This window comes from Ambystoma mexicanum, chromosome 8 (assembly GCF_040938575.1).
Source record: "Ambystoma mexicanum isolate Mex_15411 chromosome 8, UKY_AmexF1_1, whole genome shotgun sequence".
Taxonomy (NCBI): domain Eukaryota; kingdom Metazoa; phylum Chordata; class Amphibia; order Caudata; family Ambystomatidae; genus Ambystoma; species Ambystoma mexicanum.
The window spans coordinates 546,230,991-546,303,079 of record NC_090929.1 but is presented as its reverse complement, the minus strand read 5'-3'; positions in this window follow the sequence as shown (position 1 = coordinate 546,303,079).

The following is a 72,089-nucleotide window of genomic DNA, read 5'->3' as shown; positions in this document are numbered from 1 at the left end:
CATCCATTTCTGCTTTTGGGATGTGTTTGCATATCAATGCCACTGGATGCATGCCAGATTCTCATTTGTGTGTGACATGTCTGCTTCATGTGTTGGCTGTCGGTGTGATGTCTATGTGTGTGTGTGTTATGTGCTTCTGACATGTGTACTCATGTTTGTTTTTTCCACTTTTCAGATGATGACGCAATGGAGGAAGAGGATGGTGATGTCATTCCAGACACAGGGTTGCTATCACACCAGCAACCTGGCACAGGTGGGGGTCATGGGGTGGTAGGCCACGAGAACCCACTTGTGCTCCAGACCATTGTGTCTAGGGCTGGCAATGAGTCTAGCCCGGATGATCACTCTTACGACAATGTTGAGTTGAATGTGTGTCATGTCCATTCATCAACGGTGAGTGATTCTGATGTGGACGATCCTCTGTCCGTGACACCTGCACTGAGGGGCCAGACAGTGGTGGGACCTCCGCTTGTGGTGGATCAGACGCACGGTCACACTCCACACCAGTTGCTGATGTGCCTGGGGCATCACGTCAACGGAGGAATGTAGTCCTGCAGCTGCGGTGGTGCCAACCCAACAAGGACCGCGGCTCCTTGGGCCCCGCGGGTGTCAAACCCAGCAACGTGGTGGCTGTGCGCCATCGGGGTATACTGAGTGGGAGCAAGCCATGGTTGCCAATTCAGAACAACAGGGGGCAGTAATTGATAATATCACTCAGAGCATGGAATGTGTGGCCCAATCCGTGCTCCCCCCTGCTAGGCAGGTGGATCTCCAGCAGCGGGCAGCACAGTCCACAGCCCGCTCACTCAGGCTGGGCATGGCAGCCTCAGACAGGGCCCGCCGGGCTGAAATGGTGTCTCTGTGTCAAGCACTTGCTGCTCATGCAGAGGCACACAGGGAGGCCCTGAGAGAAGACCATGCTTCCCTCCGATTTACTCTGGGTGTGCTCTTGATGTCTCAGAGGCAGCAGACAGATGAGAGGTTGGAGCAGCTTGAGAATACCATCTTGGCTGAGCTACATGCTTGCCGGCAGGTGCTCCAGATGTCATGCCAGGCCATGCAGGAAGAACTCTGTGTTACACGTGTTACCTTGCAAGAGGAAGCACGTGTATCACGTGAGGTTCTGCATGCTGACCTACGTGTCATTGCCGCACAGAACCAGGCTCACCCGTCCCACAGACTTGCTGCTGACGAGGCGCAAGCTGCGCATAGGCATGGTCAGGTTACTGTGCCACGTCCACCTTTTGAGTCAGAGGGTGAGGAGGATGACGACTTATCTCCCACATAGGTCGGCCCGTGCAGGTGTTGAGCCCATGGAGGTTTTTTTTTATCTCAACATCATCACATGTGGGTGTTGAGGTGCACCCTGTACCTTACCCCTCCTGGGTGCCTCCCCCCCCGGGTTGTATGTGGCCATTTTTGATTTTTAAAGTTAGTTTAATTAGTTAATATAGTTTAAAATTGCTTGTCTATTGTGCATTCATGTGACGGTGTGGTGCTTTGTGGCTTTTGAAAGCATCCACTGTCTGTTACAGCTGGGCCCTTCAAGCTTGTCTCATGTATGTTTTTGCAGCTTGGGGTCCTGACTCACATATGCCACTCCTGCTTCCCCTATCCGAGGGCTCGCAAGGATGGTTCGGTGTTACAACCATTTACACAAGGGCATTAGACTTTTGTCAGATCTGTGGCCTGTCTGCTGCTGTACTACTTGTGTTAACACCCCTAGTGGGGATTATGGATGTTTTCTCCATGGCATCTCTGCAATCATTTTTTGTGAGTACATCATTGAAATGTCCATTTATTGATGTTGATTGTGATGTACGTTATTTTCTTGCCAGTAGATGTGCTTGATGCACTTCATGCTGTAGACAGTAGCCTGCACCCTTTGCCTGTCAGAGTCACACTGGTGGTGGGAGGGGGCCGGATGTTGCCAATGTCAAGTTGGTGCATGTTGAGTTCAGCCCCTGGGGATTGTGGCAAAGGAGGATGCATTAGGAATGTGACCCAAGAGGCACAAGTCACGGTCCAGTCCTCACCTGAGATGTCCGCCTATACTACTACTACACTCTGTTCCCTCTGGATGGCAATTTGTGTCTGTCTTCCCTCTTGGACTTTGATGCTGTCTGAGGGCACAGTTTTCCTACTGGACTACTGCTCTTTAACTTGTTTTTCACACTCTGGTACCTTTAGTTCCTGTTCTTCATCCTGCTAGTGTCTTTGATGCAGATCTGTCCGCCTGTCTGTCGGGCTGTTATTTCGACATACTCTTACACTGCCTAGGTTTGCCTCTGTAGAATTCTGTTCAACAGCATCTTTCTGTCACTCCTCCTGTATTTCACCTATTACATCTATGCATTTATGTTGGCTGTTGGCTTCTACCAATGCTATTCGACTGTTGTGGCTCTTGAATTGCTGTCAGCTGTTTCCGGCTATCTCACATTCTCTGTGCCTTTCAAGACTTCTGCTGCCTCTGCCTTTCTTTGTTCACACTATCTATGAATGATTGGGTTTCAGGGCAACCATCCTGTTGTGCAAGCCTCCTTGGTTATTTTCGACTCAAGTTCCAGCTCTACCTATCAGGATACAGAACCTGGGGTTGTGGGGGAGGAGGTGGGTTGTAGGTCTCAGACATGGCCCATTAACAACCAGCATAAAGACACGCACAGTAAACTTTCAATACTTATTGATGTCTTTTATGCCCTTTCTGCAGGAAAAGGAGCATCCAGACTACCATTTCCAGCAGACACCGGTCCAAGAACTACTAAACTCTTGCCACGTTGGGTGGGGCACATGTGCACATGCGCACACAAGCAGAAGCACAGGGCTTGTGCTCAGACGTCCGACAGAAGCAGACGTTTTTCCAGGAGCTCCAAGCAAGGTGAGTAGCATGAGGGGCCATGCCCCAACCGACCTTCCTCCAGGCCCCTCACACATGCAAGCTAAGTTGCACCAGTGCTGCGGAGGTTGACCAGCCGTTGTGGAAGATGCACACAGTACAGCTAAGCCGCGTTGAGGACAAAATGCCAAGAGGCGTTCCCTGTTGTCAGGGGCACACGCAGGGGGCATCAGCCATATCCTCAAGTCCACCCTGCTCTATAGAAGCTAAGTTGTTGGCGCAGTAGCGTTCCTATACACAAACTAATAAAGCGCAAGGGGGGGCACCCAGCACCGCACAAACTCGAGTGCAGTGCATATCATTAGCAAATGCAAATTGCCACGTGCGCTACCTATAGAAATCCACGGCTGGCAGAACGCAACTTGTACTGAAGTCGCATCTCGCCACACGCATCAAGCAGCTCACCCAAGGACCATTCTATCATGTGTGATTCTTACCACATGGACTTCCATTTACCGCGGGGCCACACGTGGCTGCCATAACGCATTAACAGTGTATGAACCATCATGGGGGCGCAAGCAAGAGGATACGAACGAAGCAGCAGACAAGAGTGCTTGTTTGGGGAGGAGTCACTAAGTTTGAGGCATGAATGGTGTTATGTGTGTGGGGTAAACACACACAGAATAGTAACTCACGCTCTCTTTGCAGCATTGAACTGCTCCTGTTACCGGACCTGAGAGTGTGCAGGCAGGAGGGCAGATCTCACCCCAGAGATAAGTCTCTCTTTGTCTCGGCTTTGAGCTGTTTTGTACAATGTGCATGAGGAACATGGTTTCTCTGATTGAGTATGTGTAATTGTCAATAGTAGGATTTTGTATTTTGCCTACTTTCCCTTGCCCATCCGCCTCCCCTCTCCTGTCTCTCTTTCCAGTTATCCTGAATACCGATGCCTATCCAAACAACGGATCCCTGACCCTCTTTCCCCTCCGGGGTCTTGGAGGCCTGTGTAAGTTTGACCTTGTAGGTGCCCAGACCGCAGAGGGGGTGGTTGGTTTGTGCCACTCCTGCGCCTGGAGACCAGAGCTGTGACACTACCCATCAGTTGTTGCATCCTCATTGATTATTGTGGACTGAAAATGCTACCCATCCTGTTGATCCATTCTTCAACTGTGCTACCTTGGTAGTTCTTCTGTCATTCTCCTTGGACATGTGCTTGGCCATATTCAGCAACTTCAAGTCATCTACTGGAGACTCTTCCAGGGTTTTTTGTGGGCTACAGGCTTTTTCCCAGGTTTCGGGGTTTGGCTCCTTGGAGTTCTCTGCGATTTGGTATTTTTACCAGTCAAGGTGGCCTCTGAGGGTGTTGGACCCTATTTCCACACAGGGTAGAACAAGGAAACCAAGGGGTAAGGGGATCCTGAAGCCAGGTAGACTAGAAGGAAGAAGCCAACGGACCCCAGACACAGTTCTTCTGAAGGTCATGGTGATGAGTAAATGAGGGAGGGGCTTTTGTTGTCAGACAGTACCCTTGGGCTACAGTGTCTGGGTACTCTATGACTTTGTCATTGTGGGGTACTATGTACATGATGTGTTCGGCTGGTCAATGGCTGTTCCTGTGTTGGCTTTACTTTTCAGGTGTTCAGGAATTGTTGTGATGTGTACAGGACACTGAGGGTCACTTGATTTCACATGCATGTATTTCGTGCATGTCCCTACTGACACACACACTTACACAATGCTCCACCACACATACAACCACCCTTCCATGCCCACACCTGCACACAGATTGCCTTCTCTGGCATGCTGTGTCCCTGCAGCGCATGATCACTTACCATTTGGGGATTGTGTACATGCGTCAATGGGTTATTTTTGTTACTTTTCCTTTTTATATGATGCTCAAGGTGTATCCCCAACAGAATGGCTGCTCACTGTGCTGTGTGCTGAGCCGTGTGTTGCAGGAGACACACACAGCACACAGGTTAGGGATTTGCGGATTTGGCGTGGACAATGTGCATGCCAACAGGCATTCTGTCTTTTGTTGATGGTACCACTGGAGGCATGCATTTGTGTATGACTTTGTATGTGGGGGGGGGGGTTGTTGGTCAGTCATTTGACCTGATTCCATGTCAGGTGTGATTGTCTCAGGCCTGTTTCCATGTATCACATGTCACTTCGTATCTAATTGGTCATGTGTTGGGCTTTTGGTTTGCTCTTTTGCTGTTGCATGCCATGTCATGGTGTGGCAGACAAGGGTGATGTGGGTTGGGATGGTTTGGGTGACATACCAGTGATTGTCATGGCCTGTTTTGCAGGGGGGAGGTGTGATGTACACCTTGCATGTGTTCCTTTTGGTCACACTGGATTGGTTATGTTTATGTAGCTAGCGATGCACACAATGTGGCACTTCCGTGGCAACATTCTCAGGGTGGTAGGGTTGTGACAGTTGACTGTCTCTTTGTCATCATCGATTGATACCCTCGTAAGTGCCAGGCCTGTGTGCACTCCGCAGGGGTGGGAGTTTAGGCAAAAAACGTGGCCACAAGCTGGGTCCGGGCTGCCACACCACGTGCCCTTTACCCTCCTATGGGCAGCACCTGTGCCTGTGGTTGGGGATGTGGGGGCACCACCATGTCCTCGGTACGCCCTGCTGTGTTGCAACATTGTACAGGACACATGCTGGCACAACGATCCTGCACACTACTGGGGGTGCATATAGTAGCTGCCTGCCAGAGCGGTCAAGGGAGCAGAAGCGTGACTTGAGCACTCCGAATGTGCGCTCCACTATGGCCCTGGTTGCAATATAGGCAGCGTTATATCTTACCTGGGGTGGTGTGGTGGTGTTCCGTATTGGTGTCATCATGTGGTTGCTCAGAGGGTAGGCACTGTCCCCTGGGGAGGTGATAATGGTTGTGATTAGTTGGGTTTGTGTATTTGTCTGTGTGTGACATGCATGCATGAGCACAGGCATTTGTACTCACATAGGAGCCATGTGTCGCCATGCTTCCCAGCTTCCAGGGCCCGGCTCAGGGTGGACATCCTGTATATGAAACTGTCATGGGTAGACCCACGATAGTTTGCATAGACAGAGGTGATGATTCCCTTGGCATCACATACAACCTGTACGTTGATGGAATGCCAGTGCTTGCGGTTTCGATAGATGTGCTCAGTGGCCCTAGGTGGACGTAGGGTCACATGGGTGCAATCTATGGCACTGAGCACTTTGGGGAAGTGTGCCACCCTGTAAAAGTCCAGGACCACGGCCTGCCTTTCTGCGGGTGTTCTGGGCATGTATATGTGCCTGCGGACTGAGGGGCCGCAGTCATGATTGCCAACACCTGGTGTAGGCAGCGTGACTGCGTGGCCTGTGAGATACCCCCAACTATGGCAGTTGTCCACTGAATAACCCTGTGGCCAAATAATGCAGGACATTGAGCACCTTTTCAAGGGGCTTAGTGCTTGGGAGCACAAGGTGGGTGATGTGAGGTCATCCTCCCACTCAGTGATCAGGTCTAGGATGTTAAAAGGTGGAAATCTATACCTGCCATAGACCTGGTCATCAAGCATCCCAAAAAGGCTGGTCCTGGGCAAATAAATGCGGGGCCTGACTATTCTCCTCCTCCTGCGGTGTCCCATGATCAGTGCTGCGACAAATGGGGCATTCATCGTAGCTGTGTATACGTGTTTGTTGTTTGCGCGCACATTTATACTGCGCGTGGACACTTCCGCCTGCCTTCGTGTGGCGGACATGTTTATGCCTGTGTGCGTCTTTTGGCATGCGCGGGTTTCCCGTATTCGATTCCATGAATACGTGTTGTCCGTGTGCGTGTGGGCGTTCCGTGTATTTCCCTGCAGTACTTCCCCAGTTACGCCTTCTTTTTCACGCGTTGTTCCCCATTCCGCGTGTTCCGCCCCGTGTTCCGCCCCGTGTTGCGCCCCCTTTTTGGTGTGTGCGCTGACGTTGTGCGCTTTCGCTGTGTGCGTCGTGCACAGCATTCTGGATGTTGCAATGACGTGTGCACCCGTGTGCGCCAGTTGCGGATTTGGCGCACATCCCGGGGAAAACACGTGCAGGGCCTTCCATGAATTGCACGCATGCATGTGCGCTTGCTTTTTCATGCTTTTTCATTCATTGAAGTCTCTATAGGCCTTACATTTCAATTTGTGTTGGTCCCTAATAACCTTCTAATGTTCTTTATTGGTTGTCGCTCCTCACCCAGCTACATCTAAAACCAAATTATTGTTGGTCAGTGTGAACCTTTAATTTTAATAATTGTTGTTTGCTAACAGTCCTGCTATAGACATGTCTGTTTCTGAAATGTACTAACTGTTGGTTTCTGCTACCAGACTTGCTGCATGGCCTTACATTTTAATTATTGCTGGTTGTGAGCAGCCTTGCTGCATCTGAAGCTTAACTTGTCTTGATTGCTACCCACCTTGCTGCATCTGAAATTGAATTGTTGTTGCTCACTACTAACCTGGCTGCAATTGAAACCTAAATATGTAGGCAGCTTCTGGGTTTTTACAAGCTTCATTAGTGTTGGTTATTACCAGCCTTTCTGCATCACGATCAGCCAGATTGTTTGTTAACAGCCATGCAGCATCGAAAACATGATTACTGCTGCATTTTACAGTCAAGCAATTTTGGTCATTACAGGCCTAGCTGTACGTAAAATGTGCTTATAGTTGGTCGATGTCGGCCTTGCTACATTTGTAATGTACTGTAATGCGACATTTGTATAGCGTCTTCATGCCATTGGTGTGGCCTCAACGTGCTATAGGTGAACGCCCTTGGAGGACCAAACTCTGAGGTGTAAGAATATGTGTGTACTTTTTAGCCAGTACAAAGGTAGAAAGCGGTGGCTAAGTCCCTGATAGCGACCCAAGTAGAACAGGCTTGTGGTTAGATTCTGTGAAGGCTGTCAGAGATTACCTGAGTCAAGGGGACTGATAATGTGTCCAGCTGTACCAACATCGTCATCATGGGACTTAGCCTCATTCTAGTGGTAAAGGTCATGTGCGATATGAGATCAGGTAGCGGGTGATTGCAGATATGTGCAGGTAGTTGGCTGTACCTTGGCAGGGATACTGCTATCTTCCATCGATTTGGAGTGTGATACCTGCCCTGACAGGGTGCACGTTCTGTTGTGTGGGTCTATATGGATCCTTTCTGTGCGTGCTCGGTACGTTCTTGGAGTCTCCTCATATGCTCTGTACTTTCTTTGAGTGTCCTCATGTGATTCATCAGTGACCCCACCTACCTGTCTGGGAGTGAAGTTACCCAGAGAGGTCGATTAGGTCAGTCAAGAAGCATGTGGGAAGAGTAAGGTCTTGAATGCCTTCCAGAAGGCGAGGTGAACCTCTATGCAGCAGATGCTAAAAGGGACTGTGTTCCATATTGTGGGTGCTTGGATGGAGAAGGAAGAACACCTATTCTGGTCCATTTGGCGAAGGGGATGGACAAGAGAAGAGTTGTGCTTGATTTCAGGTTTCTGTTAGGTTTGTTGGGGGTGATATTGTGTTATAGATATTCTGGGCCAGTGTTAGGCAGAGCACAGTGGGTGATGGAAATGGCCTTCCAGGGGGACTGCCGCCTAACAGGGAGACAGTGCAGGATACAGAGGGCAGGTGTGATGTGCTCTATAGGGTCCAGGGACAGGAGGAGCCTGGCTGCAGTGTTTTGCACTCTACGTTTTCAGAATTGAGAAGCAAGGGCACCCAGGCATAGGGAGTTGGGTTAATTTAGGTGAGAGAGGACAGTGGTTGTGATTGCAACAACTATGTGAGAGTATGAGAGGTAGAGGGAGATGCTTCGAAGAATGCGTAGGTGTTGGTTGCATGATTTTGACAGTTTATGTGGTGTGATGGTGTCAGACCTGCGTCCATGGTGCATCCAAGGTTCTTTACTGTGTTGGAGGTGGGGGGCTAGGGAGGACAGTCAAGGGATGGGTTGAGGGAAGTGGCAGCCTTCCCGCATGTCATGATTTCAGATTTTCCAAGTTTGAAAAGGAAGTGGTTAGCCATCATCCAGTAGTAGTCAATTTCCGTGAGGCATGAGGTGAGGTATGGGGAGGGCATGGAGGTCTCCTTTGGGATCTTGAAGATGATTTGGTGTCATCTGCGCAGTTGTAGCACGACAGGCCCTGAGAACCAATAAGAGCAGGGAGGGGGCTCTAGTAGTGGTTAAAGAGCAGGGGTGGTAAGGCAACGCTGTGGTCTCCAGTGTTGACTGTGCATGGAGTTGAGGAGAAGGGGGGCATGTATGTAATTTGGGATCTGTTGGAGAGGAAGGAGGATAGCCACTTCAATGCTGCATCGCTGATGCTGATTGAGTTGAGTCTATCAATAAGGGTTCAGAGGTCAATGGTGTCAAAGGCCGCTGAGAGGACGAGACGGATAAGGGCGGTACAGCCTTCCTATTCTGAGGTTCTTAAAGAGATCCTCCCAGATCATGACTAGGGAGGAGTCAGTTCCACGTAGGGTTTGAAGCCGGACTGGGTGAGGTCAAGGAGGCAGTTGGATTTATTGAAAAGACATAGCTGGGAGCAAGCTGTTTGGTCAATTAGTTTGGCTATGAAGCAGTGGTTTGAGATAGGTCTGTAGTTGGCCGGTAGAAGGGGGTCAAGGGAGGGCTTTCTGAGCAGGGGTTTGTTTATGGGATGTCTTGAAGAAAGCTTGGAATTTGCCTGAAGTAAGGGATGTGTTGATGATAGACCTTGCAATGCTTCCGGCGCAGTTAGAGTACACCTCTCTGTTATGGCCTTCACAGAAGCCTAGATCGCCCTCCCCCTCCCTCATGACACTGCCCCTCAATATTCTCTTTGCTATGTATTGTCACTCCCCTTGACATATAAAAAGAGTGCTTGTGTTGGCTTCATGATCAGCATGAAAACTCAATCTGCCCCTCTTTCCCTCTTTCCTCTCAGACTATAACCTCTCCATATTCAAGCACATCGCTATCCAACGTCTTGCTCCTACACCTCTCAAAATCCTCTACATCCACCACCCACCTGCCACCCTTAATCGGTTCTTCTTGGAACTCAAACTTTCACTTGGATCTATCCCTGCTGATGTTTCCATGGTCATAGTAGGTGACTTCAACCTCTCTACGAATATCAATGCCCACAAGCTAGCTTATCTCCACTCCCTCTGAAATCTCACTTGTCAATGTACTTAACTATCAGCAGTGGTTGTGGTAGTTTCGTGGTAGTCCTAATCGTTGGACACAAGATGATGAGCTGCTCTGGCCCTCTGGGCAGACACCCAAAAACCCTGCCAATGATGGAAACGAGGGGGGAGGGGTTTGTATTGTTGGGTTGACTGGCTTTGGACAGTGGATGGTGTAGTACCTGCCTGGGAGGGAGGGAAGTAGGAACTAATTCCAGCTCTCTGCATGTGGTTGTCTGTATACCACATGCAGTGCTAACACCAACAGCCTAAAAAGGGTATGTGGGGGGCAACCAGTGGGGTGGTAGGTTGGTATGAGAGGGGATTAGATCTTGTGGTAAACCAAACAGTTTTGGCTAACATGTATAGGTCGCAGACATCAGGATTTTTTTGGCTTTTTCTTTATTCAGCCTGATGGCTCAAAGCTCTTTGCATGTGGGTGGTTGCCCAAGAAAAAGAAAAAAATGAAAAAAAATGAAAAAAGTTAGATCTGGTTTTTCAACAAAAAGTTTTGCTTTTTTCTTTAAACCGCACAGTCCCACTGATTCATAGGGTATGCTGAAAGCCCATTGTTGGAATTGAAATGATATTATGCCTCCTATCGCAGTATTTGAATGTGTATTGGCCTACACCAAGTTGTCTAAACTATCAGGTAAATAGACTCCGCGGCAAGGTTTTGACCTTAACCAAAAGTTATGTAAATCGCCATCTTGGATTTAGCGGCCATTTTAGGTTCTCTTATGAAGTGGAAGTCACCCTGAACATCAAAATGGAGGCCGACTGACATTCTGAGTGAGATTCTGGCCGTTGTGACCTCCAGACACACAAAATAATTAATATGCCTGCAGGCCACTTGTCGGGTCGCGAACTGAGACCTTGTCCTATCCCTGACCTATGTGTAAATGAACAACTGTATCAGCGGAACTGATCAAAATGCATACATTATGGGATTGACCTGACAAGGAACCTTAGGCCTGGTCCCAAGAATGGTTAACCAGCGAGGGGGTTGGCCAAGGGCTGGATAAAGGATATAAAAGCCCAAGTATTCCAATGTACGGTCTCTCTACTAATGCATCGAACCCTCGTTGAAGTTCGTTACGTTACTCTGAGAGCCGAATAGCTATCCGTTTGTCAATTGACTTTGGTAACTGTTGTAGCTTTTAAATAAAGCACTTTGTATGTCCTTTGTAACCTGTGTTGGTGTGTTTCCTTTGGGCTTCCCAGCCTCATATGAATTTTTATGTTTTCACAGTTGGCGCCCGAACAGGGACCCTCAAGATTGATGCCAGATCATTGAAGGTTGACGCAGACTATCGAACCGGGATCGGACGGTGTGATTCTGCGGGCCCGACCGAACGAGACGCGAAACCTCGGCAGCGCTGCACGATCCGATCCTTGGACGATAGTCATGTGGTCTGACACAGCATCTTGACGAGGGTCCATTTTTGAGGCGGGCAGATTTGTCGAAACCACCAAACACAAGGTAAAATTTGTTAGGTAAGTTCTTTGATAAACCGTACGGTCCGCCTTAGGATTGGTCAGGTGCAGTCGTGACCCGGCTCTTAATTTAACCCTGACAATTTGAATTTGGCGTATTGTATCTGCAGACACAATTATTGACCAGGTAACACCAATTTTTTGTGAAATGCCTGGGAAATTGTCTAGCTGCTTTAGGGCTCTGTTCCGCAGCGATCGACAATCTTTGGAATTTAGCCGCCCGGCACCAAAGGAGGGGTCGCCGGCATGTACTATGTACTGTAAGTATGGCATTGGTAGTATAGTATTTAATGATATTTGGCACAGACAGACCAGACATGCCTCCGAATTTCAGTGGCCAATCAACGGCAGTTTTGAGATCCCCCGTATTGAATACCTAGAATCAGTCTTGCTAAAAAAGAAGGCTAGACCTGCAGCCTTTGATGTTTTACAGAATTGGAAAAAAGAAGCGTTACAGCAGCTTAAAAGTAGGGATAAACATGCACGCCGTCATAAAACAAATGCCGAAAAAGCGTTGTTATATGATAAAGAAAAACATTCAGAATCAGTTCAAAATATGGATGGGGCTTTTTCACTTGGAATCCATAAAATTTACCCCTCCAAAGATTTTCACGTTTCCGAAGAATTTATTGAAAAATTGTTAAACGAACGCAGGCCTGGTGCCTCTGCGCCACCTCCGTATGATCCTATTTTGGGCGCTCTGCCCATTCCTGCTGTTGTTCCTGCTTTTATTTCTGTTCCCCCTCTACAACCTATTGTTCCTATTCCTCTAGTTGTTGTTCCTCCACCTATCGCACCGCCCCTTCCTCCTGCACCGATAGTTGTACCTTTATTAAATTTACCTGCACCTCCGCTCCCGAGTGGCCCCGTATTGACTAAAGTTGACCAAGGTGCAGGATCAAAGATCGTCACTCGTAATACTGTTTCTGCAGATAAGAAACAGGAATTGTTTGCATGGGCTAAGCACTGTATGGAGAAAGGTGATCAAGTTAATGTTTTTTCCACATTATCTAATTTGAACAGTTTTCCCGAGAAAAATGTTTTTATCGAAGGTTTGGGGACTCATTTATGTGTGATGTGGGGTAGATTACAAAATTCGGATCTTCCACAAGGGGTGAGAGATCTAAATGCTTTGGCACTTTCGAGGGACACAGAGCAGAAAGTATATGGTCATGTTGAAAAATTGTTTGAGTATAGGAAGGACTTTGAAAAGTCACGAGATGAGGATGACGAAGACGATAGTATGTATGTACAGAAACGGTTCCTTCCGTGTCGTAGATCGGCACCTGAGGAAGTACGAATTTGTACCAAAGATGCGATTCGATGGATCTCGGATTCATCGATTCCGCCAGATGAAGTATATGACACGTATAGTCAGTACACAGTAGAAATGCAAAGAAAGGTAATTCAGGTAATGCTACAGTACCTGCAAGAAGAATGTGTAAGAAAGAAGGTTAGTTGCCCCATAGAATTATTGGGGATTTGTAAAAGGGCTTTTTCGCCCGACACTTCTTCGGCTGCCTTAGCGCTCGACCTGGCTCTGTTGCTTAGTAAGCGGCCGGAGGTACCTATATCTCAGTTGCCTATGAGAGAGGTTCCTCCGACCTTTGTCCCAAAAGTTGAGATTCCTGCCAACGCTGGGACTGGTGCCCCCGCTGTGGATATCCCTGCACATTATGTATCACAATTCGTTCACGTCCCGTTTTCACGACAGGAAGTGAACACTATTAGACAATCAGTTCCCGATATCAGGAAAAACCCGACAGGGTTTTACAAAGAAATAGATTCCGTCTTGCAGTCCTCTGTGTTCACCTTAAGTGATATTGACTTGCTATTTCCTGTAATCCTACCCGTAGATGTATGGAAGCAGGTTCGGACAATAGACGATGTGCCAGGGTTGGGAGATACGTGGGCTAATATTATTAGGATTGATGGGGAAAGACCAGCAGGTGAGAAACCACCACAGGTAATACTTACTTTGCCTGATAGAATTGTCGCAAAATTAAAAACTATAATTCAAGAGAAAAGAATTATTTGGGACAAGCTTACGGCCTGTGTTCAAGGGAAAACTGAAGGCGCCACTGAATTCTTTAACAGATTCGAGCAGGTATTTTCTGACTTCAGTGGACAGGATTTGGGTACAGAGTCTGGGAAAAGGTTTGTTGCCTGACATCCAGTCACAGATTATGTCCTCCGAGACGCTTGGCAGGCAAAATCTCAATCTGAAGTTTTGCACATAGCTTAGTATTATGAGAACCGTGTTAATAATGAGAAGGACAAAATTGAAAAAAGGAAAGGAGATTTGAAAACCAAAGTATTATTACAACAAATTGTTAGAAACCCCAGACATGGGATGACACAGACCAGAGGTCAGTATGTCCCAAAAGGAAATGCTCCTTTGGGTCCTGTGAATATGAATCAATGGGCCTCATTACACGGTAGGCGGTGAGCCATGGCGCTATTAGCGCCATGGCTCATGCCGGTAAAATACCGGCACCGCCTTGGCGGAAAGGGGATTCACCGCCCCATCCCAAGGTTGGAGGGGCGGTAAATCCCCCATCCGCCATTGCCCTTCCCCATTCCCATTTCTGCCCCATAGGGCTCAATGGGAATGGGGAAGGCGCTAATTACGGCACCGCAATTTAGCGGTGCCGTAATTAGCTCCGAGGTCCCTTAGCGGGTTGGTATTTAACGCCTGCAAAAAGCAGGCGTTAAAACTCCAACCCGCTAAGGGACCTCGTAGTAAGGCGGCAGGGATTTACCGGTACCGGTATTTTACCGGTACCGGTAAATCCCTACCGCCTACCGTGTAATGAGGCCCAATGTGTTTATTGCCGCCAGGAAGGTCATTGGCGAGCACAGTGCCCCGTCCTTCGACAAAGGTCAAACAGTGCGTTTGGGAGTATGGGTAGATGACCTAGGGGCCACCCTGGAGCAGGGGGCCCTGATAGAGGTCAGTTTTTACAAGATCCTCAGTAAACGTTTTCGCTGGAAAATCAGACCTCGAGTGTGGACTCGAGGAACATATTTGATCACCCTTCTGCTGCCTACCTCTCTGAAGAGCTTCCTTCTGACGATACTCTATTTCATTAGGATTGCCCGAAGCAGGGTTTGGAACCTTCACCTATTCCCGTTAATCAGAAAGGCCTCTACCTTGAATTATTAGTAGGGAATAGGAAACACCAGTTTTTGATAGACACTGGAGCACAGAAGTGCTCCATTGATCATTCCCCGGTTCCAAACATTCCACTGTCAGGGCAAACAAATGTTTCCGTAGGGTTTTCTGGTATACCAATTGTCTGTCCGGTTTCTTCACCGGTGTCTGTTTCTTTGTGTCCCTTTACGGACCATTGCCCTTTCCTTCTCACTTCGAACTGTGGAGAGAATTTGCTGGGGTTGAATTTGTTAAAGAAATTGAATGCAGTAATTCATTGTTCCTCTGATGGAGTACGGCTGACGGTTTCACCACAGCAACTTCCTAATTCTCAGTTCCTGATTCGACCTTTACCTCCTGAGTTTAGCATTGTCCCGGAATGTTTATGGGCGATTGACGACAATGATGTCGGGGTATTACAGATTGAGCCGGTTAAAATAGTTTTGATACATGGAGTGAAACTACCACGCATTGCGCAGTATAAAATATCAGTTGAGGGCGAGCGTGCTTTGAAATGCATTGTCTCCGATTTTGTGCATCGTGGGGTGATCGAAGAGATTACAGGTAGTTTGTGTAACAGTCCGATCTTGCCTGTATATAAGAGAGGCGACAATGCAATTCCATACCGGTTCATAATTGATATTCATGCTATTAACAGAGTTGTCGCCCCACAATTTCCAATCGTGCCTGATGTGACGACGATATTGACAATGATCCCTGCTACGGCCACGCACTTCAGTGTTGTGGATCTAAAAAAACACTTTCTTTAGCATTCCTATACATAAGGAAAGTAGATATTTGTTTACATTCACAAGGGCACCTCAAGGGTATACTGAAAGTCCAAGCATTTATAGTAGAGCTTTGAAAGAGCTGCTCGACACCCTTGAATTGCCACCTAATTGTACACTGCTTCAATATGTTGATGATTTGCTTTTGGCTGCAGACTTTGAAAGTGCTTGTAAAGAAGGCACTATACTGTTGCTAGTTCATCTAGCAATAAATGGTCATAAAGCTTCGTCCAAAAAATGTCAATATTGTTGTCAGGAGGTCGCCTATTTAGGGTACCTCCTGTCAAAGGAGGGGAGGAGATTGACACCTGAAAGAATAAAACACATTTCTGGCATGTCCGTTCCAAATACACAAAAGGAAGTCAGAGCCTTAATAGTTATGGCTTCTTACTGTAGGTTGTGGATCCCGAACTTTTCACTAGTGATAAAACCGATGTTGGCTTTGACGAAGAAGGGCATTTCTCTGCCACTGCCATGGGAATTGGAACATCAACGATCATTTGAGCTTCTCAAAACCGTGTTATGCTCTGCACCGGTTCTGGGTACTCCAAATTATGACAAGGCCTTTGTGTTGTTTGTGCATGAATGTGATGGATGTGCTTTGGCTGTGTTAACACAGGAGCACGGAGGGAAGAATAGGCCGTGCGGCTACTATTCCTCCGCCCTTGATCCTGTCGCATGCGCTTTGCCGAGATGTTTGCGAGCTGTCGCTGCTGCTGCCGCGTCTGTAAAACAGAGTGAGGGAATGGTCCTAGGCCATGATTTGATTTTGATGGTACCTCACTCTGTAGATATCCTATTGAACAAAACCCAAACGCAACACCTCACCTCTGCGCGGTTAACAAGGTATGAATTAATTCTGTTTGCCCCTCACATTCAAATTAAGAGGTGTTGTGTTCTTAATCCGGCTGAACTCTTACCTTTCCCGCAAAACACTGTTTGCGGTGACGAAGAATTACATGATTGCCTGTATACCACTGAACAAGAAACGAAGGGCAGGATAGATCTTATAGATACTCTTTTGGACAATGCAGAAGGGGAGCTGTTTTGTGATGGCTCCTGCTTCAAACTTTCAGATGGTACATCTACAGCTGCTTATGCAGTTACTACATTGAGTAAAGTTGTTGAAACTAAGAGAATTTCGCATAACTCCGCGCAGGCCGCAGAGATTATAGCATTGACCCGAGCTTGTGAACTCTCCCAAGGGCGTATAGTAAATATATATACTGATAGCCAGTACGCCTTTGGGGTGGCTCACAACTTTGGGAGTCTCTGGTCGGAAAGAGGGTTCCTGACCTCACATGGGACCAAGATCCAGCATGGCCCCTTGATAGTGCAATTACTCTCAGCACTCTCACTCCCTAGGCAGTTAGCGATCATGAAATGTGCAGCACATCGTAAGGTCATAGATGATGTGGGAAAAGGGAATGCTTTTGCGGACCTGATAGCCAGGCAATTGGCCACAGACCTTAGCACAGACATGTATGCTTTGAGGGAAATGAAAGATGCTTATATAATGGATGAAGGTATTGGGTCTGTGCGAGATATTCAAAGTGATGCCAGAGTAGAAGAATCTAAAAGGTGGGCCGAAGGAATGGGGAAACTAGATGGTGCTGGGTGTTGGGTGGATACATCTGAAGGAAAATGGTTGCTCCCTGATTCATACGTACTGGCAATGGTTACGATGGCACACGGTCCTACACATGTGTGTGCTCAGCAGATCACGAAAATGTTAGAACAAGTTTGGGTGAATAACAAGATTCCAGAGACTGCCAAACATCATGTCCGAAATTGCATGATCTGCTTACAGCACAATGTGGGGAAGGGGACGGTAACTCCAAGGGGAAGCTTTGGGCCCGCTTCTGTTCCCTTCGAGGTCATTCACTTTGATTTTATTGAGATGGAACAGTGTAACAATCTGAAATATGTTCTTGTAATTATTTGTGCCTTCAGTAAATGGTTCGAGGCTTTCCCCGTTAAAGATGCTACCGCCATGACCACTGCAAAGATTATGGTAAAAGAATTCTTTCCTCGATTTGGGCTCCCAAGGGTAATTTGGTCGGACAATGGTCCTCATTTTGTTGCAGCAGTAATTTTGCAGATATGCACAGCCTTACGTATTGAGAAACAATTTCACTCAGCTAGACATCCTCAAAGTGCTGGGTTGGTGGAAAGACACAATGGTATCTTAAAGAATAAGCTTGCAAAAACATGTGCCGATACCAAACTGAAATGGCCAGATGCCTTACCTATTGTGTTATTGGCTATGCGTACCACACCTCAAACTAAGACTGGGCTTTCTCCATTTGAGGTAGTGATGGGGAGATCTGCTAATATTTGGGGTCTCCCAAAACCTAAAGCCCCGAGAGAGGTGGAAAATGTATTGCTTGTAGACTACTGTAACCAGTTAACTAAAAACCTGTATTTCATTTATCACCAGGTGTTTTCAGCTTTACCTGTACGGTTCACGGGCCCAGGACACGATATACAGCCTGGAAGTTGGGTCCTAGTAAAGGCCTACGAAAGGTCTTCCTGTCTCGCTCCTCGTTGGAAGGGACCCTACCAGGTGCTGTTGGTCACCCGGACAGCAGTGCGGGTGGCTGGAAAGAAACACTGGATCCACGCGACGCATGTCAAGAAACTTCCTCACCCGACGCCACACGTTACAGAAGACGCAGAACCCCTCGCTGATGCTACAATCACTGATCCTGGAGTAGCAAACAGCGCTGTCAGTGCGTCAGAGAATTTCTCTGAGCCCGAGGAGCTTGGGGAACAGTCCATTTCGTCTCCGCACTCTCTTGAAAAATCACTTCCGGAAAATACTGTTTCAAGCTCTGCGACTTCCGTCGCCTCCGATACGTCGCTTCACTCAGGAAGTGACGACACCTTATTTGCGGATCAAACAATCTTGGGTACCACCAGGTACAATCTTCGACGAAGAAAATAGAACTACGGCACGGGTTTTCCGTGCATTTGGAAAAGGGAAGTGATTGGAAGTTTTCTTTTGTATAAGAAAGTTTCTGTTGAACAAAAGGGATTCTGCTGGCTAGGGTTGGGAAGGAATAAGAAATCGCGCGACCGTAGCGTCGCCAGCAACAAACATTGGGGTCGTCGATTGAGGAACTACAATGCCTGCCACCTCCACTGCTGCTCCCCGCACTGGACTTGTGAATAAGGGGGTGACCATCTTGGACAATGAACAATGTGCCTGGGCCCCGAAAACGTACTGCTGTGTTTTGATAACGATAATTGTTATTTTTGTAATTACTGCTGTAGGACTTTGGTACTTTGAAGAAATCTATCCTCTAAAACCTTTACTACCGACCGAGATTGTACCAACTGCTTTGACTCCCTCTGTACACCTTCACACTCTGTCCCCTAGAGACTCCCAACATAGACAAAAATATCATAATAACACTCTAATGATAGTAATGAATGCAACGCATGCCATTTTTAATAAGAGTAATTGTTGGATTTGTACTCATCTACCGCAACATGGGAACAAGGGACTGGGATGGTATATTCACCCTTTACCTTTAACGACTGCTTGCTATTCCTCTCTTAGAGCACTATTCTTTGGCCGTTGGAATGATAGCATCTCAGGGAACTTTGATGGAACTAATCTGAATGATTTTGAGAAACGTGAATTAACTCCCCTGGGATGCTCGCTTTTTGCGAATAGAAGTAAACCTAATGTCGCTTCTATTAGGCCGTCTGATAAACTGTCTCTTCCTTTTCAAACTTTAATTTCCTTTAAAATGGCTCCGATAGGCAATAAGGACGCCGTACCTCCTTCTTACTCTATAAATCATAGCCCTGACTCGGTCCCCTTTTGTGTACAAAGAAACGGCACTCGGCCAATGGGAGATTTCGAAGGTTGTATAAACACTGTAAATTTGACTGGAGAAAACAGGCCCCTGTATGTAGGGGGCCTGTCTATTTTGTTTGTGGTAGTTTAGCATTTCCCTGGTTGCCCAAGGATTGGCAGGGAACTTGTTATTTAGGAATCCTGTTACCTGGGGTATTTGTAGCCAGTACATTGGAGGTTTCTAAGGCTCGCCCACGGCGGGATGAGAACGGAGATACCCCTGGGCAAGTATTGGGAGATATAGCAAAATCAGATGTGCCCTTTTGGGGACAAATAACAAACTCTGAGAACATTAGGGGATTAGCAAGGGTACTGGAGAGAACGATCAACCGGACCACGGACATACTCTACAATATGACATTAGAACAAAAAGCAATAAGATTGGTAGCACTCCAAAATCGGATGGCATTAGATGTCATTATGGCAGAACGAGGTGGAGTATGCAAATTAGTGGGGTCCGCTTGCTGTGTTTTCGTACCAGATTCCTCGCCGACAATTTTTAAAGCAATACAGAACTTGCATATCCTTAGTTCTGAAGTGCATATCCCTGTGGGAGATTGGAATCTTAGCACCTGGTTCTGGGATTCTTTACGATCTTGGGGTTGGAAGGTGCTTTCTGTTATTCTAGCTATTTTGGGGATCCTGCTATTCCTTTGTTGCTGTTTTCAATGTCTTCCGAGTATATGTGGAATGCTAGGGGGATGTTGTGACCAAGCAGTGAGCACAATAGGGCATAGAATGTATGCCCCAGACACAGCATCCAAAGAGTTCGTGTTACAAGAGGTTCTGATGAATGACCTAATGGCTATAGATATTACAGACAATGATTCGGGATGTATGGATGACAACACATGGAGTTATTTGCAAAAGTATTAGAAATGATATTAGCACTTGGCATAGGCCAAAAGGAGGGTCTGTTGGAATTGAAACGATATTATGCCTCCTATCCCAGTATTTGAATGTGTATTGGCCTACGCCAAGTTGTCTAAACTATCATGTAAATAGACTCCGCGGCAAGGTTTTGACCTTAACGAAAAGTTATGTAAGTCGCCATCTTGGATTTAGCCGTCATTTTAGGTTCTCTTATAAAGTGGAAGTCACCCTGAACATCAAAATGGAGGCCGACTGACATTCTGAGTGAGATTCTGGCCGTTGTGACCTCCACACACACGAAATAATTAATATGCCTGCAGGCCACTTGTCGGGGTCGCGAACTGAGACCTTGTCCTATCCCTGACCTATGTGTAAATAAACAACTGTATCAGCGGAACTGATCAAAATGCATACATTATGGGATTGACCTGGCAAGGAACCTTAGGCCTGGTCCCAAGAATGGTTAACCCGCGAGGGGGTTGGCCAAGGGCTGGATAAAGGATATAAAAGCCCAAGTATTCCAATGTACGGTCTCTCTACTAATGCATCGAACCCTGGTTGAAGTTCGTTACGTTACTCTGAGAGCCGAATATCTATCCGTTTGTCAATTGACTTTGGTAACTGTTGTAGCTTTTAAATAAAGCACTTTGTATGTCCTTTGTAACCTGTGTTGGTGTGTTTCCTTTGGGCTTCCCAGCCTCATATCAATTTTTATGTTTCCACACCATGCTTCTCTGGGTTTTGTGTTAAGTTTGTCGGTACCCCGTCTTAGTCTTGGGGATATTGTGTGGTGTACTGGAGAAGCCACAAACAGGTCTGGTCGACCGGTTTCAATGGTTATGAGTGGTTGTAGACCATCTTCTTCAGGGCACAATAAGTCTTCATGTGGTGATCAAATCATGTCTGTCCTCGTAGTAGGGCAGCATTGGCGGGCTGCCTGGGATCCTGGATTAGGAGACACAAAGGAGCATTGCAAGGAGGGCATGAGTCAACCTCTAATTGCAATGTTGCAGAGTGGTGTATCCAGAAAACGGCTCAAAATCATGTTACATAGCTGTTTGATGCTATTAAGAGATGCGTATGCTCATTTACTAAATTAGAGCATAGCCACTACATTGTCGCTAAAAGCTATAGACAATTTTGCCCAACAAAAGGGAAGGGAGGGGAAAAGGGGGGGTACGGGAAAAAGTGCATGGAAGGGGGGGAAAAGGAAGAAGGGGGGCAGGCGACCATACATGGCTGTGCATGTGGGGGTCCAAGTTGGGACCAAGCCGTCTAGGCCGTGTGAGTCAGCATAATAAATGTGCTCAAGCATGGAAGCCAAAGCCACTGTAGGCAGCGCCTACCTGGATGCAGGAGTGGAAAGTCCAGGGGATCCGCAGTGAGGCTGTGGAAGGGGACGCTCACCAGGTCTGCACATAAGGTGGAGAGGGTAGCTTGGGGTGAGGCTGTGTTAGGCTGCTGGATCGGTGGATAAAGGAGCGGGTAGAAAATGATCTTACCTTGCTTGCTTGTGTGCATGTAACCACTGCAGTCCGCTCAAACAAGAAGCCGGTAGCGTTGTGAGCGGGCCACAGGAGTTAAGAAGTTCCGCGTGTGATGCACTGCGGGGGCATAGCTTGGTGCTGTCATTGACGCAGTGGCCAATCAGAGGAGGACACCTCGAGTGTATGAACCGTGCGCTATACCAATCCTAGCGCGCTGAGTGGCGGGTGTGTGTGCCTCAGGCGGAGGCCCAGGGTGAGGTCTGTTGCTGGGAGGACAGCGGGGAGCACCCGTGGGTGCATAGTGCACCCGGAAAGGGGGCTGCTGAAGGAGCGAGCTGGTTGAGCGGTGTGCGGGATGGGCCAACGCTGAAGCCAAGGGTGCAAACAAGGTTATGCAAAGAAGTGTACTTGGATGTGCATACATATGTGCACTGCCATGCTCTCAACTGATATCATGGTGGCAGAAGGCAGACCAGAGGTGGATCTGGGTGTAGTCAACCCAGAACGAGTGGAAGGGCAACAAAAAAGTACAGATAAAAATGGAAAAAAATTGGGGAAAAAAATTAATTAAGAGAGAATTGTAAAAGTGGAAAAAATGAAGGTCGATTGAAAGGATAGAGAAGTGAATGAAAATAAGTTTAAAGAAGAGCAGGCAGATGCCGAGAGCTGTGTAGGTGCAAAAGGAATGCACAGAGGGAATGAAGGCCCCAGAAATGTGGGAATGCAGTGTGCAAAGAGGGAAGAAAGGGAAGGACAAGTGGGGAAAAGGACAGGGTTCTCTGAGTGGACTGCACAGTGGGGCAGAATGTATCAGATGGCACATCAAATTCTGCTAGGTTCAGTCGGCAGGTGGTAGCTAGGGAAGAAGATGAATTGCAACATTGAAACACTTCAATGTTATAGAACTGCAAGCTCCTGCCACTGCATTGCTTCGTTCAGGCCATTGTATAAAAATGCAAATGCAATCAGACTTAATAACACTACAGATATACAATGCAGACATGATAGCAAAAACTAGCAGTATATCAGGTTTAAAAATAATTAGATTTATCTTGACATATAGGATAAAGTGAAGTGCAGTCGGAGTTCAAAATGCTCCCAATCTAAATAAATATATATATTGGCGCATGCCGCAATCTATTCACTACAAATCTAGCCTCAAGAATACTTTGTCTGCTTGCGTTTCATTGCATCTGTACACATGTAAAACAGTTTAACATTTTCATCGATCTGTGTGCGAAAACAAAAATAATTCCTCGGCATAATTAGGAATCCCTAAAACTGGAGCTGTGCAAATTGCCTTTTTTTTAATTCATCAAACCCTTCTTCCATCTCCTCTGTCCAAACAATATTCTCTTGATTTGCATATGCTTTATTTAGAGCTTGCAATAAGGGCCTTATGTATAAGTAATCAAAGATCCATGCTCTTACATAGCTACAAAGTCCCAAGAATCTCTGCATATGCTTTATTGTAACTGGCTTTTCTGTTTTTAGTATAGCCTCAGCTCTTTCAGGAGTAACCTTCTTTCCTTCATGTGAAATTAACTGGCCAATGTATAACACTTCTTGTTGACAATACTTTAACTTCTCTCTGTCAACTTTATATCCTTAGTCAGCAAAATAATCATTAACTGAACATAATCGCGTCTGCACTTTTCCTCTGTGGTGCTGCAGACCAATATATCATCCACGTACTGCAACACAACACTTTCTAAATCAATATTGCTTAAGTCCATCTTTGGACCCTAGTGAAAAACGATGGAGACTCACAATACCCTTGGGGTAAACAAGTGCTTTTCAGGTGAGTCTGTCTGAACGTGAATGATGTCAAATCTTGCGAATCTTTATGCAATGGGATTGAGAAAAATGCATTTTTCAAGTCAATCACAGTGAAATATTGTGCTTCAACAGGTATATTGCATAAGATTGTTAGGAACTAGAGGGAACTTGGCCTCTACAACCTGGTTAATTGGTCTCAAATCTTGAATTAAACTCCACAACCCTCCTTTCCCTTTTTTAATCGGATAGATTGCGGTATTACACAATGACTCTGATGTCACTAAAATACCCTGTTCCATTATAGCATATATTGGCCCTCATTACGACCCTGGCGGAAAGTGACTGACCTGACCGCCATAGCGTAAATAGCGTTTCCGCCATTGCACGACGGAGCAAAGTGCGGCTAATTCCGACCCATCGGGCACGAGCACTACGCCATGGCGGAAGTGCAAAGTCCGCGATGGCGGAAATGTCCCCAAAACGCCCCTCACCGCCGTCGTACGGCGCCCTAGGTGCAATTCCGCCACCCATTTTAGCGGTCACCGTAATGAGCGGCAATCGGAAAGTACAGTGACCGTAAATATACGGAAACGGAAGTAAAAACATGGTCCCGGAACGGGAAACAGCACGCCGTACACCTATAAAATCAGAATTCCCACACAACCATTAAAAATACTACCCTGAGACACATCCCAACCCGTCATCCACCCTAGTGAAAGCAATAGAAATGGGAAAAGTAGCGAAAAAAGCGTGCACTTCTCCCGTGAGGAACTCACCGTGCTCACAGAGACCCTCCAGGAGAATGCTGCCGTCGTCTTCTCGACGCAAATGACCAGGACGGCACTTGCGAACAAGAAGGCCATATGGGCCCTGGTGGCACAGCGGGTAAGTGCGGTGGGGACCGCACCCCGCAACCCACAGCAATGCAGAAAGCGATGGGACGACCTGCGGATACGCGTACGGAGCATACTATCCGCCAACCGTAACATTGCCACAGCTACCGGGGGAGGATCGGAATCACCCATCAAGTTGACCCCCTGGGAAGAAATCTGTGCCTCCACCATTGGAATGGAGAGTATAGAGGGAGTCGGAGGGATGGAGAAAGGAGTCCAGACATCCGAAGAATCCGGTAGGTGGGCCAAATAAAACAATGCTAAATCCACAATGTCCAATCATGTGAAGTACCATGTGTCCACATAGTGCAACAGTAACACATGTCCAGGAGAACGTCCACATACATTGGCCTGATAGCGCACTTTAAAACTCACATTAAATACATAAATAATTAAAAATCCTAAAAACACCCTCACACGTGCAGCAGGCACACCCTAACTGCAGGCTGCAAAACAACTGCATCCTCAATCCACACAAAAATGAAACCACCTCCAAGGCCCCGACCCAAATCACCCTCAGGTACCACCCCAATGCATGTGATACATTGCCATTCCAATTTCAACAGACCCATTAATAACGCTCGCCCTCCTTTACTCCACCACAGGGTCCGATTCAAACGACGAGCTCCAGGACACCCCTACCAGCACACCTGCAAAGAGGGCCAAGACCAACGGCCAAAGACCCTCCACCTCAGCTGCACGCATCAAGACACGGCAGCAGCACAAATCAAGTGGCAGCACACAGGAGGGAACTTCAACAGGCACCCCAGCAGCCAGCATGCCCACAACAGCACCACCACAGGTCCCCCCAATGGATGCCACAGAAGGCACTGCTTCTGGTGGCAGCAGCACCATAGGTGACACTGCATTAATGGCAGCATGCTCCGACACAGAAAACGGGGATGTCGAAGTAAGATCCATCCATGACCTGTCTCAATCCCCCTGTTTGTTTCATCCCGTACACCATGAGGATACCACGCAGGGGCACCCACAAGATGACGACTGGCCATCCCCCACAAGCCCTGTGGCAAGGCAACATGAGGTGACCAGCCCCTCTGTGACACCACCGCAACAGTCCCTCGACCAGGTGATCGTGCAACAGCAGCAACTGGCCACGCTCCTCAAGGACCATGCTGATGAATGTGGGGGTACTAAGGCAGCCATAGAAACATCAACTGAGACACTTAGGGCAGAAATGGAGAGAAGCACCGAGAGCCTGAGAGTACAAATGGAGAGAAGCACCGAGAGCCTGAGAGTACAAATGGAGAGAAGCACCGAGAGCCTGAGGGGGGAACTGCATGCGACATCCAAAGACGTATGTGCTGAACTTGCCTCTGTGCGCCGTGTGCTCACTGAGCTCTCACAAACCCTTAGGGACATGCATGGACGTGAGCAGGCAGAGACATCATCCGTTGCAAGTTCCGTCCAGGGCAGCCCCCAACGTAGATCTGGGAGGAACCTGCGCTCCACAGGCAGGGGTGCCCCTGATACCCGGAGAGGGGGCTTGCAATAGCGTCTGCCCACTGACAATGAGCATCTTCGGACACTGGTGTTCGGGGGGGAGGTAGGAGGGTGGAGGGGGTGTGTTGGGCTCACTTGGGTGGCGGGTCGATGGGGTGTGTAACATAATTTCACATATGCTATAAACAATGCACGATCATCCAATGAGATGTGTGGACATTGATCTTTGTGTACGAGGCCTTTATAGGCGTACAGTCCATATTGTGCATGTTCCAGACACACACAGTGCCACAAGTCCCGTGTCCATGTATCAGCCACCAGGCGTGAGTGCTAGAAGCATGAATCAATGAGAATCTGATGAATGTCACGGCCCTCCTGTGCCTCGCAGACTCCTTGAGGTGCTGCCACATCCCCACCCTCATCATGACCATCTTCAGGTGCTTGCAGTTCTGCGTCAGGGGGCATGGGCACATTTCTACGTACGCACATGTTGTGTAGCATGACACATGCCATGACCATCTTTGCAACCTTCTCATGGCGGTACAGGAGTGCCCCGCCAGACCTGCTGAGGCAGCGGAAACGAGTCTTCAGTAGGCCGAATGCCTGTTCTATGACTACACGGGTACGTGAGTGGGCATGGTTGTAGTCCTCCTCATGCTGGTTCTGTGGGTTCCGGAGTGGTGTAAGGAGCCATCTCTTCAGTGGATACCCGGCATCACCTGTATGTGGACAATAAAGGATGTTTGTGGAATGACATTGCCACGTACGCACCTCCCACCCCCCTTCCTGCCAGGTCATTGCCGCATCACATACCCCACATTATCATGCATGAAATGAGACTCACCGAGTAGCCAGGATCTGTTCCCTGCGTGTCGCTCCATGTAGCGTGGTATTGTAGAGTTCCTCAAGACCATGGAATCATGGGTTGATCCAGGAAATCGGGCACAACAATGTGTAATGATCCTGTTGGAGTCACACACCATTTGTACATTAAGAGAATGAAATTGTTTTTGGTTGCGGTACTGGGCCTCCATGGCATGTGGGACGACCAGTTCCACATGGGTGCAGTCGATGGCACCAATGCAACCCGGTATGCCGCCAAGTGCATGGAATCCCACTTTTGTGTTCGTAATTTCCTGCTCCCAGCGTGGTAGAGAGATGTAGTCGTCTGCGTGCTTCAGGAGGGCATCGAGCACTTGCAATAGTGTCCGTGAGAACACTGGCTGTGAAATGCCATGCAACTGTCCGACTGTGTGCTGGTAGGTGCCTGTGGCCAGGAAGTGGAGTACAGACACCACCTTCAGTAGGGGTGGGATGGCGGTTGGGCTATCTATCATGCAGACAAGGTCAGCCTGTGTCATGTCCACATTGGCGGTTATGGTGTCCCGGTCCAAACGGTAGAGGGTGTGGATCTGCTCATCCGTGAGGTTGAACGGATGTGCTCGGAGGCGTGGGATTGCGGGCTGCCTGCGTGGTGGTAGTGGCTGTGCTGGCGGGCCTTGCTGGCCCTGCCTTGCCCTCCTCCTCCTCCTGCGTCTCCTCTGTGCGGCCGGTTGTTGTAGTAGTTGGTGTTCGTCTTCTTCTTGAAGTTGGAGTACTTGCAGTGCTATCAGGTCCCCCAGGGCCAACATCGCTAGTCCTGCCGGTAGCATTTTGGAGTGGGTGTGGTTGTGGGAGGGGGTTGGGTGTGCAATTTATGTGTTTTCAAGCTGTATTGCCTCCACCTGTGGTGATTCATTCCACCTGTGCAAGCTGCAATCCCCTTTGGGCCAGCACGTCCCGCACACAACGCTGCAATTCGACGCATGGCATCTTGCCATTACAATCATGTATTTCATCCCGATGGCAGTGAGATATTGGTTCATATGTTCATTCTGCTATGGTCCCATTGCTTCACATACTATCTTTGCAGTCGCGAACAAACTTTTGAAGGGTCAGTGGAATGTAGTACTCGATTAACGGTGGACCCTCATGCAGCACTGTACCGCGGTTCACCGACGGGCGGGGCGTCCCATTTGTGAGTGAAGCCAGTTGCCATTTTCACACACTGCCGCACTACATGGATGAATTTGTGATTTCAAGCGGTCACAGATGCCTTTTCGACGTGATGTTGCAAATGAGGAATTCGAAGGACAGCGCTTTCGGTTTTCAGCTAGCGGCGAGGAGACGCCCACAGGTCTGACTGGAGATATAAGGTTCTATTGTTTAATGTCCTTCGGACAGGGGCCAAGGCGAGAATGCTATGATTGATATGAATAGTATGGGATGCGCAATAGCGTAGTGGACGATAAGGCCGGACGTTCCCAAATACATGTTACTTCACAACACTGGAATTCCGGGCTGGAGCACAGTGGATTTTGCAGACTGCATTACGCACAGACTTAATGGAAATTTCACATGTTATGTGAGTAAATAATCAGGCGTTTTCATACCGGGATGAGGGAATGATGTATGGATGCATGGACAGATGATTTGATGGAGAGTTTGCCATGTACAGGGCTTTTTGGAATCTATCCACCTCCCCTGCGCTATGTGATGCAGAGCTGCCATAGTGGGACCATCGTCTTCAGCCCTTGTTGAACCCTCCCTGTCTCGACGCGCCTTCAAACACTTGTGTCTATGCACGTTACTAATCCCATCTAATGGATTCTGTCTTAACAGACGCATGCACACAAACACTTGTTTGTAATAGTGTTTTCACCTCGATTTTTATAGTTGTGATTCGCAAGTGATTTTTGGGTGGGAATAATCCTTTTGAGTGGGCTAGCATGCATATGGCTGTAGATTTAGTGTGATCATTGAAGTGAGTAATACAAATCAAGTTCTGATGGCCATACTATTCTTTTTCATTTCATTTGGGTGACAGGTATCTCCTCCCCTTTTGCCGCTGCCATCTGTATGCCACTCCTGCAGATGGCTTTTACTCCCGACACCTGCTGCTTCGAGTTAATCAGTGGAGCACCATTACGATCTTATGGGACGATCGCCAAGGGGCCACATGCCCTTACGCAGTACTAGTGGCTAGGAGCAACATTTCGACCTTTCAGCTGGACTAGTGCCTACCTAATGGGACGGCCCTGTGGTTCTAGGCGCTTCCATGTTGCCTTTTTGAACGTGAATGTAGCCCCTGTGTACCATGAAGGAACAGGGCGTCACACAAGCAGAAGCTGGTCATTTATTGCGGATGCAGCCCACAATACTGAAATGTATTTTGGAGTTCATGACCTAATGGCTGTATGGGCTTGGTGATTTTGTGATGCATTAAATTTCTATTCTGATATTAACCGTGTAGCGTTATTCTTTGCCAGTAATGTAGCATATTCCTATTTGTGGAGCGGTGTATTGTGAGGAGATCTGCATTGGGTTCCGGCTTCTGAGTATAGTTGCGTGGTACTGTACTGGCCGCGTTTGCCTACGAAGCCCAGTAAGGTCAGGGATGGGGCCTGCCATTATGACTGTTTTAATGATGTCATGCTCAGGGGCGGGGGATTAGCTTTTGTGTAACAGATGCCGGTCAGCCAGGTGGATTGGTGGAATGATGTGATTATCAGACTATGGCTGGTCACAGGTGCCTGTGTTTGCGTGCGTTTCTTGGAGGGAGACTGAGGTCATGTCCATTGGAATAGCTTCTGTATTCGTGCCATCTGTGCCCTGCAGCTCCCATTGGCCCCTCTTGAGATGAGCCTGGCTGCTCTGTCACTCTGCCAACTTGTGTGGTACATGCTTATGCTGATGGTTGGTTTGTTTACTGGCAGGAGTACAGGGCTGGTGCAGTCTCACTCAGGATACTGCTTTGAATGTTGCCTTACACTGGTGTCAGTCGATGGGGGGCCTGTTTTTGTTTGTCTCATTTTTCTGCTCATGTTGCTGTACTTGAACCTTCACATGCCTGTGCTGCATCAGTGCGGCAATGGTGCCATGGCAAATATGGATGCCCACTCACAAGGCACTTGGAGCCCCTGGATTCATTTGTTCGTTGGCATGCATGGGTGACTTGTACATTGCACTGGTTGCATTGTGTGACTTCATTGCACCTATGAGGAGTTGTGCAATGTGGCCAGGGAGTGGTGTACAGGCACTCAGTAGGGCCATTTACGGTTGATTCGCGATGCCGTACTTCTCACCATGGCGGAATGGTACTTTCCGCCATGCTTGATGGCGTTAGGTACATGTCCGCTAGGGTCAGAATTCGCGTACCGTTGCGCCATGGTGGTAATTACGGTTTGGCATGGCGCGCGTGCGCGTACTTGGTGCAGTTAGCGTTGGCGTTCACTACGGTGTCGCTAATGGCATCGTACTTTACGGTGACGGGTCATAATCGCACCGAGCGCTATTCGATGGCGGTATTGCATTTCCGCCATCGTTTTTCGATTTCCGCCAGGGTTGTAATGAGGGCCATTGTTTTAAAAAAACATTAATCTGCCTCTCGAGACATGGGATACTTTCGTGCTTGAGGTAAAATTGATCCTGGTTTAAGTTTAATTTTTACTTCCCAGCACCCTTCAATAGGCCTACATAATAGGGGCCTTTTGTCCATAAAGAAACTGCCATCTTTGCCATGTCCTCATCGTAATATTCAGGACGTTTCTGTGCTAAAAATCATCCTCTGAGGAACTTCTCATTTAATTGCTCTCCCCCAATAAGTAATACTTCGTCATCTGATGGATGATCTCTAAACAGGTCTTCACCCGTGACATCAGTCAATCTATAACCTTCCCCAATGGCAATCACAGTGACCCATCGTCTGCCATCATAATGAACTCCATCAAGCATAGCTAATTCACCTCGTACTATAGCAGCTTGTAACTATAAAGGAAAGACTTGTCCTTCTTCTTCAACCATGGGCATCTTTGGCCTGAATAAAAATTCATCAGGTATCCTCACAGTCTTACCTACTAAGCCTGGCAGCCATGTCAGCAAAATGCGTACACCATAGTGAAACACTTCTGGTTCTAATGGCACTCCTCATATGTCTATTTCTCCTGCAAATGCCATAACAAACTCACTCCCATTTAAACAATGCAGTCCTGGTGTTGAGCACACTGTGCCCTCATCAGTAAATGAAATGGTCATATTTAATTTGGTCATTAAATCTCGACCCAATATATTGACAGGTGTCTGTCTTGAATATAGTAACAGTACATACATGTCACACTCTCCTTTAGAGACTGGTAGTGTCTCAGTAAAAGGAACTATACTCTACTCTAGCTCTTGTGAACCCTTGAGTATCCTGGTATTTCCAGACACCGAAAATGTCCTCTCTCATATACATGAGTACGTTACAACCATCTCTACTAAAAAAAAAAAAAGATTTGCCTCCTATATTAATGTCAACCCTTGGCTCCTCTTGAGGATTAGGCGTTACTGATAGTATTGAACACATCAAGTCTCCCAGTGAGCTGTACTAGTGTGGGTACAGCCTCATCCCTGTACCTGTGAAAGGATTCCCTCCATCAACAGTGACATCCCCTATTCTAGGAGTCTTTAACTGTCCTGTGCTCATGCTTTGCTGTATTTGCATAGGTGACTACTGTGCCTGCTGTGATTGAAAGTCTTACTGTACTCCCAGCACTTGTGTCTCCTGTACTGTCTGATTCTGAGAAAACCCATCTCCTTTCTGCTGCGAATGTGCAGGCGGGTTTGATGTCCCCCCTCTCGAAAATTGACTATTCTGCTTGAATCCTTGACTTTTACTCATGCGAGCCAGTTGACCTGTCATAAAACATGTCCATCATATAGGCAGAGGTCTCCACATCTGTCCTCCCTGCATGCCTTGATTATCATTCTGCATGTTCTGAAGCCCACCTTGATTGTTCTGAAAATACCCCTGATTATTCTGAAAAACTCTTCTTAGAAAACCTCCCCTTTCCTGTGATATAAATCCATTATTACCTTGGTCAAACTGCCTCTGGTTATTCGTCTGTGGCATGTTTGCTGTGGACCTGGTCCATCTCCACTAGTCAACATTGCCCTTCAATGGCGTACTTGGAGAGTTTTTTCTGCACTAATTTTGCCTCTTCGCTTTTTCTAATATTGTTTTTCTTAAGATTCTTTTCTTGCAAAAACCTGCAATAATGCGTGATGGTCAGCTGAATCTCCAACTATGGCTTTGCTTCCATGCCCACTAACATCTTGAGCTGCTTTTGTACTGGATCTGGCAACCCTTAACATAATATATGATAAAACACATGTCTCAAAGGTCCACTGCTCTTGAAAATTCTGAATGTAAACAAGCAGATCACCCCCTTCCTGCATCTGTTTTGTCATTATAGCTCCCATATCGGATGTGTCTGGATACAGCACTCTAGGCACTTACCAAACTGCTTTTCTACAATTATTGAATGGTGTTCCATCATGAGCAGTGTTTACCATGGTAACACCAGAATATCCTGCTCTTGACCAAACGTCATCCGCTCTTTCCCCCTAGGGATGGCAATTAGGAGACACTTAATGTCCCCTATAGCTAACGTGTTTCCTCCTTTCATTTTCTCTAATTCAGGTATCCATTTACCAGCGCCAGCAATTAAACTCTGGAGTTTATACCTTAAATAATACTTGTCCATCTGCGGACAAGGTGTATACTATGATCTGGCTCCTCCATTCTCTAACAAAGGAAACTGTGAGACCCCAAATTCGGTCTCATCTCCCATTGTTTGCCTATCCATAGCACGGACAATGGTTCTGCACCGGCTTCTTCCTAGCAGCTACCTTAACCTGCTCACATAAGGTGGAGATTCCCCCCTCTGACCATGGGTTTGCCCTTTGAGTGGCGGATCTAGTCACGTCAATGAGTCTGACGCCTGAGATATAGGTAGGTCTAAATCCGACCATCAGACTTCCATATCTATTGTAAAACATCACTCAGGTCCATGTATGTCATCTCCCTCCTTCCCACGGAAGGCTTCTCTATCTTTGTCTGACATCTCCTGTGCCCAAATCGTGTGACCTCTCTCCTCCTCTTCTCTATCCAGAGTCACTCTATCTAGAGACAGCTCCTTTGGTTCAAAACTACATGAGGCTCCCTCTTTCTCGTACAGTTGTGCACTCTTAAGTCAATAATGTTTATCCTTTCCCTACAATACCTTTTTGGTCTTCATATCATGATAGACTTATCGATTGCGTCCCCAGTACATTTAGAGTCAAACTCATCTTCTAGATTTTCTCTAGATGGACCTGCTTTTGGCTCATGTTCTGGGAATCCAATACTTCCTTCTCCATGTGATCAAAATCAGGAGCTCTCTGTTTTCTCTTTCATTTTATTTCATCATCAAACTCTCTTTGTTTCCTCCCTTTCTCTCCTATCCTGTCTTCCTCTTTCTTTTTCATGTCCCTTCTCTCATTTGCACCTTTGTATTTCTTCATCTCTGTGTCTTTGCATTCTTTTGTCCCTCAATTTCTGTCTATTTCTTTCTAGCCTTTCTTGCTCTTCGATCACCCTCTGTCTGTTGTCATACTTTCTCTGTTCCTCTGCTCTTTCCTGTTTTTCCAGTTTCTCCTCTTGATACAACTATTCCCGTCTTTGTCTATCCTTTCTTTTTGCCCCATCATCTTTCAATCGTTCTTCCCTTTCTTTATCTTTTTTATCCTGCTTGTCTCGATCTTCCCTTTGCCTTACGTCCTCAATGCTCTTACCATCGAGTTTGAGCAAAATCTGACCACCCATAAATTTGTTCTATATAAGCACTAACTCATCAGCCCTATCCTATTCTCCTTTCCATCTCTTTATTTCTCGTCCTATATCTAAGGATGTACCTGGTTGTTCACTTCTCTCCTTGTCCCTCGGGACCTTAGAGATTACATCTCTCTCAGTATTTTTCTCTGGGCACCCGTCACTGCTTTGCGCAGGTGACTCATATGCTGGGTTGTAATACCGTGTTGCTGCCTTGAGCTCCCTTAATGGGTGCAGCCCGTCATCCTTTTTACTATCAGTGTCTGCTTCAGGTGCGGTGGGTGGAGTGGAAGGATCCTCACCCCCCTCTGTGCATATATTAAGTATCCAATCTACAGGAGGCGGGTCCTCTCTCTCTTCCTGGTACATTTTGCAAAGCTCTGAGTTTGCTAGTCGCTTGTCTAACTTTTCCCTTGTGTATGCAGCATGCAATTATGTCATCATATGCTGCAAAACTGCCTTTGGTAGCGATCCCCCTTGTGACCATGCCATGAGCATTTTGTCTGCTCTTCATTTAACCCAATCTGCACTGTACTGTCTAAGCTTAGGTGCGTGTTTTGACAGCTGTTTTCAAAGGTGCATAAGCAGAGTAATATCCTCCATTTTAACACGTCACTATTTGACCGTCAATACTCACTATTTACTCTTTGCAAATTTCAAAAATACTTTTTTAATGAAAATACAACAATAGGAGCGTGAACCAATCGTTGCAGCTCCAAACCCTTTATATCACATTTTTTACTTTAATCTGCTAAAAATATCATCAATTGAAGTTCATTAAAATACACGCTTAGTTCTTTTAACTCTCACGTTTATCCTCTTTTCTTTTCTCAATATCATCTATTATTTCGTCATTATTATATAATCACATAAAATGAACAGACAAACAAACACACTCGGCCAGCCACATATATCTTAGCCTTGTTCCTCAAGACTTCTCTTGCCTCTAAAAATAAATACTCCTATGGAGTTTGAACTGCCCTCCTTAAACTCATCTTTAACTGGGTCCGTCTTCTACGTATTCCACTATGGGATTTTAGGTGCTGTACCTTCTGTTACATTCTTTAAAACGCAGGTATCGAGTCGTACTCTTTATTGTGGACTCCCTAACAGTACTTCTTAATAGCTTGGCTGCATCTCAAGTCAATTTTACTCAATATTTAACACACATCTTTCTCATAACACTCATTATTCTCAAGTTGCTTTATCCCCACCTCCCTCCGTTACTTGTTTTCCCTTTATCACTTTCTTCACCCACTGCCCTTTCACACTTTTGCCACCTCACTCAATTTTACTCACCATTCGAATTTTTCAACTGCCGACTCGCAGGATCGTACGTTTCTTCAATAGCCTCTCCAACTTTTCGTTCATTCAGCTTCCTGTAGACGCAGAGAGGGGTTTATGCATGAAAACAAGGTTATGCATCTGACCTGGCTTGCAAGACTTTGCATTACACTAAACCACTATCTACAGGGAGCTTCACGTCCTTTCAACCGAATGGCAGAGGTCATGCGATATTTCTGGGACCCAAAAGCTTACATACCTCGATGGGTATCTAACCATCCTCTGAGCTACCACATGAACTGCAGCTCCGAGCCCTTTAAGATGGGATAGCAATACGCTTGAGATGGATGGGGATGCAGAAATGATTCAAACATCAATAATTGAAACAACTCAGGTAGTTGGCAAAAGGATAACTGTTTTAATTTCAATTATCTAAAACAGTACAACGGACATCAACGGACACCTCAGCGCAAAGTCTCTCAATGCATTTTAGAAAAAAGCTTCTTTATATAACAGAAAATTGTCCTAGGTGACGTTCACCTACCTATTACTAACGTCACCCTATGTGGCAAAATACAAAAACCTAGTGGCAAGTGTGCTAGTGTCTAAGAAAACATCTAAGTATATGATCCATACTCGTTTAGGCAGTGGAATAAAGTAATAGGCTTCTTAACATTAGGTGGGGCAACTAAGCCCTCCCTTCAAACAGGTCACTATGAACGTCACTAAATATGCAACGTTCTATTGGCTAAATAACTTTTGGACCCTTGATTGTGCGGTCCCCTATCATTCGTTGGCTTCTAAACTCTGTCAGTACCTTCTCACCTCCGTATAGCAGCACACAGGCTGGGCGTCCAGGTGCTGGTGAGCTCGTCTTAACCATAGCTTCCCACCAATTAGCATATCCATTCATTATCACCTCAGAGGTCTGCTGTCAATTAGGACTTTGAAATTGTCCTTGGGAGTGTTCTTTGCTCTGGGAAATTCAGGGGAGTGAAGGCACGCTCTGCCCTTGTGTGTAGGTGTGACCATCATGCTCATCCAACTTCTTCTCCCCACGTGACTGAAGACCATGAAATCGAGCCTCTAGTGTATTAAAATACTATTTTCTAATAGACCTCTGATGTCTTCTTGTTTTCGTCCATGCCTTCTGAACAGTAGCTTCATTCTTTCACACGATTTGAATCCAATGCTAGCTCACCCCAGCCTAATACGGCCTTGGCTACTTGGCTCATCCAGCCTCACCGTTCGGAGATTCGCCTGTAATTTCACTTGTTTTTCTAACTGCGACATACTGAAGAAGCGGCCTTACTTCTTTTGCTCAGCTCTGCTATTGTACGTGGTGGAAACACCCATTCTTTACTGAATTATATATACATTCAGTAAAAAAAGTTTGTTAAAGAGACGTTATGGTTAAGTTGACCTACTACTAACAACCTATGAAATGCAGTAAAAAAAACGAAAAACCTATGAAATGCGCCAGTTATGGTAAGCTAAGCAACCATAACTCGCGCCACCATGCACTGCTAAGACTAACACCCACGACATCAAAGATTATATCACAAATGTCATTGATGACATCACTGATGACATCACGGGGGTAATTCATAGAATTCAGCGCACAAGTGGCGCACGCGGCTGGCGCACAGTGTGCGCGTGCGAATGCCTGCGCCAGCCGCGTGCCCCAAAACCCATTTCCGCGCACAGCGTATTCATGGATTCCAGCCACCAAAACCAGCTGTGGCGCAGCGACCTTGCAGCAGCGCCAGTTACGCCCCCAAGAACGCCTTCCGCGCAGGGAAAAGCCATCAAAATCCCCAATCCAGCGCAAAGGGCTGCGCTAACCCTGTACCAGCACGGCAAGCGGGCTACGTGTATTCCAGGGGTTCACGTGAAGTCACTCACGCGATCGGGCCTGGGGGAGCGTGCTATGTGTATTTCAGGGGTTCGCGTGAACTTATTCACGCGATCGGGCCTGGGGGAGCGGGCTACGTGTATTTCAGGGGTTCGCGTGAACTTATTCACGCGATCGGGCCTGGGGGAGCGTGCTACTTGTATTTCAGGGGTTCGCGTGAACTTTTTCACGCGATCGGGCCTGGGGGAGCGGGCTACGTGTATTTCAGGGGTTCGCGTGAACTTATTCACGCGATTGGGCCTGGGGGAGCGGGCTACGTGTATTTCAGGGGTTCGCGTGAAGTTCCACACGCGAATAGCCTGGGCGCGTGTATTTCAGGGGTGCGCGTGAAGTTCCACACGCGAATAGCCTGGGCGCGTGTATTTCAGGGGTGCGCGGGAAGTTCCACACGCGAATAGCCTGGGCGCGTGTATTTCAGGGGTGCGCGTGAAGTTCCACACGCGAATAGCCTGGGCGCGTGTATTTCAGGGGTGCGCGAGAAAATCTACACGCGATTGGGCTGGGTACGTGTATTACAGGGGTGCGCGAGAAAATCTACACGCGATTGGGCTGGGTACGTGTATTACAGGGGTGCGCGAGAAATTCTACACGCGATTAGCCTGGGTACGTGTGTTCCGGGGTGCCGTGAACTTTCACACGCGATTGGTTGAAATCCACGTGTGTTCTGTCATCACGTGCAATGAGGGATACACCCTCGCACGTCACGTCACAGACGTGCTCACGCGCTGAGGGCCTTTGGTCCAATGAAAATGCGTATGCGTGCAGACGCGCTTACGCGCTAAGGGCCTTTCCTCGAATTACACGCTGACGTGCAGATTTTTCACGTGCCAAATCACTCCGTATCAAGCTGGCCACGCGAATACACACGGAAGACCACGCTCCTGCCCAGAAGGCCGAATCACTGCCCCCCAGTGCCCCGAGCAGCCTCCCACGTGCCATCTGCTGCTGCCTGCCTGCCTGCCTGCCTGCTGCCACCGTGCCCTGCCATTTGGTGCCTGCACATCAGCCATCTGCAGGGGTCCAGTTGCTGTGTCCACCCCTGCTGGAACAGTAGACTCCCGACTGGGATACCATCGCTCCACAGCCCAGCCCCAGGACCCAGTTGCCCACCCACGCCTGCCTCGGGGGTCGCCATGTCGGGGCAAGCACCATCTGAGACCAGTGGCGACCCCCAGCCAGAGAGGCAGAGGGCCACCAGCTTCAGTGAGAAGGAAGTTGGTGTCCTGGTGGAGCATGTCCTGGGGCATTATGATGCCCTCTTCGGAAGACCACGCGCCAACAAGGAAGGACGGGAGAGGATCTGGGATGATGTAGTGGTTGCCATCAACGCGGAGGGGGTGGCAACCCGCGACATCAAGCACATCAAGAAGCGCTGGGAGGACTTGAGGTCCAGGACCCTCAATAAGGCCCGGCGCCTCGCGGAGGGGGGCCGGGCACGCCTGAGTGACATCCAGATGAGGGTCCTGGAACGCGTAGACCCAGCGCTCCACGCCCAGATCCTTCGGAGGCAGACCCATCTGGAGTTGGCCGGTAAGTGGCCAAGCATTGCTGTGTGAGACAGGGCATGTTGCAGTGTGCTGGTTGTCTGATACCTGCCTGTATGTGTGACATAGGCCATGTACGTATGTGTGTGTGCAGGGACATCATGGTCAGGCATGTGAGTACAGTGATGTGTTCTATTGCAACATGGGGGGCTCTGTGCGGAATGGACACATGGAAGCATGGCAGTCTCTGTTCCTGGACATGGGTGGGGGTGAGGGATGGGTGCTGGTCCCATGTACACGTATGGTGTCCATGTGTGTGTGTCTGACCTGCGTGTCTGTGACTTGTAAATGCAATGGATGCATGACACATGTCTGTGACAATGTTCAGATTCACTGATGCAGCCTAGTCATCCTTGTATCCACTGGGTCTGTGGTGTACGAGGCCAGATGGATGGAACTACGGTGAGGTGTGTGCATGTGATGGCAAGACCCATGATGCATGTGAGTTTAAAACCAACATTGTATGAATCATGAGTCCCTTGGTCATGTATGCCAATGTCCATGGCATGCGCCATGCCTGTTACTGTATGTGTTTTGCCTGCACTGACCCATGTGTTGTGGAGGACATGATGGAAGTGATGTATGACAGTGCCACTCATCTGCTGTTGCTTCCTGTCTAGGGGACCATTGTACAGTACCCTGATGCTTGTGTTCTATGTCTCCCTCTACACAGTGGCAAGTGAAGAAGAGGGCGGAGAAGGCGCTGTGGAGCAGAGCGGCGGGGATGCCGCCACGGCTGCAGCGGAAGGGGTGGGTGAGCCCCCACAGGGGCTTGCACCGGCGGAAGACGGCGTGGAGACATCCAGGTTGGTGGTTTCCACAGAGGGGGAGGAGGCCGCTACTGAGCCACACATGGGGCCTGGTGGGGGCATCCCCGCTGGTGCAAGTGGTGCAGTCCAGGGCCAGGGGCAGGAGGCAGCACATGTCGGCGTGGAGGTGCCTGTGCATGCCACTGTCCCTGACACTGTGACTGCACCACCATGCACCAGCAGGGATGCCCCATCCCAGGCCCATCCGCAGGTAGGGGAGATGTCCATGTCATCTGACACTCCTCTACCTGCGGACGAGGGGACCCCTGGCCGTGTGGAGAGGGTCCTGATTGGTGTCGCGTTGCGCACAGCTGGCATTCGTGATGAGGTGCATGCTTCCCGGGAGGAGCATGCACATCATCACGAAGAGCACCGTGTGTACGTGAACCATTTGGGAGCCGCCATGGTCGGGGTTTCCTACATGTGTGTGGCCTTCTGGCGACCCTCTCCTCCTCTGTGGGGGCTATGCGCCAGTCGTGCTCCATGCCATCTTCCGGCCCAGATGCCACCAGGGCCCCCTGTGGACCTGCCCCGACCAACGCAGCCAGCTCGGTGGGGACCCCATCCCTGCCACAGTCGGGAGTCGAAGGTCCAGCAGGGGTGGACACACCAGCAACTGTCCCCCTGCAGATGGAGGATGTGCCGGCATCATCTGGCAGGGCACGTGCACGACGGCATCGGTGTATTCCATCAGCCTGGATGCCGTCGTGCTGGCAGAGGCAGTGGCGTCGGAGGCAGCAGCAGGCTCGACGTGGGAGGCATCATGGCTCGGGGCCATCAAGATCAGAGGGGCAGGCATCGGCCGGAGGGCAGGAGAACCCTGGGATGGCAGTGTCTTCTGTGTGGGAGCAGTTGGTCCAGCGGATAGGTGCGGAGCGGCAGCGGGCGGAAGAGGAATGGCTCACCATGGTCAGGGCGGAGTTCTCCATGCGTCGGGCATTGAGGCGGGCTGAGTGCCTCGAGGAAGCTCGCAGGGAGTTTGAGCTGGACACGGGGTTGTCCCTGCGAGACCTCGGGGCCAGGACAGAGTCCCGCCTCCGGGACATCGACATGGAGTTCGATGATGCCCTGGCCAGCAACATCACAGAGTGAGCCGCAGGACTTGCCCGCTGCCATTGTATATAGTTCTTTAGTTAGTTAGTGTTAGGTTTCCTTTATTTTTTAAGTTTTTTTTGGACCGCTCGGACAATGGCCACTTTTCTGTATATATTTTTTTCATTAGTTAGTAGTAGTAGGTTTCATTTATGGTTTGGGCTCATGGACCCTGGGATATTCTTGTACATAGTTTGATGTTTGGAAAACATTTGTTGGATTTATATTTCTGTTCACCATGAGGCAATGGTTTTTCCTTATTTTTCCCCCCCATTATTTTGCTTTGGACTACATTACTTTTTGGATTCCTTTGTTTTTTGATTTTTTCTATTAGTTCTCGGACATGGACCATTTGTTTTGTCATCCCCATTGTTGTGTGTTTTTTTTCTTTACTTCATTTTCATCTTTAATAGATATATTTATTACTTACATTTGTGGTATTTTCTCATTGGTTTCATGCATGTCATGATATGGGTTTTGACATTCACTTGCAGCCATTGTGTATGTGTGTGTGACGGACATGTGTTCATTTACATACTTGCCATTGGGGTTGTATCATGTAATTGCATCTACTATGTGGGTGGAAGCAATCCTTGGCTGGGTGTTTGTGCTGGGTATGCTGCCCATTACTGCCATGATTGCGTTTCGTCAGGACCTGGGGGCAGGGGGACATGAGTGGGGGCCTGCTGGGGGGTGGGGGTGCAAGGGGACATGAGTGGGGGCCTGCTGGGGGGTGGGGGTGCAGGGGGACATGAGTGGGGGCCTGCTGGGGGGTGGGGGTGCAAGTGGACATGGTTGGGGGCCTGCTGGCAGGTGCCCCACAGTGCTGGGGGGTGGGGGGTGCAGGGGGACATGAGTGGGGGCCTGCTGGGGGGTGGGGGTGCAAGGGGACATGAGTGGGGGCCTGCTGGGGGGTGGGGGTGCAAGGGGACATGGTTGGGGGCCTGCTGGCAGGTGCCCCACAGTGCTGGGGGGTGGGGGTGCAAGGGGACATGTGGCTTGGCTGGGGGGCATGCCCATGGTGGATGGGCTGCCTGCGGGACATGACCAGGGGTGCAGGGTAGTCCCCTGTGGTGTGGGCTGCCTGCAGAGGTCGTGGAGGGGGTAGAGGGGAGACCTGGGAGGACCCACACTGGCAATTCACCTCTTCAACTTCCCGCACACCCACGTAATACACTGCCCCACTCGCACAGGCCCAATCGCGTGTAGGATTTCTCGCGCACCCCTATAATACACGTACCCAGGCCAATCGAGTGTAGAATTTCTCGCGCACCCCCGGAATACACGTACCCAGACCAATCGCGTGTACATTTTCTCGCGCGCCCCAGAAATACATGTACCCCACTCAATCGCTTGTGTCACTTCCCGCGCGCCCCCGAAATAAGCGTAGCCCGCTCCCCCAGGCCCGATCGCGTGATGAAGTTCACGCGCACCCCTGGAATACACGTAGCACGCTCCCCCAGGCCCGATCGCGTGAAGAAGTTCACGCGCACCCCTGAAATACACGTACCCTGGTGAAATCGCGTGTAAAACTTCCCGCGCACCCCTGAAATACACGCGCCCAGGCTATTCGTGTGTGGTACTTCCCGCGCACCCCTGAAATACACGCGCCCAGGCTATTCGCGTGTGGAACTTCCCGCGCACCCCTGAAATACACGCGCCCAGGCTATTCGCGTGTGGAACTTCCCGCGCACCCCTGAAATACACGCGCCCAGGCTATTCGCGTGTGGAACTTCCCGCGCACCCCTGAAATACACGCGCCCAGGCTATTCGCGTGTGGAACTTCCCGCGCACCCCTGAAATACGCGTACCCTGCTGAAATCGCGTGTAAAACTTCCCGCGCACCCCTGAAATACACGCGCCCAGGCTATTCGCGTGTGGAACCTCCCGCGCATACCTGGAATACACGTAGCACGCTCCCCCAGGCCCGATCGCGTGAAAAAGTTCACGCGAACCCCTGTAATACACGTAGCCCGCTCCCCCAGGCCCGATCGCGTGAGTAAGTTCACGCGAACCCCCGAAATACACGTGCCCCGCTCGCACAATTGCTGTATGTTGCCACTTTTGTAATGCGCAGGGACGCTACCGCCTGCCTTCGTGTGGCGGACGTGTATCGGCTTGTGCGTGTCTTTCGCTGTGCGTGGCTTTACCCTATTCGGTTCCATGAATACGTGTGGTTCGGGTGCGTGTGGGCGTTCCCTCTGCTTCCCTGCAGTACACCCCCAGTTCCGCCCTTGTTTTCGCAAGTTGTTCCCCATTCCGCGCGTTACGCCCCGTGTTCCGCCCACTTTCTAGTGTATGCGCAGAGGTTGTGCGCTTTCACTGTGCGCGTCGCGCACGTCTTTCGGGATGTTGCAGTGACGTGTGCGCCATGCACGGGTTTGGCGCACATCCCGAGGAAGACACGCGCAGGGACTTCCATGAATCGCACGCGTGCGCGTGCGCCTCTTTTTTTCCGCTTGCGCCTGCTTGCGCCTGCTTGCGCATAGATTTTCGGCGCACGTTTGTTCCATGAATCGGCCCCCACATGTCTAGCTCCCTCTTTTTTTGTTCACTGAGATATCTAAGCCAAGTGGCTTTCTTCACTGTTAGTCAGGAATGAAAGAAGTAAAAAGTGCTATAATTGTAGTCCTTACCCTTCTCATATGTTCGTACTTTCCTTAGGGTACACTTACATCATATGATACATATACATAGGAGAAGAAGTCAACACAAGAATCTTTTTTGTGCATGAAGTTAATTAGGACAGTTATGAACACTTTCTGGTAAAACTGCAGTTTTTTTGCTTACTTTATGTTCCCTGTGTATGCTTCTATTTGTATGCATTGTGGTATCTTTATGTTTTGTGTGTAATAGTACAATTATGCAGTAAGGGAAGCATTTGTAGATACTTAAGTTTCACAGTATGCAAAATTCTGTAATGGAAGCATTTATCAATTTAGTATTTAACATGGGAAGATTTCGAATATTGCACCTCTATAGCGCATGCTGCAGACAATGCCTACATTTCTTCATCAGTTTGTTCATGTACTGAAAAAACTCAGTAATGCAATGGAATTTTTTTGCAATGCATTGCTTAATGAACTATTTGGCAAATGATTCTTTAATGATCTCTGATACTTTTCTGCCAATATTATAATGACAATCCCTTGTGGAGGCTCTGCATGAAAACTAAATGCACATGTGATGTCATCAGTGATGTCATCAATGACATTTGTGATGTCATCTTTGATGTCCTGGGTGTTAGTCTTAGCAGTACACGGCGGTGGCGCGAGTTATGGTTGCTTAGCTTACCATAACTGGCGAATTTCAAGGGTTTTTTGGTTTTACTTGGAACCATAACGTCCCTTTAATAAAGTTTTCTACTACATTTCATAGGTTTTAAGTAGCGCAACTTAATCATAACGTCCCTTTAACAAAGTTTTTTTACTGAATTTCATAGGTTTTTAGTAGCGCAAATTAACCATAACCTCCTTTTAACAAAGTTTTTTTACTGAATATACATTTTCATAGTGTAAATTTGATAGATGTGTACTAGGGTTCCCTTACTTTATATACAATTAGCTTAGAACATACCGAACACCCCGCTAATGATTTTGATGTCCGTGGACGGTCACGGATGACATCAACACTACCCAAACATGCAGGGGGTATCTGAAATTGTTCTATCATACCATATGAAGAGTACGCAAGTTGAAAAAGCAGCACATATACACATTATATATATTAATAAATAAGCAGTGGAACCTATGTATTTAACACATCAGCCAGCCATTGAAATACGATATGTAAGAAAATGGATTATACCATAACAAAAAAGATATACCTCCAACATAATTACCTCACAGAAACTGCAGAGCTAGAAGCAACAGTAGACCCACACAACACAACAAATACAATTTACCAGAAAGTAGTAAGTAAACTTAATTGTTTGTATATATTACTCTACTTTTTGGGTGAGGTACAGTATAATTAATATATTTTTGTTTTTCACACAGAAATGTGCAGTACTTTGGAGTGGCTGGAAGACAATTTTCCACATGACGAAATGTCTGAAGACAGTGATAATAATGGTAGACACTTCTCTATACAAAGAAATTGATACTCATTACCTAATGTGTACTTAACATATATATGTTTATTTTTTACAGACCATAGAAAGATTGAAAATGTGACTCCAAAAGACACAATGGAAAAGACTCTCGAATGCATTGAACATAAAGTAGACAGGCTGAAGGAAAATGTAAATAGTTTGAAACAGTTAGTAGAGGACCACATCAAAGAAAAAATTAAGTACCATTTCCCCACCTGTACCTGTGCCCCCTCTCCATGTCCCAGTGAACTATCCCCAAATCGTGAACAACAAAATAGACGTTTTGATGAGATTTCCATCCCTTCATACCCTCGCATCTATCCTCTCCAAACCCCTAATTCCCCGGTTTTTGTATGAATTTCTGCTTCCCCCTCTCTTTCATAATTTGTGTGTTTCTTGGAATGAAATTCTTTGTATCTCATTTGTTTTTAAAAAAAAGCAGTTAAAATGTCGGCGGACAGCACGCATGTCTGGCCTTTATGTAATTAACAAAATGTGGATGTACTAAGGACACTACACTTTTCCGTACCATTCGCAACCAAGATGGAACTGTTCTTAGAACACAACAGCTGTCCGGGGTGTCCGTAAATCAACAAAATGGAGGTGTCCTAAGGACACTATCCCTGTCCATACTGTTCGCAACCAAGATGGGACTGTCAGGGAGAACAGGCTTGGTGTCCGGGATATCCGTAGTTAAACAAAATGGAGGTGTCCTAAGGACACTATACTTGGCCGTGCAGTCTGCAGAACATCTACGCACATGCGCACCATACCCATAAATCCTGCGAACATTGCGCCTGAACGTAATTGTCCGTCTCACTTGTGTTGCACTTTTAAGTAGTTTCAGGACCCGAACACTGTGCGTAGAACACCCGCGCGCATGCGCATGACTGCTCCTGTGCATTTGCTGTCCTGCGGACACCCGTTCCCTTCACGGACGTGTTCCCGATGTCATCATGTGACTGCACCCACGCTGAGCGTGTGTAACATTTTAAAAGAACTTATTCAGACAATCCAAATTATTTTACAGTAAAAAATCACCATTTCACATGTTCCAGACAATGGCCCTGGCTTTCTACATATTTTCTGTAATTTTTTGAATGCTTTTGAGTGTTCGATATGTTCTCGAGGTGCACCCCTCGACCCCTATAAAAAGCCACACCCCAGAGCTGATCTTCATTGTACTTCTGGCTATTGCAGTTTGACTTTTGCTGCCTTTAGTGCTCTAGCTGAGATTACCTCATCAACCCTAATGGCATCCATGGCTGCTATTGCTACATTAGCCTCAGCACCACCCCCAAACCCTCCACCACCTCCCAAAGGACCTGCAGAGGGGAACACGCGTGAGGATGTAGAGAATGAGGGTGAAGATGATGAAGAGAATGAGGTGGAGGAATGCCCTACTACCAGCACTTGCCGGGAGTCTTGGGTGTGGCGGTTGTTTACAGTTTATGGTAATGTACCAAAAGCACTTGCGGACAAGGTCACCTGTAACCAGCGCAAATTAGTGCTGAGTCAATGGAGAAGTGGTGCATACAGCTTTGGTATGACATCCATGAAGCGACACCTAACTTGGTTCCACGGTGCGGACATTCGCAAAGTTGTACCTTTTGATGAACGTAGTAGGTTGAGTTCCTCCGCAGCATCCTTTGTTTCCGCTCCTCTCACTACAAGAGACACTCCTGTGGGAGAGCGCATCCCTCCAGCTGCTTCACAGGCCATTCGCGATGCTGTTGATCCTTACCTTTCGAGGGTCACAATATTGTGGATGTACTGTGATGCAGGACTCTGCAGGGGGGAGACCTTTGAAGTGCTTTTGAGACTACGGTCACGGACCACCAAAAGACCTGCTACCTACCTAAGTAAGGCCCACCCTACATCTTCCTCTCTCCACCTGCCCTTTCTTATCCCTGTGGTTGGTGTCCCTTCCTTACCCTCCTTTCCCATCCTTTCCTAGTGTGTCATGTGTAAAAAAGCCAAAAAACATAAAACAACAAAAATCCCCCCAAAAAAAGGCTCTTTTCAGAGCCGCCTTTCTCAGTTTAAAAATAGAACTATCAAATAAACAGTGCAGGTCCTTCTTCATTTTTTAAAAGTCTGCTGACATTCTTAGGACAGATAAAATGTTGGGGTGCTGCCCTAGCAAAACCAATGCACTTTTCTCTGGGAGTAAGTGGTGGCTTTGAAAAGAGCCTTTTGGTGGTGTTTTGTGTGTTTGAAAAACTTGGAATCATCACCATCTAATGCAAAATAGATGACTATAATTCCAAAAAAGGGCGCAATGCATTTTGTACATTTCTAAGAAAAATCTGATTGCCAGCATATGTAAGATGGACTCCATATCTGCGAAAAATGAATGTGCTACGAAACATAATATTTTCACTGTGAAAAGAGGACATGCCAACATCTCTTAGAAAAGCACAAACAGCCTTATTGACATTGCGCCTCGCTTTCTCCATTTGTGGACCAAATGAAGAAGAATGCAGCCACATTTGTCGTTGCGCAATACGAGAAAAAATTACTTGGGAATTTGGAAACATGTCCATGACCTTCTCAAGTCCTTCTTTCATTGAAAATTGCAAAGAAATTCCAGACACACGTCCTAAACTGTGCCCTCCACAATGAATTATAATTATGTCAGGATGACGCTCTGTCTGTAAAGTAGCACAGAGCGGTACCAAGCCCAGCCACTTCATTGCACGCACTCTATGCGAGTACACTTCCACATGAGGGAATCCAAGATCTGCAGATACACCACAACGTTCTGCATGCACCTCTAACCAATGTATCAATGAGTCTTCCAAAATCCAGATAATCTGTTTTCGAAAACACACAGCCATAGCTATCTGTTCTTCTCTCAGGAAAAAGACGTCCTCACTAAATCTCTCCTTACACAACACACCCACTAACCTTTACTGACCAATCCCTGTCCCCACTCATTCTCATTTGCCTGCCTCTCCACACCAGAATGCCTGTATGTAATACGTGCTGTCTGCAGACTACCGCCATGTCCGCGGACATGTAGAAGATGTGAGCATGGTGAAAGTACATTAAAATAGTGTTCCCCATTTCCCCTTTAAGGTGGCCTCTGAAAAGAGCTGTTTTTTTGTTTTTTTTGCAGATGCCTGACAGACACCTGTTATTTTGTATTTTTGGGTGGTTTTTTCTTCGTATTTTACAACTAAAACCTTCACATAACCTGTTCCAAAGCAACCCTTACATTCCAAAAGAACATGTCATTTCCCAAAAAGATAAAGAAACACCATCTGCTTCAAAATAAGAAGCATTACTCGAAGCAATATTCTCGTCGTTACAGAAAAACATATCAGCTCTTAGCATGAAAGCACGCATGCCGCGATTGATTGCACACCTAGCAATGTTTTGCTGAGGACAAAACACAGAACTGTTGTCCCATATTGCTCTAGACAGTAATCCAGAAAAAATTATTTCGCATTTGGAAAAATGTTGATTACTGCTTGAACCAACGGTTTCAAATCTGCCAACAAAGTAGGGGAACTCACATAGGCCAAATGGAAAGCACCATAGTGCAAAACTACCACATGGGCACTGTTCATCCTACGCATATCTCTACAAACTTAGAGAATTGCCTCTGCATTGCAATCAGTCACATCGCTCCACACCACCTCCACTCCTCTAACATCGAAATTGTTTGCCACATGCCTGCATTGAGAATACTGCTGTAAACCATGGACAAACATATCTCTGAGCACCAACACCCTGACGTTCTGCACCTCTGCCATCTTCACTACACACACTCTCTTTCTGCACAAATCAACAACGTCAACATCTGATTGGCTGATCCCTACAGTCCCCTTTCCATGTTGGATTTGCTGGAAAACCCCTTATGTGGCACGCCCTACCCGCGGACAGCCGCGGTGTCTGCGTGGCATGTAACTCTTAGCCAGCCCTTCTACCCTTTCCACATCACTCTCGGTTCCATTCCCTCATTGGATACAGCTAAGCAGTCACACAACCATCCACCAATCACATCCAAGACCTCTACATCTAACTCCATCATCAGAGTTCCGCACTTCAAATGTACTATTGATCACTCTGAATACAAGTCTCATATCATTGGAAAGCATCTACTACAAAAACTACAGTACAAGTCTCGAAGATTTCTACTTACAGCTCCATGCATATCCACATGCATGATTACAAAGTACAAGTATGCATATTTTATTCAGAGTACATGTACAACTCTCGTGATTCCATATAAACAAAGTAATGCCACTAAATCTGCAAAGCCAACACATACATGCCAAAGCTCCCGATTTAAATGTGAGACTCCCAATTTTTCATAGAAAGATCCCACTATTTTTTATTGTCTCCAGCATTACCTATACATACATTCCAACCCTCCCGATTTACGCGCAAGACTTTTTCATTGAAAAATGTCACAATTTTTTACTGTCTCCCGCCTAAATTAATGCTAATCCCAATGCAATCGTATGAGAAAAATAAATGTTCCCGATTGCTGTGGTGAAATCTTCCTCTCAGGTGCTCCTGATTGCTCGCATGTCTAGTTATAATATGAAATTATTCACATTTTTCAAATCTACTATAATGAACTATCACTTCCAAACCTCTCTCCTATCTACAACACAGCTGTAAAAAAACAAGTGAAATTCATGAACTTAAAATTCTACTCATTTGCGAAGCATGTTTAACTAACATACTGTAAATAACATATAAAGGCTGCACATAGTGAAATCAAATGCATGAATACACTATGTTCAGATATCAAACAAGAATACTACCACAAAAACATAAAAATCATCGTGTACATTAACATCAGTGCTATAAACACACAAAATTACTAACTTCTTCCTTTTACAATTGCCTTGAAGACCACTCTCCTGAAAATCAGCAGCATCTAAACTACAAACAACATATCCGAAGAAACCTGCTCATTCCACAAAAAAAAAGTATGTTCCTCAAAGGCACTGTGTGGTTCATTCATGTAATTTGCGCACCAAAAAAAACATTGATTTCTGAACCATTCTGCCCACAAATCCCCATTTATTAAACAGAGATTAGCAGGCAGAATGGCACACAAATCCCCGTTTTTTTGGAACACAACATACTCAACCCTTAGAATGTTAGTACTACGAAACAAAAACTGTTTTAATTTTTTCCATTATGTTTACTATTAATGCTTCTCCTCACCACTAGCTCACTTTCTACACTCAGCTTAACCACAGTGTAGTAACATACAAACAGAAGAATAGCCTTCCCAACTCATTGTAACTGCCCAATGCACATTCACACACCACCACAAATAACTTCCCCATCAAACTCATAAACGCATGCACACAGCACACACACATTGTAAAACAGACCAACCCATACCCTCTTTTTTTTCAACAGACCCCAAAGAATGCCTACCAAAAAGCAAGTCTGTAGAAAGCAACGCAGAAGTAGAGCAAATGAAAATAAAAGTGTCCAAAATAAGCATCCATCTGTACCAGAGTTTGTACAAAACGTTCAAACAAAACAGCTAATGCAGTCATTTTGCAAAACAAAAGAAGCTTCTAGTACAGAAACTTTGCCTCCTCTATCAAAATGTAAAACGAAACAGAAAGTGATTAACAAGATTTCAGCTACCACTACTGCTAACACTGCTCCTATAAATCTTGATATAGTGGCAACTAACCATACCAAAATAAGTATTTTAGCAAAACTGTTCCGCCACAGAGTCCTTCAGAATCTTATAAAAACAGGAGCGAAATCATGCACAACCCTTAAAACCTACCGTAGAAAATTAATCCTAGAAGCTCTCATAGACAGTGCAATCCTTCTCAAAAGGAAGTTATTTATTTTAGTTTTAAACAGGATGAAACCACTAACAAAAATAAGTACTAAACTACAAAAAGAAATTCTCAATAAACGCAATGTCAACAAAAATAACTTCTTAAATATCTGTGGAGGTGAATGGAGTCACACCATGACCAGAGACCATATTTTAATGAAGAAGCATACAAACATAACCAAACAAACACAATTGTCATCCATAGCAGTGGACGGGGTTATGAAAAAATTAATAATGCCATCATGGAACAAGAAACAATGTTTACAAAAATATCCCCAGAAAACTCAGAGTTACCTCTCCATTCGACTGAACCAGAACGTCCAGTATACAAATGGCCGTGCACGTCAATGTGTAACATTCCCAACAAATGTTTCAAATCTTTACAGCAGTTCCTCAATCAGTATGTGAAAGGTAAAGACAAAATAATCAAAATGAAAGTGCTGCAAAATATGGATACCTGTCCAGTGCGCAAATACACAGGACTACAAGGACATTCATTAGCCTGCATTTCAGGACCTATTTGCAAAAGCACCTTCAATGATATCAAAATGATATCAACACATCATTCAACTGTAAGAAATCTAGTCTATAAACTGTACTATGCTAAAAGTCCTGCTTTAGAACTAGCCAATTTAAATAACACTCTTTTACATGGTACACCGAAAGACCTACAAGAAGAAATCGACCGTATCCAGAGAAAATATTTGGGAAGCGAAAGCCACTTACAAAATGCAATAGCTTTAGAACAGACTAGCAACAATTCTGCACATGGCAACCTTCTACTACCCACATACATAAAAGAAATACTAAAATTTAAAATTACATCCGCTGAAGTACCAAACCGTGTGTGTGTGTGTGTTGCCGCAGAACTTTTTACAAAAGTAACACAAAAACTATAGATGTAATATACAAAATAGAAGACAATGAAGATTCCAAATGGTTTGAATTAGCTCTCTACCTTGTAGCAGAGAACAAATACGAAATAAGTGGCCCTTAATAATTTGCAGTTACTGCACTACAAAACTTGAAAACAACCAAACTCCTTCACATGCTATCACAAATAACTTGGAATTATTTCCACTACCAAAACCCCTGCAACAACTCAATTTGTATGAGGGCATCATAATTCAAACAGTGCACCCATTTCAAGCAATAATACACCTTCAACCAAAAACAGCAAAATTACATCCCTCTGAATTGGAGAAAGGAATTTGTGGCAAAGTAGTTATTTACCATTAGATCTGACAGAAAATGTGCACACTCTAGGAGTGCAATGTCCAATAGAGCAATCTTTAATTGTCTTAGTAAATGATGTACCAACAAAAGACAACAAAAATATGGCAAAATATGGCAACAACTCGTTGGACTCAGGTAAAGTTAGACAAGCCTTGCAATATCTAAAAGACAACAATGAATACTACAAAGAAATAAACATTGAAGGAAACTTAAGGGAAACAACTGAAATAATTCAAGACTCACCAGAAACTGGTCAATTTGAACTTCTGGATCCTGCTGAAGTATCCAATATTTTAGGCCATTATACAATTCATCCTTTGCACTCTAATGACAGCATAGATGATGCACTAGAAATGTACCAAATGCGACAAACTAAAGGTTCGCCAATGAGCATATGGGAAAAAAGTATAGAAGCACATGCTTTTCCTGCACTATATCCTACTGGCAAAGGAGGAAGGTAAAATGATAGGCCCACTCAGATAACAGCATCAGAATACCACTCATTACGGATGTATTCTGAAGATCCCAGATTTAGACAAAATGTGTAATATATATTCCACCTACTCTTTGAAAGTGAACTAGCAACTCTATGTTATGGAGTTGCACACATATTGAAATCGGGAACCCACTTTCAAAATATGTCAGCTATGCAATTAATACAAAAAGTGCAATAAAAAGATGAGCTTTTACAAGCAAGCATTACAAATCTGTTTGCAAACATGCGTGGTACGAAACAATACTGGTTCCGACGTCTCGGCGATGTACGTTGTATGATCAGAAACCTTGGATCACCCACTTGGTTTGTTACATTAAGTTGTGCAGAATATGCATGGGAATATTTACATGATTTCCTACGCATATCAAACAAAAACAAAACAAACATAGATGTACTAACACCTGGAGAACGTTGCTCTCTAGACCCTTCACAAACGAGACATAGTGACCTTCATGCACAAATTGTACAATTTCAAAGACACAAATGTGGCAAATATTGTTGTCGCAAATACAAAAACAAAGGGAAATACTACACCAAATGCTGCTTTGGTTTCCCTAGACCAGTTACAGAAACAGGTGAAGTGAACAACTTCATGTCTTCAGTTAGCCATAGGGCCTCATCACGAGTCTGGCGTTAACCCTTAAATCTAGCAGTTGCGCTTTTATGCCGGATTTAAGGGTCCGCCAAATCAGGGCTTTGGTGGATTTCTCCTCAGCTCTGAGATGGGGGAAATCCGCTAAAAATTTGTGCTCATAACGCCAGCGGGAAATCCGCCGGCGGTATGAGCGTGAAATTTCCCCATTGAGCCCAATGGGGAATGGGGCATTCCCGAATGGGTTCAATGGGGAATGGGGGTTTCCAAATCTGGCAAACCCGTGATCCGGCGCTAATAGCGCCGGTGGGTTTGGTGGTAGGGCAGATAGCACGAGCGCTATTAGCGCCAGCATTACCGCCCAACTCGTGATGAGGCCCATAGTGTTAAAGGTAAATCACCTAAGAACACGTATTACATACAAAGAACAGAAGAATCAAAATATATCAATGATTACAATGCAATCATTGCCTTCTTATGGAATGCAAACATAGATGTGCAGTACATTGCAGACAATTCCACTGCAGTTGCACGATATGTTACAGTCTACTTAACAAAATCAGAAAAAACAGAGCTTCAAGACCTCTGGAATGACCTATCATCAGACAAAACACTATCTCAGAAATTGTACAGCTGAGGCATAAAAATGCTCTATCATAGAGAATGTGGCGCCTATGAAGCTGCAGATCGTTTAACTGCTACTTCTTTGTATGGGAAATCTGAAAATATAGTATAGCTAAATCTTGGTCCTGCTAAATCTAGAAAAAGAGTTCTCAAATCATATTGGGACATAGAAACAATATCCAAAAATGATCCCAACAGCCAAGAGATTTTGAAAAACAATTTACTAGACACATACTACCCGAACAGGAGTACCACTTTGGAAACCATGTGTCTATACCACATAACCCAAAACTTTGCATACAAAAATAATATAAAACCCGATGAAAACAAAGGTAGATATAGAGTGACAGATTGTGAAGGCAGCTTAGTGAAACTTACCAAATGAAGCTTAATTAATCATATCAAATTGTCACTAAAAACTCCTCAACAGAAAGAACTATATTACATGTTCCTGCTTCAACTTTTGAAACCATGGAGAAAAGAAGAAGAGATACTAGATAACTATGACTGCTATGAAGATGCTACAAAGAACTCTTTGGAGGTAAACACATTATTATTTTCAGAGATCTTCTTCAATTGACACCAGTGAATGGTGAACCTATTTTTAAAACCTCAGGACACAAACTCTGCCGTAAAACTGTTGGCAGCATGGGAAATGTCAACATTTGGCAACATTTCCAATTCAGAGAATTAACGGAAAACATGCACCAATCTGCAGACCTCACCTACGCCAACATTTTTAAAAGTATTAGAGTTGGTGTACTATCTCAAGAAGCACAAGCAATATTAAAAACCAGGCACATCCATTAACTTCATGGCGATAACTCATGTGCTACTGATGTAATGGAACAATTAGCGCACAAAATTGTCAATTGTATGGCCTTAATGCCAACTCTTGCAAACTGTTCCAAATGTAATGAAACAATGTTGAAAAAAGAAATGCAACCAATAATTCAAATTTGCTCCACAGACAAACTGGACGTACATGGTATGACACTACCCATGTGTCAACACGCCACAACAAGACTAAATACCTTAGAAAATTCTATCTCCAACACAGCTGGGTTGGAGAAAATATAAAAATGATCCTTAAACTGTAGAGTAATGCTTGAACTTAACCTTGACGTGGAGCAAGGACTAGTTAATGGAGCACTGGGTACAGTTGTTGGCTTTCAAACATACCCACGTGACAACAACATTCAGTTTGTCAATATTCTCTTCGACAAACTTTCAGAAGTAAAAAGGATAGGACGCTCAACAGCTCGATTCCTTCTATTCAAAGACTTGTATGTACGCAGAGAACAATATTCTCTAACTCTTGCATATGCAGTCACCATTCATAAATCCCAAGGTCTTACCCTAGACAAAGCATTGATAGATATTGGTAACACAGTCTTTAAAGAAGGCATGAGCTACGTAGCACTATCACGCTTACGTACACTTGACAGTCTATTTCTAATCAACTTTGATGCAAGTAAAGTAAACACTGATATTCCTTGCATTTTAGAATACAATAGACTACGTTCACTATACACCCCTCCTCTAAAATCATATCCTGTACCACAAAAAGGAAAACGTTGTAAAAGAAAACTAATTCAAACTGAAATGCAACAGGATCTGACTACAAATCCTGCAAAGAGACCAAAAGAAGCTAATACTTCATCAATTACCACAACCAAAGAAGAACCTGTTAGTCAAAGTAACTCAGGTACTTCTTCAAAGAAGCAACACACACTCCGAAAAAATGACTTGGACACAGAACTATCTGGTCCATTCAAATTTTCAAATGTAACTGGTGTAAGTTGCAATGCAAATGTACCAATGAATATTCTATTTCAATTGCCACCAATTGTTCACAACATTTACTTACACAGTACAGACCAATTGTGTTTGCAAATGTTAGTCCTCCATAGAAATGCAACAAACAATACTGACAACACGTATAGTGTTCACGGAATAAGACAAGAATTGGACTACTGTGCTGGAATGGTGAAATTCACTATAAACTCACAAGAAGATCCACAATAATTTCTAATGTACTTACTACAAGTACTGGAAAACAAAAACATACCTATAAATGAAATCTTCCAGATTTCATACATGTGGAAACATACATGCACTCTCTGCAAAAATGTGACACAGGAACAAATCCCTAATGAGCGCTTTGTGTATGTATCCATACCTAATTGTGAATCCATTCCATTTCAGCAACTTGTACAAAATGCAAACCATGGCAGATTATGTACTACCTGCAATTCAGATAATTGCTCAACCTTACTAATACAAACACATGGTAACTACGTAATACTAATGCTTCTACGTTACAATGCAGATGGTACAAAAAACAACTCCAAGATGACTGGATTCACACACGGTCAAGTATCACTTGGTAAGAAAACCTTCACAACAATAGGTACCACGCAGGAGCCACAACCAATGTAGTTCATTACACTGCATATACTAAAAAGAAATGTGGATGGTTCGAATGTATTGATAGTACCATTACTCTAAAGCAGAGATTACCAGCAAATCTTACAAACGCTTATTTAATCATCTTAAAACCAAAATTTAATAACTAATCTGTACTTCAACATTAACAAAAAATCTATTAAAAAACTATAAACAGTTAGAATACGCCAACAGGTATCTAACTGGCCCAAGATGCAATAACAAACAACAGATAAATGAATACCACTAAATTGTAATTTAAAATAGACAGTTAGAATACGCCAACAGGTATCTAACTGCTTCAGAAATCTGCAACAAGCCAACAGATAGAACATTAACCAGAAACAACAAGTGAACACTGAAAGGAAACAAACAAATAGACTGAAGCCTAACAAAAACAGGTTTTTTTAATCCGACAAGGATTTCTTTTTCCCACAGACCCAAGGATTTGAAAAAAAAATGCAGAAACTGAGCAAAATGCACAGTACACTGGTTTGTGAACCAAATATGAGGGTCCAAAAAAAAGCTGAAATGTCTATTATGCAATGTAATAAGTCTTTATAGAATACATACATTAACATGCTCTTTTCTTTTATCACAGAAATTGAAAAACAATATTTCCCTCAGGTACGAAACTCATGTAAAAAATATATGGAATCTCAACAAATCAAGCAGTAAGTATAATTTCAAACATTTGATTGATATTCAAATCTATAGGTCTGATATATGGCTGTGATATGGTGCGGTGGTTGTGGCCAGGGCCTAGAGTATTGTGTTTATAGCCTACGGTCTACAGCCTACAGCCATGCACCAAGACTCTAGGTCCTGGACACAACCACCGCAGTATAAGAAAACCATGGTGCCTTATAACTTCAGTGGTTATAACTTCTTTCTTGGGTGCATGGCCTTCAGCCATGCACCCAAGACTCTAGGCCCTGCCCACAACCACCTGATAAATATTCGATTCTATGGGTGTATCTATGGGTGTGATATGCTGCGGTGGTTGTGGCCAAGGCGTAGAGTCTTGGGTATAAAGCCTACAGCCTGCAGCCATGCACCCAAGATTCTAGGCCCTGGCCACAACCACCGGCGCATATCACAACCATTGTGGCTTATAACTCATTATCACACCCATAGAATCAAACATTTTAACTGCAGCATATATGCAATTTGTACCCAAGACTCTAGGCCCTGCCCGCAACCACCTGATAGATATTTGATTCTATGGGTTTGATCTATGGTTGTGATATGCTGCGGTGGTTGTGGCCAGCGCCTAGAGTCTTGGGTGTATGGCATACAGCCTACGGCCTGCGGCCATGCACCCAAAACTCTAGGCCTTGGCCACAACCACTGCAGCATATCACAACCATGGTGGCTTATAACTCATTATCACACCCATAGAATCAAACATTTTAACTGTGGCATATATCAAATTTGCACCATAGACTCTAGTCCCTGCCCACAACCACCTAATAGATATTCAATGCTATTGGTGTGATCTGGTGTGATATGCTGTGGTGGTTGTGGCCAGGGCCTAGAGTCTTGGGTGTATGGCCTATGGCCTACGGCCTGCAGCCATGCACCCAAGACTCTAGTCCTTGGCCACAACCACCACAGCATATCACACCTATAGTGGCTTATAACTAAGTATCACACACATAAATTGAACAATTTTAACAGCAACATATACTCAATTTTAAAGTCTGCTGACACCACGCATTTCCTTAGAACCGTTTCAACTTTCCAAAGCACAGCACGGATGGGAATACTATCCTTAGGACACCCCTCATTTTCAGTAATTAAGAACATGCCGGACAGCGCGGCCACGGCTAATACATCAGTAGCACCTGCCACCTAAACAAATACAGTATTTCACCCATCTCTTCCTCCCTAAAGCTCCCGAAGCACTCTTGCACACCAAAACACTCCCCAAAACTGCATTTCGCCTCTGTTTGCTGCCGCGCTGTCAGCGGATCCAAGATGGCGGGCGCATCGGAACAATATGATGCACATCACTCCTCAGTTCAGCCAATCGGCGGACATGTCGCGTGTCCACGGACATGACGCGAGGCCATTAGCCAATCGGTGTCCTGCCCACGGCGCGAACAGAGAAGTGTCTCCGCGGAGCGGACATAGATATCAATAATTTTCTGAGACCTACTTTTTGGTCGTTTTAAAGAAAACTACTGGACAGATTTTCACCAAATTTACAAAAGCACACTTTCGGGACCAAGCCCCTGCTCCTGTCACGAATTTGGTGAAAATCCGTCCAGCGGTTTGGGCTGTAGGTGTGCGCAAGGTTTTTCCCCAATTCAGTCTATGGGATAAAAATAAGTTTTGGGACCCCCCTATAACTTTGCCCCCCCTGGACCAAACCTCACCAAATTTTGCAGACAAATTCAGGTGAGAATTCATCCAGGGGGAGCGGAGTTATAAGCCAACCAAAAAGTGCTCTTCCTATGGAAACAGCAACTTAACCATAACTAAAGAGCCACTAACATGGCTGTGTAATATATATATATTGGCGTATGCCGCAATCTATTCACTATAAAGCTATGCCACAATCTATTCACTATAAAGCTAGCCTCAAGAATACTTAATCTGCTTGCGTTTCGGTGCATCTGTACACATGTAAAACAGCTTAACATTTTCATCTATCTCGTTGCATTAGCTTCTTCATCTTGATCCCAAAATGTCACTTATCTTCTATACTTTCTTGATGCCTCATAGAATTACCTGCATTCTCTCATCTCTGCATCTCTTCTATACACGTCAGCTCTGTTCTGTATTACGTCATCACTTTTTTCGTTCAGTTATTTGTCCTGTTTCTTTCAGCATTTCTTTCGAACGATCGTCACATTGTCTCGTATGCAGGCATGGTTTTCTCAATGGGAACCTTGCCTCCTTGATTCTCCTTGGTATCTGTAGTTGCAATGGCTCTAAACGTGTCTCATACTCTGGCTCCCAACATATAGGCAATATGGGTAAGGTGATTGAGATGGGGGGTACTTGGCTCCTTCCCTGCACCTGGCCCATCGTGCTGGCTCCCTCTGTGCACCCATTCACTTTCAGCACCATCTACACTTCTCCTCTGCTCTTTAGATCCGGAATCTATGCCGGAACCACTGTATTCATCTTAATAATACTTTTGGATATCTGTGGCAGTTTTTTTACTGAAGCATCAGTGTTTTTCTCTGACGTACACCTGGCCTTTGAAGGACAAGAAGGGGCAGGTGGTTGTCAGTGGGGCACTGCACCCGAACACCCTCTACCATGTAAGTTCTCTAAATATATTCACTGTACAAAGGTCCTTGCCTGTTGATGCTGGCTTACATTTTTTAGGGCTCTAGTGAATACCTTCCCACGTTTTGTCTCCGTTCATCCCCTGAGATGTTTGACACCTCCAGGATGCTAATGGATTCGAACTTTACATTAAAAAAATAGATTGTGTGGAGAGTGCAAGCCATTTTCCTGTAAAAAAAAATTAAGATGGCCCCAAGGAAAATGGCAAAGGGAGATTGCAGAGGAGACTTTTCAATGTTCAGCGTAGAGAAACCATGTAATTCTCTGGGAGATGGAGGAGATAGAAGGGGAGCGGCTTTTGGTTGCTAAGCAAAAGCAGAGGAATTCAAATTAAGACGTAGAATGGGTAGAGAGGTAGTGGGAGATGGAAGGCGGAAGGTGAAAAGCAGGAGGACGAGAGAGCTGCTAAACAGGCAAAATCTGGCATAGGATGCAGGCTTGCATTTGCATGCAATCCAGTGTCAAATGTCACAGGTGCTAATCACATATGTATTACACGAATCATCAATTTCACTGCCATATGCAATTGTTCACAGAACATTATAGAATGCTCACTTAAGTCCAATCCTCACAAGCGTCATCCAAGATCAAGGGAAACGTCACAATATCTCTCTAAATGTCTTTTCATGTGCAGCATGTTGGTGTCCTTGTTTTCTGTTGGTGCTTAGATAGATTTGTACTTGTAAAGTACATCTCTAGAATTCATGTGTACAAAAGAGCGTCTTCGTCTCATACACTTATTAGATATAGTACTGTCCTCTTTTCACCTGACCTTCCCATTGCCAATATACGTGTCTCCTGCTGCGGAACGGATGCAACGTATCCCCAAAACACGCGCAGAGAACATCTCAGAGGATCAGTCCTTCTCAGTGTTCGCGCATGTGGGCACCCCCACTGCATACTCCATTGCTCTCTGTTAACCATTTTACTCTACTTATCATTGCACAAAAACCTGTTTTTTGAAATCGCATTGCCTGTCCATCTTGCTATTTCAGCCCAGCTGTAGTATAATAAGTGGAATGATGCACAGGAGGCTGTGTAGCTGCAGATGATGCTTCTTTATTCAATATGGACATCTGCTAGAAAACTGCATAACAACTGAAAAGATAACAGGCAGGCAACAGGCCCTTAAACAATGTTCAGCTGGTGTGATTCTTTTGTCCTTAATGGGGCTCGTTGGGCCAGTATAACGGAGGAGCACACAGGAGCTGATGTTGCTCTGTGTCTCTCTCCCAGCGTCTACTGCGTGCGAAGCACGGGAGCCGCATTTCCGCTTTTCCGTGCAAGATCTCATGAGACCGGGAGGTCCCACGATATCTCTACACTGCTCCCTATGATAATGCAAAAAGGGTCATGACAGGACATAGTCATTGTATCTCACCGGTCTTATATGTTCCCTTCTCGGCCGGTCACCTCTCTCGCTGTGGGCGTCCTGCTTGTGGTCATCCTCTTGCTCTACTGTGGGTGCATCCGCTTCAATTTAATTTTCTTCAACTTCTCTTCTATCTGTCTCCGGCTCTCGTTCTCTCTCTCTCTCATTGTCCATTACTTCCTCGGTTTCAGGTCTTTCATGGGTGTTTTCTCTCTCTTGCCTCTTTTCAAACATGGCTACTCTCTCCATGTTCCATGTGCGCCCATCTTCGGTATGGACATGGTTGGTTGCTATGTGGATCACTCTTACAGGTCTGCTGAACCTTGAGCCGGTCATTTGATCCTTTGTCGGCAAACGCATTTTAATCCAATCTCCTTCTTTTACATCTGACCCTTGTTTTGTCCTTCTTCTGTCACTCCACCTTTTCATGCGAGCATTGCTGTTCTCTATCCTCCACACCACTTCCGCCATGTCTACTTCCTCATCTTCTCTTACTCTGGCCAACCACGGTGGCACTAATGTGGAGGCTGCCCTCCTCCCTCTCAACATTCAAAAAGGGGAGATGTGGGTGAACCCGTTGGGAGTCAGTCTGTGAGCTGCGATGGCCTCTTTGGTCGTTTTAAGGGGATCCATTCCAGAGGCGGTCGCTAATTGGATGGCTCCTTTAATGAACCTGTTGGCCCTCTCCACAAGGCCATTGGCTTGGGGATGATACAACGCCGCTTTCTTTTGGTGAATGTTGTGCTTCTTCAGGAACAGTTCCATGTCTCTGGATATTAGCTGAACCCCATTGTCTGTCACTAACTAACTGGGGAGCCCTTCCCTCTGGAAGATGGCAGTGATGACTTCTATTACGGTGGCAGTCGTGATGTTGCGGACAAACACGGCTTCGACCCACTTCGGTAAGTAATCCACTAGCACTATGCCATAGGGATGTTCGGGCGCCATTGCTTCTGTTGTTAGGTCCCCACTCCCCCATTACAATCTTGGGTTCAATTTATGTCAGGGACGTCGATCCACTTTGGTCACCCTCTAGCCTGGCTTTTGTCAGACCTATCCAAGGTCCTGTGTTTAGAACACTAATTGTTTTTGTTGTTTCTATCCATTTGAGGTAATAGTGTAACTTACCTGTTGTTGATATTAGGCGAATTAGAGAAGAACAAGTAATGTACTAAATACAAGAAAAATCTGCCTGTACATGTGTCTCTCCCTAAGAATGTCAGCATACGGCATATTCATGTATCCTTTCACTCAGGTTCTGCTTTATGCATGTCGCAAAAGTCTCCATGCATCATGTTTTTGAATATGCGGAACAATTGTATTAATGTATAAATGCAATTTTTGTATTTCATATTGGAATTGATAATCCAATTTTTGTTTCCTTTTTAAAAAAAAGTGATTCAATGACTAAAGAGAGAAAATAAAACTACTCTCAGGCTTAATTTAATTTTCACGAGTGCATGTGTATTACTACTCCTTTGTTTGTACACCTATCCTCCGGATATGCATAAATAAGGCTACAACAGAGGATCAGATACACCTCAAAATTCCTTTGCATACAATTAAATTGCAATTAGCTTTGACTCCTTAGACAGGATTCCTCCTCTTGTTTACTTTCAACTGATAGCCCTTTGTCCTGTGCTATTGTTTTGGGCTTTCCCTCCCGTTTTTCTCTCGCTTGTCACTGTTTAGACACTCATGGCATCTCTCAATCATAGTGTGGATCTCCTGATCCATGGACGGCCACCATTAGGCTTCCCTCACTCTTCGACATGTTATGGTGTTTCCCAAATGGCCTGCATGAGCTCTGCACTGGATGGTTTTCCTCATGCCTGTGGGTGGAATCACCTGGTCGGTCTTCATAATTATGCCGTCAGTCTCAGAGATTTCATCTGCCACTTTCCAATATGGTCTCATACCTTCTGGGACTGCCCTTTTATCTGGCCATCCATTCTTGACCCATTCTCTGATTCTCATCATGGTGGGGTCTTTCCCGTCTTCTTCCATCCAATGTCTCTCACTTAGCTCTACATAGTCTGGTCCTTGAGATCTGTAATGGATGCTACAATGCATTCTTCTTGCAAGAAGGTGGTGGCATTGTCCTTTTCTTCTGGCAATCTTGACATGCAGTCCGCCTGTGAGTTTGTCCACCCCGAGATGTGTTGTACCTCAAAAGTGTATTCTTGCAGTTTGGCTGCTATACATGCTAATATCGGTGTCAACTTTTGGTGCCGCCAGGGCTGAGCATGTGGATGAGGGGCTTGTGGTCGGTGACTAACTTGAACTTTGTGCCCCACACATACATCCTGAAATGTTCCACAGCCCATGCGCATGCCAGCATCTCTTTCTCGATGGTGGAGTAATTTTGTTCATCTGACGATAGGGCTTTACAGGCAAACGCTACCACATGTTCTGTGTCGCCCTTGGGTGAGAACAGCTCCTAATCCATATGCACTGGCGTCCGTGGTGATAACTGTACTCCAGTCTGGGTTAATTGGTTGCAGGCATGGCGCTTCCACTATGTGTCGTTTGATGCTTTCCACCGCTTTCTTCTGGGCTTCTTTCTATGTGTACTCTGCCCCTTTTTTGAGAAGCTCGCGGAGCGGCGCTGAGGTTTCAGAGAATCTGGGGATGAATTTTGCGTAATATTCTGCCAGCCCAAGGAATGACCTCACCTCGGCTTTGTTGGTGGGTTCAGGAGCTTTAATTATTGCTTGTAGTAGGTTTTGCTTGGGACTTATACCTTGCTCTGATATCTTGTACACCCCAAATACTCAACTCTTGCACCTTGAATACACATTTTTCATACCTTAATCTTACTCCTGCTGCCTGAAGTTTGTTGAGGACTGTTTTCAATGTGGCATCATGTGTCCGTTCGTCTGCAGCATATACCAGGATGTCATCTTGGAAATAGGACACATTCCTGACATTCCGTAGTAGGGCGTCCATCACGCGTTGAAAGGCCGAGGCTGCGGATGATAGGCCAAATGGCATTTTTGTGAAAGCAGTCAGTGGCTTGGACTCCTTATACAGTTGTATTTGTTGGTACGCATTCCTCATGTCTAGCTTCGAGAACACTCTGGCCTCCTTCATCATGAGGATTAACTCATTGATGCTCGGCAGGGGGTAACTGTCTACGATTACTTCCAGGTTTAGACTGCGGAGATCAATGCATACCCTCAGCTCTTGTGAATTATGTTTTTTTATGAGTACCACTGGGCTGAGCCACTCTGATGCTTCAATTTCCTCAATGGTGCTGTCTTTCTTCATTCTGTCCAGTTGGCTTCTGAGTGTGTCTCTTGCGGTTGCTGGTACTGGCCTTACCCTGTGTTTGACCGGGACTGCGTTGGCCTTAAGTAGTATTTTGTGGACAAAGCCCTTGATGTGTCTTGGCTCTTCCGAAAATTGTTTCGGATAATCTTCTTTCAATACCGGCGCTCCTTTAAAACTGACTGACAGTACTTGGTCCTCTGTGCTGGGGTCCAGCTTGATTTTCAATGTTGCCTGGTCATCCCACCCTAGCACTGCTGGGCCTTCTTGACTAGACTAAACTTTTGTGGTGGTATCCCTCCCTTTGAACTCCACTTTACCTTTGATATAGCCAAGCAGGTCTACTGACGCACCACCGAAGACTGTGGGCCTGTGCCACGTGCTGAGCACTTGGACCGTCTCTGTGCCCATCGTGTCCTTGTACATGTGCAGCGGTATTATGGTTAGCTCAGAGCCCAAGTCAGCCATGACTCTTGTTTCCAATCCATTGATTTTGATGGTGCAGTGGGGCTTTTCTCTTCTGGCACATGGGCTGTTCACCATTATGGCAGTTAGGCTTCTCTTCGCCATCAGCAGACGATTCCCTCTCTGTATTGTGTTCAGCGTTGACGCTGGTGACTTTTTTTTTTCGCCATCAGCACACTATTGAAAAATGTCCAATCTTTTTGCACACTGAGCATTCTTTGTCTCTTGCCGGGCACTATTTGTCAAACGCTAAGTGCTTTGTGCTGGTGCACCTGTGGCATTTCAACGGTTCTCTCCTCACCCATTTCCCTTCTCTCGTGCCGTGGACCGGCCTTTCCTTCTTTGGGCGGAAAGCCACTGCTTGTACTTCGGCTGGGCTGTGCCCGCTTGCGTATTCTTTTCTTCTACCTGCAGTCTCTCCCACTGCTCTCGCTATTTCAACCGCTTTCTCCAGCTGTAGTTCTTTCTCTAGAATGAAATTGTCTTGTACCTTTCTGCTGTTGGTATGAACCAACAGCATGTCACAGATATAGCCTTCCGCGTTGTTTCCGAAGTTGCATAGCACCGCCAATTCACGCTGTTTGGTTACATAGTCATCCACTGTTTCTGACGCCTCCTGTTTTCGGTTGTATACCCGTATCCTGTGTAGGACAGTATTTTCCTTGCTGGCGAACCTTTTATCAATTCTTCTCACAGCTTCCTTGAAAACGTCATCATTATCGCCGGCTACTGGCTCCGGGGTGAGACTTTCGAAAACCCTCTGCACTTCGATGCCCAGGGCATTTAAGAGCATCGCTCTGCATCTCGCTGCTTAGGAGCCTGCACCGCCTAAGGCATCAACATACGTGGTGAATAAGGGTTGCCATTGTGGCCACGGAATGGCAGGCCTACTTGGAGTTTGAAGGAAAGGTGGTGGTGGTGTTGCCCCTTGCATGGCACCACGCGGGTTCCAGTGGTAATCCTCGTCGCCAATTTATGTAGTATAATAAGTGGAATGATGCACAGGAGGCTGTGTATTTGCAGATGATGTTTCTTTATTCAATATGGACATCTGCTAGAAAACTGCATAACAACTGAAAAGATAACGGCAGGCAACAGGCCCTTAAACAATGTTCAGCTGGAGTGAGTCTTTTGTCCTTAATGGGGCTCGTTGGGCCACTATAACAGAGGAGCACACAGGAGCAGATGTTGCTCGTATCTCTCTCTCAGTGTCTGCCGCGCTTGCTTCCTTCGAGCTGGCTCTTGTTTGTCTTTTGTTTTCCGCTGTCAATCTTGGTCCTTCTCCGTTTGCATCCCCCCCTCCTTCCTCTCCTCCTTGTGGTATATTCAGTGTGTTCACCCTCGGAGATAATTGAAAACGGACTGTTTTCAATGGTTAGATTCTATTACCTTTCTTGTATCTCTTAATTTGGTTCATGAAACTTTTATCCTGTTTTGGTGGTTGTATTACTTCAGTATCAGCTGTATCTGGTTCAGAGTCCGCATCAGAACTTGCCGATGACGTGTTTGGTGTAGAGCTTTTGGACGATGGTTTCAGATAATTATCATATTTCGGTTGAAAAGTGTACACTCGATCCTCTTTGTAATCTCGATCATCTCGGTAACTTTTTCTTAATTTCCTAATTTTGACTTCATCTTGGTATACTTGAAGGATATCATACATTTTTTCATAATTCTTAAGTTTTGTTTCCTCATTGGATTTCATTTCCTTGATTTCTTTTTTAATGGTTTCAATCCCTTCTACCGCTCTGTTATGTTCCCTAGAGGCATGTTCCAAAAGTAAGTCCATCATTTTCATGGAGCTATTACTGAGATTAGCTTCCCATGCCTCCGCTAGGTCTGTATCCTCATTGTTGGTGAAATTGGGAAATATAAGAATTCTGAGGCCTCTTGGGACTTGGTAATTTTTAACGTAGTTTTCTAGGGAGACTTTCTCCCAATATTTATCAATTTCTTTTCTGGATATTCTTTCCAAGCGAATAAATTTAGTGCAAAGTTCATCCTGAAGTTTGTTTAAATTTGAGAATGCATGTGTCATGTATCCTTTTTGTGTAAACAAGTTCTTGGTTTCTTCTTCCCTATTTTTAAGGTATGCTGCATTGCCACTTTAATGTTCAAAAATAGGGTCCCAAAAAAACGTGCAATGTCTGCCCAGTTGCCAAACTGCAGAAAAATAGGAACAAAGAGTAAGGCTTAGTGTTGCAATTGGTCTGTCGGGCGACTCCTCTTATATTGTTTGTGGTGGTAGGGAAATAAGGTTCAAAACAATAATAAAAGTGTAGACGGGGACAGGAAAAACCCCCTGGTCATACCAGTTTTATAGGAATGGTCGCATGTCACTGGATTGACGGTAAGCCACATGAAACCTGTCAAATGTAGGAAAATACAAACAGGATGCATAAACATCCAAAAAAAATCCAGGACAGTGTGCCTTATAAGTCTATATTTAATTCAATCATAAATGAGCCCTTGTAGATAACACGTGTTTCGGCCACTTTGGCCTTTCTCAAATCTGGGCTGACAAACTGTTCGGAATTTAAAAAATATATGTGAGAACATGTATTACATCATACATTAAGAGCAAACAATAATCATACAAATTGACCATTTGGTCACATAAAAGGCATGGGTTTCAATATATCAACATAAAGCATAATTACATGATCAACGGTAAATTCAAATGTAAATATAAGTAAGCAAGAAGAGATAAGTGGGAGAAAGGGGAGAGACAAAAGAGGGTGGGAGGGGGAACAAAACGAACAAGAGACAAAGAAAGTAGATGAAATAATATTAGTAAGCGTTTACTTCGTACTCATTGAACTTAAGTTACCAGATATTTATCAAGCTCACGTCCATCCCAAGTCAAAAAACTCACCCAAACCGGGGGTCATTGTATCCTTATTCAAAAAGCAAACATTTTATTGGGTCAAATCCCAAAGCAGTGTTATTCTGTTGGGGTAAAAGAATTATGCAAATAGGTTATTGAACAGGAAAACCTGTTAGCCACGATGAATACATCATTAATGTGTGCTAATAGTGCACTACCAGGAACCATATTATAATGCACATTAATCCTAATTGACTGGATTTGACCTAAGGAGGGCTCACCACTTTCTGCCCTGTTTCGTTTCATATAGGATCTATGTATTGGTGATATTTCACTGAAGCCACTCATTCAGTACCGAGTGTGCTTACGGACACGCAACAGAGTTAAACGCTATTCACACGCTAATCGGAGAATATAATGTGGCGCCGTTTCTCCGCTTGCATAAAATTAAGTAGAACAATATATGAATCTAGTAACTGGAATCCCCATCTCCTTTCCTGACTAACAGGATTAAGTCGCTTACCTAAATCAGAGGAAAATCACTAGCGTCGGCTTAAAAATAATGGCGAGCGCCATTTTGGAACTCTTTTTTAAAAGGTTTCCATAGTAACTTAATGCTCCGCGCAAGCCGGCATGTCGTTGCTAAGCAACTAACTTAAGAAACACACAAAACAGTTAGACTTGCTCCGGCGCGTTTTTTGAAACCTTTTTTTAATAGCTTTTTTTGAATTTATAAAACAAGCAAAATACAATAAAGATTAGCACCCGTTTTTTAGGACAGATGATAGTTTGGATAAATTAGTCCTATTTGAACCGCTCAATACACTGTTTTGTGTGTTTCTTAAGTTAGTTGCTTAGCAACGACACGCCGGCTTGCGCGGAGCATTAAGTTACTTTGGAAACCTTTTAAAAAAGAGTTCCAAAATGGCGCTCGCCATTATTTTTAAGCCGACGCTAGCGATTTCCCTCTGATTTAGGTAAGCGACTTAATCCTGTTAGTCAGGAAAGGAGATGGGGATTCCAGTTACTAGATTCATATATTGTTCTGCTTAATATTATGCAAGCGGAGAAACGGCGCCACATTATATTCTCCGATTAGCGTGTGAATAGCGTTTAACTCTGTTGCGTTTCCGTAAGCACACTCGGTACTGAATGAGTGGCTTCAGTGAAATATCACCAATACATAGATCCTATATGAAACGAAACAGGGCAGAAAGTGGTGAGCCCTCATTAGGTCAAATCCAGTCAATTAGGATTAATGTGCATTATAATATGGTTCCTAGTACTGCACTATTAGCACACATTAATGACGTATTCATCGCGGCTAACAGGTTTTCCTGTTCAATAACCTATTTGCAAAATTCTTTTACCCCAACAGAATAACACTGCTTTGGGATTTGACCCAATAAAATGTTTGCTTTTTGAATAAGGATATAATGACCCCCGGTTTGGGTGAGTTTTTTGACTTGGGATGGACGTGAGCTTGATAAATATCTGGTAACTTAAGTTCAATGAGTACGAAGTAAACGCTTACTAATATTATTTCATCTGCTTTCTTTGTCTCTTGTTCGTTTTGTTCCCCCTCCCACCCTCTTTTGTCTCTCCCCTTTCTCCCACTTATCTCTTCTTGCTTACTTATATTTACATTTGAATTTACCGTTGATCATATAATTATGCTTTATGTTGATATATTGAAACCCATGCCTTTTATGTGACCAAATGGTCAATTTGTATGATTATTGTTTGCTCTTAATGTATGATGTAATACATGTTCTCACATATATTTTTTTAATTCCGAACAGTTTGTTAATATCAGCCCAGATTTGAGAAAGGCCAAAGTGGCCGAAACACGTGTTATCTACAAGGGCTAATTTATGATTGAATTAAATATAGACTTATAAGGCGCACTGTCCTGGATTTTTTTTTGGGTGTTTATGCATCCTTTTTGTATTTTCCTAATTTACGGATGTGTTGACTGCTTCCTCACTAAGATGTTATTAGTGACCATTTATGAAAACTTATTTTTTGGATATAAACCTGTCACAAAGAAACAAGGCACAGACTCATTTTTTGATTTTATTTGAATGTGGAACTTCATCTTCATACAAAATAATTTGCAATTGAGATCCATAGACTTTGAATCTCTACATCCCAAGCTGGTACTTACAGAAAGCGACAATGCGGCTTGGTTTTTTACCCAGCCTTTTGCTACGTATGTGTTTCACGTATGGCATATATTTTACAGGGCACTGCAGCCAGCATGAAGCCAGATGTGTGTTTTGCACGGTCTGTCATTAAGACATCCTTTCGCTAGTCATGATTTTAAAGGACGTTTGGCTGGATTCTAGGTGGATTTCAACTTTTAATACTGCAGTATTTACCACTGGTACCGGCAGTATTTTAATGATATGGAAGATGTGGTTGTATTTAAAAAATGACACCAGAAAAATGTTCAGATGTGCTCAATTGTGAGGAAGCCCTATGTGCTGTAATGCACCCATGAAAGCAGGCACTTCCAAGGCGGACAAATGGCAACAATGGTTTGGCATTCAGACACCATCATAGATATCGAAGAAACACTCATTAGTAATTCACCCTAAGCAGCTACTAAATCCTCTGCTGAAATCCTTTTCTGTTTCGAAAAACAGCCAGCCTGTTTAGGTATTAATGGTATTCAAATGCTCTCTAATTAAAAACAAAACATACTTAAACTGATACCTAATGGGATATGCAAGGGAAATTGTTAAGTGTGAAAAACCATTAATAAAAAATTAACAAGCATTACATAATGAATTAGAAAGCCTGTTAAGTCTTAAATAATGAAGCGGTGGGCATACGGCACAGGACTGATATTAAGACATTAGCTTGTAGGCACGTGGCCTAACTCAGCACTGCAAAGCACTAAATTTGAAGTGCAATGTATGCTGGTTTGTTTGTGTGTGTCTGTGTGTGTGTGTTTTAGTAAGCCTGGGTGAAACATTTTAGACATAAATGACAAATCAGACGAAAACTGTGCCTTTTTGCGAATTAAGTTGTCCGAACGTTATTATTGGTTTGGGTAAAATGATTTGTGTCATTTGTGCTAAAATAGTATACATCGGTCAAGCACAGTTCCATTTCGGGATCTGTCTCCAGAGAATGAGGGATGTTTCTGGAGCATTAGGGAGAAAAGGCTATGGATGAGGGAGTGGAAGGAAAGGAATATGATTTACCCCAGACAGAGGTAGATATTAAAATAGGCTTTGGCTAAGGGAATAATGGAATAATTAAATTGGATTTATTTGAGGGATAGGTAGACAATAGAAACATGGTTTTGTTGAGGACTTGGTAACTATTGAGAGACGGTACAGTCATCCCTCTTCTTGTCTCTTCACAACTACTGACTCTACACAACTACTGACCCAGTCGCCAGCCGACCTTGCATGACATAAACATGGTATTTCTTCTCAGTGTGAGGAGAAGCACACAACATTGTTTGAAGGGAGGTAGGAGATTGAATACATGAATTGGCTAAAAGTGATTGTTCCATATTGTCGTGGCCATACCAAATATTAGTTAGCAGTCACTACAGAACATTGTATAATTCCTGGTAAAAAGGGGAAGATTATATTCCTTGCATTAGACTTACAGGCCGATTCATGGAATAAATGTGTGCCGAAAATCTCCGCGCAAACGTGCCAAAGCGTGCGAATTGCAGCGCAAGTGCGAAAATAGCAGTGCAAGCGTGCGAAATCTGCGCACATCGATTCATGGAAGTCAGTGCACGTGTAAATTCTGGGATGTGCGCTAAAATTCTGCATGGCGTACGCGGGCGCACACGTCATCAAACGGCGGGCGCTACGCGCACATCGAAAGCGCACATAGCACGGCGCACACAACAAAAGTAGGCGTAACACGGGGCGTAACACGCGGAATGGGAAATAACGCGGGAAATTGTGGGCGTTACGGGGGAAGTACAGGAGGCAAATGCGCAGAACGGCCACACGCGTGCCTACAAGACGTATTCATGGAATCGAACAGGGCAAACACGTGCGCCAAAAAAGACGCGCTAATCTGGAAACACGTACGCCAGCAGGAAGCAGGCGTATGCGGACCCGTGCAGCACAAAAGTGCGCGCAAACAACAAACAAGCTCAGACACTAAGATGAATATACCGTTCCTCGCAGCACTGGTCGTGGGACACCACAGGAGGAGGATAGTCAGGGCCAGAATTTCAACACCCAGGACAAGCCTTTTTGGGATGCCTGATGACCAGGTGTATGGGAGGTACAGGTTTCCACTTCACATAATACTCAACCTGGTGAGTGAGTGGGAGGATAACCTCACATCACCCACCCTGTGCTCCCAAGCACTGAGCCCCTTGGAAAAGGTGCTCAATGTACTGCACTTCTTGGCCACTGGTTCATTTCAGCGGACAAGTGCCATAGTGGGGGGGGGTCACAGGCCATGCAGTCACGCTGCCTGCACCAGGTGTTGGCCATCATGACTGCACGCCCATCAGTCCGCAGGCACATATACCTGCCCAGAACACCTGCAGAAAGGCAGGCTGCCGTCCAGGATTTTTAAGGGTGGCGCACTTCCCCAAAGTGCTAGGTGCCATTGATTGCACCCATGTGGCTCTACGTCCTCCCAGGGCAACTGAGCGCATCTATAGAAACCGCAAACACTGGCATTCCATCAACGTGCAGGTAGTATGTGATGCCAAGGGAATCATCACCTCAGTATATGCCAACTATCCAGGGTCCACCCATGACAGTTTCATCTACAGAATGTCAACCCTAAACCGGGACCTAGAAGCTGTGCGGCATGGCGATACATGGCTGCTTGGTGAGTATAAATGCCGCTGCACATGCATGCATGTCAGATACTGAGTAATGTCACAACCCACCCCACTAATGATACCCATCATCACCTCCCTAGGGGATAGTGCCTAACCTCTGAGCACCCACATGATGACGCCAATTCGGAACCCCACCACACCACCCGAGGTAAGATACAACACAGCCCATATTGCAACCCGGGGCATAGTGGAGCGCACATTCAGAGTGGTCAAGTCACGCTTTAGCTCCCTTGCCCGCTCTGATGGGCAGCTGCTATACGCGCCCCCAGTAGTGTGCAGGATCATAGTGGCAGCATGTGTCCTGCACAATGTTGCAACCCGCCGGGGCCTGCCAGTGGACATGGTGGTGCCCCCACATCACCAACCACATGCACGGCCGCTGCACATGGGAGGGGAAAGGGCACGTGGTGAAGCAGCCCGCACGCAGCTGGTGGCTAATTACTTCACCTAAAATCACACCCCTGTGGAGTGCACACAGACCTGGCACATACCAGCTGACAAGCAATGATGATGACATAAGGGACATTCAACTGTCACAACCATACCAGCCTGAGATTGGTCACCTGGAAGTGTTACA